The sequence below is a fragment of the Diospyros lotus genome, chromosome 8, assembly GCF_014633365.1.
Source record: "Diospyros lotus cultivar Yz01 chromosome 8, ASM1463336v1, whole genome shotgun sequence".
NCBI lineage: Eukaryota > Viridiplantae > Streptophyta > Magnoliopsida > Ericales > Ebenaceae > Diospyros > Diospyros lotus.
The window spans coordinates 29,709,910-29,773,053 of NC_068345.1; the positions used below are offsets into that span (position 1 = coordinate 29,709,910).

Below are 63,144 nucleotides of genomic sequence, written 5' to 3' on the forward strand. Positions count from 1 at the left end.
ATTTCCTACTAAGGATTTTAAACAATCCATTAAAACTTATACTTGATCCCAAGTAAGCCCTCTAATAACAAATTAGAAAAATACAAATCACATACTTATACATAAGTAAGTCCTCTAGGTCACAGGTTAGGAAATACAAAAATTAAACAAAAAAATGTTCTAAGAGTAAATATTCTTAGTTACAATATCTCTCAAAATCAAATACAAGACTTGAAATCAAATTAAACAAATTAAGAACAAAACCTTTGAGAGAGAATTAAAGCACAAACTCTTGTGAGAATATGAATATCTTCTTGTAAGCTCAACTCAACTCATTCTCATCCATTAGTCTACTCAAAAGTGTACATGAGTTGTATTTATAAGTATTCCAAAAGCGTTGAAACCAATTAGTCGTTTATAGCTGTTGGAGCCTACAAAACTAACTGTCAGAGATACATGCGAGAAAAACGATTAATGGACTCAAAGAAACAATCAACCGATTAAATCAAAAACAAAAGAGGCGGCAAACGTGAAGGCCAAAAATGGTTGACCATAAATGATGTAGAAGCCATCGACCGTATCTGGCCAAGAGCTTGCATAAAAATACCCGTTTTTAAAAAATGATTTACTCATTTTCAAAAATGATTGACATGCTAGCCTTTAAAATTAAAATATGAATTTGAAATTTAAATGCAATATGGCCAATTTTGATATATAAAAGATTCTTTTGACAATAAACTTGTTTTTCCAAACCAAATACTCTCAAGAGATTTGAAAATAAAATTTTTGACATTGATTGAAATTGATTTTCATAATGGTGAAGAACTTATAAAATAATTTAAATGCACCAAGTGTATAACCATTTACAAAATATTTTTATAATAAAAATAATATTATTTTTTATCATCGAAATCATATAAAAAATAAAACAACAATTTTGGTGCAGCCTTAAGCTGAGATTGCTACTCGTCCACAACATTGATATCCTATGGTCTACGATGAGGGCGAGCTCACCAATGACATGGCAAGATAGGTTGTGATAGTTGTTGTAGTGGCATTGAACTCCTTAACATTTCCTTTTTAGTGTCAAGGAGATGATAATATCATCAAGGATCGATGTGTCAACCTTCCCTTTAACACGATCACTCAAACTCATTGTAGTTGACTCTACGTATGTCTGAGGAGACATGTTGCAATGGGTCATCATCGTATGAAAGTATCATCATTCTCAAATGGCGAGCTAACAACATCATATCTAGATAGCCCAGCCAACCCTTGCTGGGAAATTGCTTGAGCACAATTTGCCTGCATGGACATTAAAATTTAAAGTTAACAATTGAGGATAAACAAGAGCAGGGCGGATCCAGGAATTTAGAACGCAGGGGTTGAAAATTAAAAAAATTAATGTAATAAATTTATATAATAATATTTAGCTGGGAAGCTGAGCTGCCTAGTTTATATATATATATATTTAGTAAAATTACTGTTCAGTTGGGGCTGGCACGGGCTGAAGCCCTTGCCAGCCCCCCTACATCTGCCCCTGAACAAGAGTACACAAAATATGAAATAAAAAGATTGTAAGTAATACCATATCCTCTCTACTTGCACTCCATAATCAATAGATACGTGAAAGAGTGGATGAGAAGAGATACTACGAGGGGTGTTCCAACGTGCCCGTCAATGAGGTATAAGCCAAACTCGTCATAAGAGTGAATTTGACAAAGACAAATGCAAATGAACAACCAATATTAAAATGGATATATAATGATTAAAACAAATATACCAAAATGGACATAATACAACATAGTAAATATGGCATCAAAGTAACAACCAAAAATAACATACAAAACATAACACAATGAATATGGCATTTGGATGAACAACTAATGAAGTGATGAGGGAATATTTACAGGGGGGCAATTTTACTGTACTGCCCCTGGGAGGTTACCATTAACTCGGAGCCATGTGTGTCAATAAAGACCAATATGTGATCGCCACGTGTCAAGACTTATGAGCTCTGCTTATCTTTATAATCTTTATTATGATTTTGAACTGGAAAGAGATAAATAAGAAGATTAAGTCAACCAATGATATCTTTAAATATCCCAAGAATTATCTCTATTAGGGAAGATTATCTTTTCTCCTCATGGAAAGGGGATCAACCTCTCTTTTTGAAATATATCTTATCTCCTAAGGGAAAGGCCACGGGACATCTATAAATAGAGGGCAACCTCTACAGGTATAGGGATCTGACTCCTAAGGGACTCATATATTATTTTTCCATTACTATTATACTTCTCAAAAACCCTATGAACTGATTTGAGCGTCGGAGGGATCACGGGGAGCAAGTCCCCACCCTTTTTGCAGGTACTTGGTTCGAGACAGAAGAAGGTGATCGGCTCTGCATCATCATGAAGTATAAAAAGACAACATGATTAATATGGCATTAGCGTAGACGATCGATAAAGTACAAAACACAATGTAGTAAATATGACAAATGCGTAAGGTCAATGACTATAGTCCATCAAATCATGCAAGTACATGGTAGGAACAAGAAATGCCCATCAAGAGTAAGAATGTCTCCTAGCCTTCAAGCATTTGGACATAAGTGGTATGGTTGTGGCCTTGTTTTCTACATAGCCATAATGCTTCCCTACACTACCCTTCCTCACGTCCATTTCATTGCACAATCTAAGTGAAAAAAGAATGCCCCATAGCAACTCTTCTTCTTGCTACTTCTGACACAAAGGATGGAGTTATTGCTTTCAAGCCAGTGATAGATCTTGTTATGGGCTCAAAATGTGACTCGCAAGTCTGCACGCAAGTGTCTAATGGGTAGTGAGGGCTAACAAATTGTTTTCCCTCTCAAGGCAGATGGTCTTGCAAATTGCTATGACATGGGAGCAAGGATGCTTCATCAGTCCACTTTTGCTAGCCATATGTCTATTAGACCTGATGATGTTACCCCCACCCCCCCTAAGAATGCCAAATTATGTGACGATGTGGCCATTTGAAATATTCTCATACCTTGTCAACTAAATCATGACTTGATATGCAAGCTCCAACCCTTCAACTCTGTTAGCGGTTTGAACTTGGCGCCTATATATGAAGTATGAGACTAACCAATAGAACGTAATTTGTACTAAGATAGTGATTAGTAGGCTTCTAGCACCCTTAAGAATTTTGTTAAACACCTCAAACAGATTTTGATCAACCTCATCCATGTTCTCTTCATCTTTATTGCAAACTTCATTTTATTCATTTGGTTTAAATGGGTCAACCACCATCCTCACAACCACTAATAGCCCTCCTTGATCAACCTCATTCTTTCCACTATATAGTATCAGTCATCAATCCTATTACATCTGTTATTAGACTCTCCTCAAATTATTTTGAGTGAGCTAATTCGAATGATAAAAGATTACATAATGAACAACTCTATAATCTCAAGTCCTATAAGAATAGACTATATATTACGTGGCTCAAGAGTCCTAATATTTACTATAAATAATGATTTGTCACTATTTTCTTAACATGCTAAGAACTTTATCCATTGATCATTGGTTATGTAAACCTTAATATTAGACATACATTTAGCCACCACACCTCTAGACTCTCTCACATTAGAAGTGTCTTGTTAAGGCACACATCATCAATTAACCAAAACCCACACCCAACTTTAGCCTAACCAAAACACAATCTAGCCTTCATCCGAATTTTATATTGGTCAACATTAATGTCCATTACATTGTATACTGTGGCAAGTAACTCATCATGCGTTATCCCCTGTGCCAATTCAAACATTGCGTTAGCTTTGTCCTAGGTCACATTCTCCCTAGAATTAACCCACTACACATATAAAGTAAGAAACTTCTTTTTAAATTAACATTATTATTTTTTAAAAATTTTGATTTAGCATCCAGATATAAATTTTTACCAAACTAATATCAAATACTATATAAAGCTAAACGAGCAAAACCCACTAGATGAACCAGCGAGTCTTAGCCAGTGCTAAGGAAACTTTTTGCCAAGTGCTAGGAAGTATATTCCCTAAGGCCGTTGGCTGAACAAACAAGTCATACCCAACACTTAGCATTTTGACATTAATAGTATTTTGAGAAATAATTTGAGTACTAGCCGTTTGAAAAAAAAAAAAAAAATAGTATTAGTTATGAAAAATATCTCAAAAATGCATCACATTGAAATTGTTGTGGCATAATAATTTACCTTTTCTTTAAAAGAACTCGATAAAATTGTTGGATATTTTGTACATCATAATAATTTTACAAAAAATATAATTATAGATAGAGATAAAAGATGAATCCAAAATTCAAATTCATAATGTAAGCCCACTAAAATTAAAGTTTATAAGCGTGCATTTAGCAGTAGAACAGGCAGTTTGGAGGGTTCGAAAACAATCTAACAATCTCTTTCGGCTGATAAGCCTCATTTAGTGGAACTAAAACCTAATACCTTATTATACTGCATTTGATAATCCATACATCAGCAACTGCTAGCTCCCAAGTGAGAAAAGAACAAGAGAGAGAAACAAAAATAAGATGGTTGGAATACTTCAGCTTAGTGTTCGAAAATGCGGCCTAGGCGCTAGGCGGCCCTTGGCCGCTGTGATTAAGGGCAACTCCGCACCCTTAGGTGCCAGGCTCGATAGATCAGCGGCGCCTAGGCGGCATAGCCGCCTAGGCCGCCCGCGATGTAGGCCACCTTCCCCTTTCCCATTCTCTCTCTCTCACTACCGTCGCTGCCGATCTCATCTTCCTCCAATACGTATGGGTTGCTCCTTGCTGCAGCAAGCAACAAGCGTTGTTGATGCTGTAACAGCTGCTTGCTGTGTTTGTTGTTGCTGCAGCAAGCAAGAACATTTTTCCTAGGCACCCAACTAGCGCCTATCGCGTTTTAGAACACTGCTTCAACTGCCATGTCAAATGCAACATAATGAAAAGAATCAGAGAGAGGACACTGAGATATGATTCTTTTTTTTCTTTGCAATCTAATCAGTTGAACTGTTCGTAATAGGGCTTCTTCAGGCAGGCACAAGTTTGTCACAGAAAAAATTTGAGATCTTACAATACTTTGGATTTAACATATTGGAACAAAACTAATACCGGATTTTGAATTTATACATACAATGCAACAAAAGAATGATTGCGGCTAACTCAACCCGCTGCAAATGACAGCATTTACAGCAGGAGATGTGAAATATTGGCGATTGGCGGCAGTGTTAGTCAACTTGAGATTCTTGCTTGAGAGGTTGAGGTATGTTGTATAGAATGAGACCCAACACAAGAATCACGCTGCCAAAGAGGAAGAAGGGGCTCAAACTTACACCTTCAGGAAGGTATGGCAATGGAAGTGAGAGAATGTAAATTGCAACCGGCACTGCAAAGAAAAGGAAAGTCCCCTGTCAGGAATAAGCTTTGTACACACATGCGATTGTCCATACGGCCGACACAAGTCTACGAAGTACCCAAAATTGGAAAACGGAGAGAGAGAGAGAGAGAACCTGAAGACATTACTACAACAGAAGAGACAATTGCAGAGGAAATCTTTAGCAGATTGAGCAAGGATATGTTGAATGCTATATTGGTAACTATGTAAAGTAGGGGTAATAATGGAGCACCGTCACAACCTGATAACAAAAAGACCACAATTTTAGCTAATGCCTGACGTTTGTTAACAATACTTCAGTCTACGCTAACATGCCAAGTGCTTCCTGAGTTTCCTACTTATGAGCATATGAACTGGATACGTCCTTGTTCTTTCCTCGTGGAAAAACATTAGTGTAGTAAGTAGCTGGTGAAGAAACCACATGAACACGTTAAATTCTTACATGTAAATATGCAGCCTGTCAGTGACAGGTTTAGTTACTGCTGCAAAATTGCAAATGGGTCAAACTGTACATGAAAATATCACATTCAACTACCAAGTTTAGGATGCTCAAGCTAAGTTAATCAAAAGCGGAGCTCTACCTATTCCCTGAAGAGTTGTTAGGCAACTGAGTAGATCCCGAATGAAATAATGTAAAAAAGTTATGGCAATTCAATATCATTAAAATAGCCATCTACAAGCAAAGTACTAAAATTAAGTTCCATCTATATATAGCTCAATCAAAAAGTGGATAGAAGACCTATAACCTGAACTTAGGCTTACAGGTGAAAGTAGTGTTTGCTGACATGCTTAATGCTCCAGTGGCCTCAAGTCTCATGAAATATTTGCTTCCTAATTTTCAGCACTACTTTCAATGATCTAAGAAGTGGCCAGCGTTGATTTAGGTTAATGAGTTAATGTGGACTCACAAACTGGGCCAGCTTGCAATCTAAATAAACATTTGCCAAGCTGAACTTGAACACAAAATTTCAGATCGATTGACCTTGAGCCAATCCTGAACATCCCTCCTACATGGCCTAGCTCAGCTCGGGCATCTATATCCCATTAACCTCAGTCAACTACAGCCTAGATTTTTTTTTTAGCAGCCTAGATTTTTGGTGATGTGAAACCCCACTGAGTTTTCAACAGAAAAAGAAAACTTAGGATTGACCCCTCTTAAGTCCTGTTGCATGGATACATATTAAACATCTTACAACCAGAATAGGGATCGAGCACCACATTCTAATGGATACGATATATTTCTTTAGGCAATAAGACTACAACCTCACAGTTACATACAAGGAATCTTAACATAAAGTAACCTTTAAAAAAAATTCATAACCACCTATAAACAGTACCAGTCTTTTTAGTCTACCATCATGATGTTAATCTGTTTAACCACAAAGCTCCAATATACATTTAAAATAGCTATTTTTCCTCTCTCCTCCTGTCTAACATCCTAGAACATAACCTGGCATAATAAACTAATTTTCAACCCTGTAATTTATCACACTTACCCCCTAAAAATTTCCACAGACACCATCATATTTATTGTACAAACTCCTTGAAGCATAAAAGGCAATCACTGACTCGCAGTGCATGTTGGGATTGGACATTTAATAAAATCACATGTTAAAAATGTGTATTTAATAAAACTCGTAACTTCTTGATGTAATAGTAGACATGGATCAAGATTTTAGTGACTAATTATGAGGGGGAATGGGAAAGGATAGCACCAAGCTGATACAAAATCATAATTTTCTTCAATTTTTTTACTGAAAAGTGGAACTGGGCCAAAAGCAAATTCATTTTCCCCAAGGACTAATTCCTATCTTCAATTTTATTTCTTGCATGTGGAATGTTAATGGGTATAAAACCCAATAATATTTCCCACATAATACATTTTGTCAAATAAAGATGCAGACAGCAGAATATAATTTGCCTATCCATGGAGGTCCATTGGCCATTGTTCTGTGTGTGGGTGTGTAAATATGCGAAGAAGTCAGAAAAGATGCAATTTGCTATCTTCGGTAAATCTAAATACATATGTACTTCTTTCGAGGTAAGACATTACCTAGAGTTTGGGATCCAATGTTGAAAAAGCAACCAGCTCCACTCTTCAGGTACTGAGGAAGTTGGGAAAAAGGTATGCCTTTCAAGTTCGACAAGAAGGGCAGAAAAAGAAGCACAAAGAGGGCCTAGAAAGAAAAAGAATGTCACAATTCAATGATGATAGAATACCCCAGTGTTGTGCAGATGGTTTTAGCTGTTGAACTTTATAACTCTGAGCAAAAGGTTATAGGTGATTAGCTTTGTGACCCTGAGCTTTGTTCCAGCCCAATAAACTGGTAAACAAAACATCTTCTAGGGCCTGCTTGTCAGAATGGAAACAAACCCCCATTAGAGAGAGAATTTGTAATTTCTAATGCTTCTCCAAATGTTTTTAAGGAGAATTATATAGCTTTATTGGACTGAATGACTGCCCTTTACCTAGCAATCTATTTTAGGTAGTGTTTCTTGTTTTACAAGGGTTGGACTTTGATTGACTAGGCACTGGGGGGAACCTCAAGACCTTATCTGACCTCAAGACCCCCCTTACATGACCACCACACGGCATGTTCTCTGGTTGAAGCAATGAAAGGGATGGTACTGAAATTCTACAAACCCACTTTTCATCAGACTCTCTTTTCCCACAACACTCTTTTTCCAACATGCCAAATCACATATAAATTCAAGGCTGAAGCTTGCCACATGAGGAAATATATATACCATATTTTGAATTCATCAAAATTGAATGCAAAGGATACAGATGAAGAATAAAGATTGGTCCAACTGATGTCATAATGGTTTCTGTCATGGCTTACACTATGACCAAATCCAGCCTCAATACAACTTACCATAATGCTAAGCAGATTGCATTGGCAACAAAAATTAGAAATATATATACACAACAAAATATTTGAGCAAGCCATATGAAATTACCTGAAATCCAGATCCAAAGGAATTGACAACAAATATATCAAGTGACTTTCCCTGCATAGACTGAAATTTTTTAGACTTTTCAACAACACAAACATAAAGCAAGATCAATAACTGAAGACTTTTTGCGACATACCTTGATGCGGTTCGCAGCATCAATGAAAACAAATTCCTATTCAATGTATGACATTTAACAGTTAATTACTTTCCTCATAAAGCATACTATTGACACCATGCAACAACCATTCAGAGTATAACCTTGAGAATGGATGCAGCAGCCTGAAAAGAACTTGAAGCAATCATTAAACTTGGCCAGACAAACCCAACACCTGATAACAGTTGGCCAGAATCCGGCCCACTGCAATCGTGAAGTACAGAAAGAACCATAAGGAATACCTCATCTAAACATAAATATGCAAATTATTTTACACTGAAAAATCAGTTTCAGAAGGCCAACCATGCACTGCACCATTGGATTTCAAAATTTTCAGGAACTAACAAAGGATTACCTTCTATCTCTCAAAAACAAAACTACCTTCCAGGAAGACAAAGCATAACTTCCAGCAAAAAACATAGTACAACATAGAATTAATCAGAAATCACTTCTCAGGCTTCTCTAAATTTGGAACCATAGGGGGCACAAATTTCTGCCATTCAGTAACATTGACAGTCTAGGAATCAAAACTCTGTTCTAAATGGACCTAGTCCATAGATCTGCTATACATGATAGATCATGATGCTTTTGTGTTTACAATGGATCGGATCCCAAAAAACACACAGAAATGTGCATCATCAAATTTGATGAAAGAATATAATTTATGAAGAACAGTATTATTATTACTACTAATATGAAATGGAATGTACAGGTATAATAAATACCATATGGTCCATAATCATGGCAGAAATTGTACTTTTCTACCACAATATACAACATCCTGTAGCTTCTAGATGCTAACCTTACACATAGGAACCAGATGGGAATGAACTGCCACATCAGATCCAATAGGGCTCTAGAATTGCTAAATATCAGTCTCTCCATTTATTAGATATAGAAGGGACACGTGGGAGACAAGGATAATGAGACAAGTTTGCCAATAAAATGGATATTGGATCTAAGGGCAAGTGTTTGCCCAATAAATTGGATCAATTCCTCCTGGGATAGCCAGTGTCAAAAAAAGAGGAAATACATGTGCCATCAAAGTGGTCTCAAGGGGGAAAATGAGTCTTGTTGCTTACATTTTGAGATAAGATAAGCATGACAAAGATGTTTGAAGTGCATCATGATAATACCTAGGTAAGTTGACTCGGTGAGGAGGGGAAGGAGAAGGGTCAACCTTTCAGCCATATAAGTACAGAAATGGCAAGTGCTAAGGTTGTCAGAGGTAATATAAGAAGGGAAGACAGGAAGAAAGAGAAGGCAATAGCTGAAAGAACAACAGCTAAAATTTGACACTCTACTGTATGTAAGTATACTTACCTAAAAGCTCCATACTTCATGGACCTCTAGTCCAACATGAGCACCACAAGCTCAAAACTAGGGTTGAAATCCATCAACCAGGGTGATTACTCCCAAATCAAACCTCATGACCATGGTTTAATGTTCACATAACAAAATGCACATTTAGCATCTCATTTCGCAAAATCATACCATCAAGCTTTTCAAAATCTCATGCTACTCATGAATCATGCACATAAAACAAAATAAGATGCACCTTACCTGGGTATATGTGGTGCCAAACTTTCACCTAATCAAGTTGTTAAAACAAATAGATTAAAAACTAGAAAAAACTTTTAAGATGTGTATGTATACACACAGTATAAAACCCAGATGTGATGCATTCTCACATTAATATCCTGTAACATGCTTCATGAAAAGAAAAAAGCACTTTAACCTGCAAAAGTGAACTTGGAGAAAGCAATTTCAATTAACAATCAAAATCTCAACCCAATACAATATAACTCAGTCATGGTAAGTGGAAATCATCTTCACCGCACCTGAATCAAAAGAAAACAAATGTGGAGATGGAGGAAACAAGGGAGCCAAAACAAAAAGGAAAAAAAGAATTTTAAGGGGAAGTAAAAAAAAAAAGCCTTTTCAAAGACCTGATTGGTGACAATGCTTTCCAGTGGCCAAAACCGGCTCCCCTGAGACACATCCAGTTACCAGTTTCCATTCCTTGGCATATACTATTAACTCTTAAACTACAAGAGTTAGCATGTTAATTTTTTAACAACTGTGGTCAAGTGACATTTCTAGCAAACCATGAGAAGATAAAGTGGTGGCCCAATTGAAGTGGCAAAGGTTCCATAAATGTTCTTAAAATGTTGGGGAGGAGAACAAAGAAATACCTTGCAACTGCCACAACTACCCCAGCAGCAACAAGCAAGCAGCCAGCAATCTTATTCCATGAGTACTTTCTCCCTAGGAGAAGGGTAGAAAAGCCCAACTGCCACACCAGGAATGTCTACAAGGAGAGTCCACAGAGAGAATCAAGATAAAGGAGATAAAACACCACTATACAGTTTTTAAGGCCTTTATTTGATTATACAAAGTATCGTCTCTACTACATGGATAATAAATGTCTCTAAATCAAACTCAAATAAAAGCTTCGAGATGTCCTTTCCCCAAGATATAGCCTACATCTAATTAGGAATATATTTATCATCAAGGCTTGATTGGTGAGTACATCAATAGATACGTAAGGACAGGAAACAATTGAGTTAAATGGATAGGCAACAATCAACATGTCTTGCATGGTAAGATAGCAGTTTTCAGAAAAGACAATTTTTTTTCTAAATTTGCACCAGGCAAGGAAGCACGCACACAAATTTGCTTATATTGCTAAATAGATATTGGGGTCTGCTTCTTGAATCTTATGCAGGCGTATTTTCAAAGGCCTTTTGCTCATCAGTCACTGAACTGATTACTAAAAATAATATATCTGAATCCAATGAACCAGTCCCTAAGTAAAAACAAAGAGCAAAAGCATTGGAAACCAGTAATACAAGAGTTTGTTCTGCTGCAGCAATAAAGGTTGTCTGTGAATGCAATTGACATAGTGAATACTGATCAACAAGGTTCAAAAACATAGCCGCAGGCAAAGCAGATAACTCTGCTGACTCTATGTGAGAGATTAATTGTTATTTTGCAGCTACTAAACATAATAAACGTTACCTGATTCAGAACGGGTATAGCTGGTCCAGGAAGCATGGCTGTAAAAGATGCACAGCATTTAGAGTGTACGTAATTTAAAAATTCAAAAGTGTATGACACATCTATCCAATTTCTCATTCTGGAAAACTAGCTTTTTCCTTTCCCTGCTTTACAAATTTAAGCCACTGAAGCTATCCTATAAAATAAACATAACTTTGTAAACAAATTCATTAAATGACAAATTTTGAGAGAAACAAAAACATGCCCGATACTTGGAAGTTCTAAATAATGAAAAATAAATTTATCTCTGTAGCCATTTTGTAATTTAAAACTCTGCCATTTGACTTCAGGGTCTCAAAATTAGTGGTTTCCATACCGCCAGAAGACATTCCAGATGCAACTCCGAGAGCCTCTAGAATTCCAATTATCAGAAAAGGTAATTTAGGAATAGTCATCATTTCATCAGTTACAATCCCCGCACGGTATCTCATGCACAGTATAAAAAAATAGATAGCCACATACCTGTATTTGGAAAAAAAAAAGTGTCATGCAAGACCATAGGACTTAAACATTCTTTAGATCAATTAATTCAAAAAAAGGCAATGGATAAGTAGTCAAAGCAGTGAACATTGAATGAAGTTATTTTAATCCTCAAAAACCATTAAAGAATTGTAACAGTGAATATTGAAGCATACCTTTTGTAGATAGTGAAATTCCCTCCCATGATTGAGCTTAACTCTACAGGCCTTTATTATTTTAATCCTCAAAAACCATTAAAGAAACCTATCTGAAGCCAGAATAGAATAATGATATATTCAAGAGTGACTTTACACTGCTAATGAAAGTTATCCTGAGATCATCTTGCAGATAGGTGATACCTCTGTATGTGGGTTGCCAAGAAGCTGATCAAATGTATACTATCTTAAGTATATAAGTGCAGGGAAAACCAATAAGATTGGAAATGAAACAGAAACCTAGGGCACGAAAAGATAAATGGCAAGAGAGAAGAAGAAAAGATCTCACTCAACTTTACCGAAATGCAATGTAATCGAAAGTTACAAGAGGGAGAAGGCATGGCTGAGTTTTATACTCAGCTTGTCTTAATAACAGATTGCTGTTGCAATCTATAACAAACTAAACCGCCTAAGCAACAGCCTAACTAACTTCCCTGGCTTGTGATGGTATGAAAAGTTCTGACTTCAAGAAGTACGACTTGCCCTCCCTCCCTCCTTATGGTTAATAGTCGGTGGAAACAAAAACCCTATTTTCTTACGCTCCCAACTGTGGCAGTTAACTCTCCAGTCAACTATCCTAGTCATCATCCATTTGTTCTTGGCCTTTGTTTTTCTCAATTGACTGTCGATCAATTATCATGCCCACAGTGGACTCTCAGTTAACAGGTCCCTCCTCACCTACCATGCATACATTTAATTTCAGTTTCTAATCAAGCTTATTCATAAGATATAAAGTAAATCAACTTTAACCATGATTCCAGACATAGCATTATCTACATTATATATCACATGCTTAACTGAGCACAACACATTTATCTACAAAAGTTACGCTTCAAACGTACATACATAAAGAAGTGCATATTTCCATTCATCCTCCAACCCCTGGTTGGTCAGTCTCCCCATCCTTTGCATGGTCTGGAATGTTAAAATTCAATTCATAAGAATAGAATCTCAGTAAAAACAAAGGCATGTCAATGCAATCACACTTCATGCTTGTCAATTACACATTTCATTTAGGCAGTCCCTAACCATGACATTCGCCCATTTGTCAAGTGCACCACCTCCTAGATTCAAGCCCCTTTTATCCTTTTACATCATTTCCATGGTCTAAGGGCTCCACCATTAGCAAGAAATTAACTGCCATTGCACTATCAACATATACTTCATGCAATATGCCCAGTTATGCACATATATCATGGATACAAATGTCTTTTTGTACATAGACTGCCATAGATTCATTTTATGCAATGCCAATATAAAATAACCATAACCATACACTTATCTCACTCCGGATAATTATTCCTCAAGCTTTTCCTCCAAGTTGAGCAGAATTTCTCTACTCTACCAGTTTTTCTCAACATTTTCTGCACTTTCTCAAACTATAATACTTTCCCCTTGAGAGCCTCTCACTCTAACTCGCTTGTGTTGGAAATGAGAGATTGAAGACCTATTTATAGGCTTTTCTAAGCTGCTGAATGTGTGGCAGCCCCAGTGGCTGACACTTAGCCCTAGCTTGGTGGCATTTTTCATGGGTTCCTCTCACTGTTTTCCAAACTTTTGACCCTTCTATTTTACCAATAAGAGAAAGAGTGAGAGAGGGAAAGAAACAAAAAATTGTATGATCAAGTCATACTTTCTCACATTTCCCTTCATGCCAATTTACAAGCACATCTTGGTTGCAAATCTGCAACAGTTACAAGCACATTTTTGCAATGTGTTGGGGCTATGAGGGTTCACCGTAGTGATTAAATTCATCTTTAAAAGGTTTGTAATTGTTATAATTCAATATGAACTAAACCCAGGTTTAATTATTAACTAAGCTTCCTTTTTTAGGTGTATACTGTTTTGGACTTTTGGGTGAGTATGCGAGGTATGGAAAAGAAAATTCGAAATAAATGAGTTCTCACCTCTCGGTATAATTTTCTTAAAGATAGAAAAATTAAAAAAGTTAACTAAATAAGCGCTTCTATATCGTCATACAAACATTGAAGTTGCAATATATATATATATATATATATATAACTAACTAATTTCTCAAACAACTTCACCACCACAAAAATTAAAATATGTAAACAAGATTTGAACTTATGACCTCTTTAAATGAAATTAAATTTGTGAACAATTTTACCACCAAACCAAGACTTACATCAAGAAAATAGATAGCCAAAAAAATCTTGTTAACACATACAGCCAAAACTCTTTATTTGGGGAAATTCATTTGATACTTAAACGTAAAGATCACGTATTACTATACCCAAGTGAAAAGAGCTTCTCAGATATAATACATATGCTAGTGGCCTAGTACAACATAGTACTGCAGAGGTTATAACGCACATACCCGAAGGTACTGAGCTGAGCCAGGAAGAAAGGGTAGTCCTTCATGGGAACGAGGGCGAGTTTGTAGAGCACGCGATTGGCGAGGGATAGTACAGCGGTAATTGCCACAAAGCTAACGACGAGGAGTCTGGTTTTGGCATTGGACGAGGTCGAGGTCGAGTTCTCGGCCTCCGCCGGAGTGGATTTGTCAGGGTCCGGTGGGGAAAGTGGGCGGCGGCATTGAACTTGAATTCGATTGCTTCTTCTCCGTTGATGGACGCCGTTCCCAAAGCCGACGAGTGGAGGTGGCTTGGGAGCAGGAGAGATCATGAACGCGAGAGAAGAACGGATTTGGCCATTGCCGTTGCGGAGGATTGGGAATTTGCAGCGAATGGGATTGGCGATGGTGCAGGGCAACGAATATCCCATGGAAAGGGAAACGTCTCCGATGGATGCTTGCTTGCTTGGATGCTTGCTGAGTTAAATCCGGATCCGGACGCGAGCCAGATGTTTCTAATTCAAGGGTGGGTCATTAAATAATCGCTGGTGATTTTTTAATTATTAAAATCTAATGTCATACATATAAAGTGTTAAAATTCCATCCTTATTATTAATTAATGTTCAACATATCATATAATCTATATATATATTATAACAAAACAGCCGTCAATTTTTTTCCCGCCCATTTTCAGTTACTATTTTGATATTTTATTATATTTTTTTAATTTTTTTGCTTATCCAAAATAAAATTTTTATAGGTCATTAATTAAGTCTACATTTATGAAAAACATGTAGTTCTTGAAATATGTAAATGGTTTTTTCATGATTAAATAGTGTTTTGAAGAATGTGTAAACATGTTGGTATATGAAAAGGTAAAATAAATATTATTAATTTATCCATATTATTAATTTTTAAATATTAACATAAAATTTTAATTGAAATAAATTACAAAAAAATAAGACTTTTTTAAATCGGGAGAAATCTTGATATATTAGGTTATACCGTCGAATACCGACTGTCAAGTAATTTTTTTTTATTTATATATAGTTTAATTATTTTAATTTTATTTTTTTATAATTTTAAATGTTATAATTTTATATATAACTTAAATATTATAATTTTATTTTTTAATTTTTTTTTTTTGTTATTTTTTAAAAATGTGACCTATCTTAAATGTGATAATTGATTGTTAGGAGGAATATGTAAAGTCATATATGGATAATTAATTTTAAAATTTTGATTATTATTATTTATATAATTAATTAATTATTTAAATTATCTTTATTTTATATATAGTTTAATTATTTTAAATTTATTTTTTATAATTTTAAATGTTATAATTTTATATAAAACTTAAATGTTATAATTTTAGTTTTTAACTTTATTTTTGTTTGTTGTTTTTTAAAAAATGTGACATGTTTTAAATGTGGTAATTGATTGTCAGGAGAAATATGTAAAGTCATGTGTATATAATTAATTTTGAAAATTTGATTATTATCATTTATATAATTAATTATTTATTTAAATTATCTTTATTTTATATAGTTTAATTAATTTAGATTTATTTTATTATAATTTTAAATGTTATAATTTTATATATAACTTAAATATTATAATTTTATTTTTTAACTTTATTTTTTTTGTTACTTTCTTAAAAATTTGATCCGTCTTAAATATGGTAATTGATTGTCAGGAGAAATATGTAAAGCCATGTATGAATAATCAATTTTGAAAATTTAATTATTATCATTTATATAATTAATTAATTATTTAAATTATTCTTATTTTATATATAGTTTAATTAATTTAAATTTATTTTTTATATTTTTAAATGTTATATATAATTTAAATATTATAATTTTATTTTTTAACTTTTTTTTTTGTTACTTTCTTAAAAATTTGACCTGTCTTAAATATGGTTATTGATTGCGAGAAGAAATATGTAAAGTCATGGATAATCAATTTTGAAAATTTGATTATTATCATTTATATAATTAATTGATTATTTAAATTATCTTTATTTTATATATAGTTTAATTAATTTAAATTAATTTTTTTATAATTTTAAATATTATAATTTTATATATAACTTAAATGTTATAATTTTCTTTTTTAATTTTTTTTTTTTGCTTCCTTCAAAATTTGACCAGTCTTAAATGTGGTAATTAATTGTTAGGAGAAATATGTAAAGTCATATATGGATAATTAATTTTAAAAATTTGATTATTATTATTTATATAATTAATTGATTATTTAAATTATCTTTATTTTAGTTACAATTTAATTAATTTAAATTTATTTTTTATAATTTTAAATGTCATAATTTTATTTTTCAACTTAATTGATTATTGTCATTTATTTAATTCTCATTTTTCCCCTTAGTCTACTCTGAAGATATGCTATATGTTGGAATTAGAGAAATTAAATGCAAATTAAATTTGTATTTTGAAAATTTTGTTAAGTAAATAAGATTCGAATTGTGTAGCAAAGCGTGGGAAAAAAGAGAAATTTAATGGTGGCATGTAATTTGATAAATTATGAGAAATAGGAGAATTTGAAGAAAGATAAATTAATAAAAGAAAGCAAATATCTCTCTCTTCTTCCTCTCCATTCCCATTCAACCCTTCCATTTCCTCTCTTCTCCTTTCTCGATTATTCTTCTCAAATTTTCTCTTCTTCTTTACTTTTATTTAGTAAAATTTAACCGTATTTTTTTACTTAATTTGGTCTTCTGGTGTAACATAGCACCATTATTCTGTCAAGTGAGTGATGTGAATGCAACTAAGAAAAATTAGGCCTTGAGGGTTTGTATGGTAAGCACATATGAGACAAATACACGTGGAAATAAAAAAAAAAAACATCTATCCTTGAATACATATTTCAGAATAAATAGGTTGGTTATCGTTTATTTCTTTTTTTTTTCATGTTATTGTATAATTTTTTTTATTTTTTACGCATTATTTATTGTATTACATGTTAATTTAAGTTTATTTTTTACATGATTTCGGGATAGAGTTATGTGCTTTTAATTATTCGTCTACCCTTGAATGCATATAAGAAAATCTTTCAAAATATGTGATCCTTTTGTTGTATTTTCATGATTATAACACGATTATTTTATTTATTTTTTACTTTTTTATTGTGATTTTCATTTATTATAACTACTAAATAAATTATATAACTTTCACTTTAATAATTATTTTTTTTTTTACAATATCCATGCATCGCATGGGTGAACCACTAGTAATAATAATAATTAAACATGTAAAATAGCATCTCGTTTGAATTTAATTTAACGAGTGATATCGACTTGACTTGTTAATTAAACGGATTAAACATAAGTTTAATTCATTAAAAAAATTAAACATATGTCTCGATTCAATTTGTTTAAGATCAATTAAAATAATTTATTAAATTTTTAAATTAAAACTTCTTTACCTCAAAATAAGTGGTCAACAATGTCATTGTCGACATCTATAATTTTTGTTTAATTTTTTATTTTTATAATAATATGGAAAGTATGTGCATTTTGAAAATTTTAAAAAAATCTAAAATCTTTTGCATTAATGATAAATGATTAAATTATTTATATTTATAAAATTAAAAAAAAAGTTTATGTCAATTTTAAAAACGTAATATTATGAGTCATGCCTGATGACGTATATGGCATTTTCGTTAAAAAATATATTTGACATATTAGATAATAATAGTATTTAGATTATTTATGACTTATAATATTATTTCTTTTAAAAATTAATAATAATAAATATATTTTAATCAAATTTAAGTATCACGTACAAAATTGATCTCAATTGGAATCAAATAACGTAAGAATAATGTTATTGGTACATTTTTATATATATCTTAGACTATACAAAAGTGTACCGATGACAAAAATATCTCTAATGAAGATGTATTAATGATAAAAATATCTCTTATAAGGCACATGAAGATGAAGGGTATTATGATCATAATATTTCTTTATGTAATCCAACATGTAATCCATTATGGTAAAAAATGATAGACATCTATGATCAGGATCGTAATCCGACAAGAGTTGTATCAAAGTCCCGGATTCTACCTTCTCTGATGGGGAAAAGATTCTGGCCGACAGTGAACCAATCCCCGGCAGCCGAAGCGACCGTGGCCGCAGCGGCGATCCGGCTAACATACTTTGATTGCGTCTCTCTCTGTGTTTTTGCAATTTTCTATTCGCTCCACTTCGTGTCCGCTTGACTTTCGAGTCAACTCTACCCCAAAAGTCCTTTTCTGTTCAGCTTTCCCACTCCGACTGGTTCCTTTCTTCTTCCTTCCCCCAGGCAACAACAGTACAGATCTCACATGCGGATAAAGGAAGAATACCCGGAAACGATTTGATATGATTTCAGGCTTCTGTCTCGAGATGACGCTCAATGCGTTAAATTTCCTCGCCTGGTAAGCGATGTTTAATTTTGGGGTACGGTAGTTGTTCTGGGCTTCTCACTTTTCTTCCCAAATTTCATGTCTAATTATGCCCTTCCTTCTCGGTGAAGTTCTGATCATGGTTAAAGAACATGCTATTGTGTATTTTTGCAGGCCTCCCTTTACCCTGGTGTATCCTCTGTAAGTGGCTGTCTAGTTCCACGCATGTTTCTCTTATTTCCATATTTGTAGTTTGATTTTGTGAGATTGCTCCGGAGCAGAGGTCAGCGAGGCTCTAATTTTTGCTTGACTTACACGCGTAGGTTTGCTTCAATCCGAGCAATGGAGAGCAATACCCAGTCCCGTTATCAATCATGTCTTGTGTATTGGGTTTTGTGTTCTATTGCCACGTTCTTGGAGCCCATGCTTGCCAAGCTTCTGTCATGGTAATTCTTTTCAATTTTGTTGTTAGCTTCTGCAGTATGAAATATTTAACCAAGAAACTATCAATGTTGCCTATGATCTAGAGAATGTCTAGGATCTAGAGAGTAAAGAAACAAGCTGAACATGGCTCATACAAATCGCCTGCCGTTTATGTTATCTAGAATTTTGCAATTTTTTTAATTTTATATATTAAGATTTTTGTTTCTGAGATGGGGGGTGAAATGGAAATGGGTATTAATTTTGTGTGTTGACAAAATTACTCTTATTAACTTTTTAGAAGTTCAAATTTGTCCTTTAACAAAACTCTATTGTTGCATTAAGAGGGTATTAATGGTCACTTGTTGCTTAATATTTTTCCATTCAATCCATTTCCATTACTCTCCCAAGCAAGGAGTGAGTATTTTTTATATTAAATTACTTTCCATCTTATGTTCTCCCAAACAAGGAAAAACTTTACATTCCATTTCATCACCGTCTATCTCTAAAACAAAAGCCTTGAATTGGGCACCAATGGCGGGATGTCGAAGGGGGCCAGTTTTTCAAGCAATTCAGGCAGTAACTGCTCATTTCTCTTTTTTGGTTGTTTCCATTCAGGTCCCCGTTTTGGCCTTATGCAAAGGGCATAACCATCTTCCTCCTGGTGGTACCTTACTTTCGCGGTGCTTCTTATGTCTATTTCCACTTTATCAGACCCTGCATGTCTAGAAATGAACATATATGTGACCTTCTACTCATCCCAAGGACAAAGGTTTGTTTATTGAATGAGCAGAATGAAATTCTTGGTGCAGCAGAGAGCTATGCCAGAGAAAAGGACGAGGACGAATCGGAAAAGTTCACTACTTTCGAGGTAAATTTGTCAACTGACTTTGCACTGCTATAATGTGAACACCTGACCGAATAACATCCAGAGTGGTAGATGGCAAGGCTTTTAGAGTTGTGTTTGCACTGGTATAATGCTAAGACCTGATCTGAGTAACATCCACATTGGTAGATGTTAAGGTTATGGATTATTTTCCAGATTGAAGTCATGTCGTAGCTTAACTGTTAATGCCTTACTCCTCGTTGAAATTGGTTAGTAGCTTATGAACTCCTGAATTGTTAAAAGAGCAGTTTTTCAGGGCTTAGCCACGAGGCATAATATTCAAAACAACATTCAGTCACGCATCTTACTTCAAGAAGCTGGATATTGATTGCCTTAAGCTTCGGTTGATAGAATCGTAAGCATTGTTGGACGTTGGCTACAATGAACAAAATTTCACAGGCTTTAATTCCACTAGGTGGGGTAGAAAACATCATTTGCTGTTTTGTAGAAATTTCTAATCTGTGTTTCTCGACAGGTTAAATCGAAATCTAATCACGATAACATCAAGAGGGATCTGCAGTGGCCAACAAGTCCGAAGAAAATTCAGAAGGAATGGAGCTGTGCTGTGTGTCTGATCAGCGCTTCCAGCAAAAAAAACTTGGAGAAGCATTTCCGGGGAAAGAAGCACAATGGCAAGGAAGAGGAACATAGAAGAAATGAAGTGGCACCAAACGAAACAATCAGCTTTTCTGTGACGAAGAAAACAGATTGTGGGACAAGTTTGACTTCAATTGGGAACTTGAACCAAATTAAATGGGTCAACCTTAAAAAATTGAGCAGCCTTTTAGGGCCAGTAACCGGATCAATTAGTTGGTGTAGATGGAAGAAGCCAAGGTGTGGCTGGATGAAACTGAATGCTGACGGGTCTGTTGATCGAGATCATGCAGGTTTTGGTGGTTTGCTCCGGGATCACAGAGGTAGCCCAATATGTGCGTATGCCTCGAAAGCTCCTAGAGGTGACATTTTCTTGGTTGAGTTATGGGCCATATGGAGAGGCCTTGTTCTTGCTGTAGGCCTGGGGATCAAAGCCATATGGGTTGAATCCGACTCGATGAGTGTGGTGAAAACAATTAACAAAGAGCAGCCTTATAGTCCAAGGGCTAGTAGCTGTTTGAACCAAGTATGGAAGCTTCTGAAGAAGTTTCAGAAGTACAAAGTTACTCACTCATGGCGGGAAACCAACAGAGCTGCCGATCATCTTTCAAAGATGAATCTTGTTGGAAGTGATGCCGTTATCTGGCCTGCAGATTTTCCCAATAGACTACGCACCATCATTGAAGAGGATGCCGAAGGAAGGTGGTATCGCAGGGGATAGTTTCCCCTTCACCCCACCTATCAGGCGAGGACAACAGTTACAAGGCCCTCGAGGATGCAGATTTGATTTTGATGGTAAAAACCCATCCCTTTGCGAAGGGAAGTAAAAACCCATCGATGAGGTTGGCCTGACACGGCCAGGCCGGCATCGGGAATCGCAGCTTTCTCCGCCGGCATGGCGGGCGTTGGTTAGAGCTGTGAAGGCTTCATCAAATTCTGCTGGCCTCTCCCTCCCTCCTGTTGCCTCTCGCGCAGTCATCTGGATCAGAAATGGTGCTGACCGCCGTACTCTGTATCATTGTTTGTTAATAGTTATGCTGTTGATAGTTATGCTTTATGAAACGAAATAGCCCTTGAGCCTTCGTTTCAATTTCAAGGTAACAACATTTGGGCGTTGTTTGGTTTCAGAGAATATTTCCTAATTTTCTATTCTGATGCTTTAATTAAAAATGTCTTAATATTTTATATTTTAAAAACTCATAGCATTCATTTTTTTTAAATATAAAATATAAAAATATTATTTTCTAATTCATAGTATAAAGTTGAGAAATTAAAGAATTAAGTACTCAATTTTCTAATGAGATATTCAATTATTCAATATGAATTTCAAGTTATAAAAACATAAAATGTTTTCTATAACCGAATATGTCTTTTTATTTTGTCTTTCGACTTATTAAAATTGTTATATTTTATTTTTTGTCTCACTAAAATCGTAAATTTTATGACATGAGACTATTCAAACATCAACAATGCTAAAAATTTGGCTTTGTAACGTGTTGAAACAATTAATTTAAGATGTGATGAATTAAGTTTTTTTTACCTTTTTTTTAATTTTAAAAAGTATAAGTAATGTAAAAATGCAACACAAACAAATTATAGTGGTTTAATTTTTAAAAGCCTAATCCAATATATCTGCTCCTCACCAATAATTTTGGCGAACCAATATTACCTTTATAGTGGTTTTTTAGAACTTGACTAAGCCACAATCAATGACTGTTTAACCTTTACAAGTTTCACAATATAATGCGAAAATAATTTCTCAATAGAAAAATAAATATATAATATAAAATTACATAACGCTGGCTATGACAATCTCAAATGGATTGATCTTTTAAAGCTCTTGAGTGCACAAGATAAATGAGATTAGTAAACTCTGAGGTGTATTGTAAATGTTGTAATTGTCTTCGACATATTTCATCTCCTATTTATAGTTTTTCGAATTTGAATGCAGATAATTTTGTATTAAACAAATAGAATATTTGTTTATGTCGTAATTGTTACTTTTTGTCTCTATGAATTTCAAACAAATTGCTAAAAATTCATAAAATATTCTTAAGTTGTTTGAAAATCATTTAATGCACGTAAATGTAAGACGAACTTCATTAAATGTAATGTAATTGTTATATTTTTCAAAATATGTGAACCATTAATCGAGTAAAAACTAATCATTAATCGACTATAAGTATTATGTAATCGATTATTTTTTATGCTTACTCCAGTACTATGATACCATTAGTCGATTATTTTTAAGTCATGAAAAAATGCATTATCTATTCGATTACAAAGCATTATGTATTCAATTAATTATGATCTTTACTCGAGTACAAAATGTATTATTTGATTAAATTTTAAATTCAAATACTTATCTTATTTTCAACTTATATTTACTCGATTATAAATTATATCTACTCAAGTACAAAAATAAATATTACTTTATTATAAAAATCAATAACTCGAGTAAAAAGATACTCATAAATTTTATCTGATGATTACTCGATTAGAAAGAATATTCACTTAAGTATAACTTGATTATTACTCGATTATAAAAATACTTTACTGGATTAATTTGAAAATGACAAATAATTACATTACATACTCGAGTACAAGAGTTAAGTTAATCGAGTATTACTTAATTATTCCTACATTTGTAATTAATTATTTTTTGAATATATCGAGCATTACTCAATTACACAAATGACTTGATTAATGAAAATATTACTTAACTCTACTTGATCACTCACATACTTGATTATTCTAAATTCATTACAAGATTATCTATAACAAATTACTTGATTAAAATTTTATAAAATTCAATAACTTTTCAATTTGTTTCAGTCATTATCGTTTAACCAAATTTACTAATATTATTTCTTAATAAATCAAAACATTAAATTTCTCAACGTGTTATTATTTTCAACTCATTCATATATATATATATATATAAGGTAAATTATAATAATTACTCCTAAGGGTTATTGTAATTACAAAAAGATTCTTAATATTTTACAAATAACAAAGGCTACCCTTGTCATTAAAAATTAATACAAATCGATCATTATATTTGTAGTTCTCTCAACTTCTCTCATTTTGCCTAGATATTATAACAAATTTTATTTGAATAAAATCATACTAAAATATGATTTTAAAGTAAATAGTAAATGAATTTATATATATTATAGTTATAGAAAATAAATTTATTTATATATTATTTGAAAATTTATTTTTAAATATATGTATATTTTATAGAAATATATATATTTAGCAAAAAAATATTATTATTTTATAATTCCAATAAAAATTTAAAAATAAAAAATATTTATATATTTATCTATATTGTTATATAGACAAATATTATGTTTTAGTGTTATGAAATTATGTCAATAAAGTGTTTTTCTGAAATGTTCTTTATATATATTTGAATTCATAACTTATAAATAATAATTAAAAATTTCAATAATTTTATCACTACACCAAAACTTATTTATTTTAAATAAAAATTATAACTATTAAATATCACTCAATAAATTTTTATTCAATATTTTTTTTTTCACATTTTTAGTATGACCCACCATATATATTTGAACCCAACACATTAGGAGATTAAATTTAAATCCATAGAACTATAGGATTTATAATTTATTAGGGTTTATTAGACCTAATAATAAATTGGGTTTAAAACAAAATACAGAATAATTAAAATAGTGGGCAAGAGAAATAAGTGAGGCGATGAGGGGGCGACAGTGATTGGTTGAAGATAGAAGGCATTGGTAGCCACGCAACAAAGAAAAGAGGGAGAGAGCGATCTAAAATCTATAAAGTCAGAATGAAAAAGAAAAAAAAAAATTGTATGATAAATGATATCGCACATATGAAAGAAAGAGAGAGATAGGACAATGAAAAAATATTAGGAACATTTTAGTTATTTAAAAAATTTTAAATGTTTTTAACTAACGACTAAAATTTTGTTACAATATAACTTATAAAATATCAAATGAAGTTATTGTCATTATTGTTGGAGGTGATTTTAATTTTTTAAAAACAGTTATATAAATTGAGGAGAAGGAATCTCACGTTTGAAAGGAGAATTGGCGCCCTGGCGGGGCCGTAGCCCTAATGAATTGACCTCTGGGGCATTCAGACGGTCCTGCGAAATTCAAAATTTGGCGTTCGCTTCAGTCTCACAGTAGAGAACAACAAAGCTTTGAAGCTCTCTCTCTCTCTCTCTCTCTGAGCTACTAAAACTGGCGGCCGCGCAATTCAGCTCTTACTCCTGCGACGCCGCAACCCTAAATTCGAACTCTTCGGTCGATTACGTGAAACACTTGACCAAGATGGAACCACAGACTCAAAGCGACGAAGACGTGCTTCTGGATCCCCTGAATAAACCTTCTTCCGACGATGACGACGAGGCGGATGTGGCGGATTCCATTTTGTGTATTCCGGGCTCGAAATTGGTCTGGAGAGGATTTAAGGGAAGCGATTTCACAGGTTATTTAGTTAATTTTTTGGTAAATTCATGTTTTTGATGTGATGTCGAAGTTGAACTTTAGGCATCCTCCCGTTTGGATGTTTAGGTAATACAGGCGGGAGGAAAAAGAAATTCGACGTTACGGGTCTCTTTCTTTTAATCTGGCATCAGAGAATGCAGATTGTGCATCTGATGGTTACTTTCCCCCCCTTTTCTTGGCAACCAAACATGAGGTCGGAGTTTATTAAGAGATACCCTTTTCTGTATAATTTAATTTTTGGTGTGCAACACATAAGATCAGGCCTACCGGCTATTATGGGATACGGTTTTCTTGATTTACTTATATGTTTTACTTCACTCTGAGAGGAAGGTGGGGGAGCCTACAGCACGGTTACTTGAGGAAGACACGTTCTGATTAGCCTTCTGAAATTAAGTTCTTCATTCTTTATGCTCTACGAAAAAGAAAAAGAAAAAAGTAACCCATAGACAACACCACTGTGGCTTTAGGAAGACAAGTACTCAATTAACATTCTAAAATTAAGTTCTTCATTCTACATGCTCTATGTTTGCAATGTGTTTTTCCTTGATCCTTATCTATGACTATATGTTTGTGTTCTTGACCATTCATTTTGGCTTTTATTTTTATTGGATCAGGGAACATCGTGAAGTTTGTGAATGCTGGGGGTGGGGCAATAAATGAACTAGGAGATTCAGCTATTTCCATCATGCCGGATACGTCCTTTGAAGGAGGGGATGTCTTAAGAACTGATGAAACTATAATTGATGGCTGCGATTTAGCACAGCTTTACCAGTCTGCTCGGTTTGGAAACTTCTGTTACCGGTTTGACAACTTCCCAACAGGAGACTATTTTGTTGACCTTCATTTTTCAGAAATAGTAAACACAAATGGGCCTAAAGGGATTCGGGTCTTTGATGTTTTTATGCAGGAAGAGAAGGCAAGAACATGTTGCAAAAGCATATCCTATATCTCTTTTTATAAGCTTATTACCTTTTGGTAATGTAATTTATTCCAGCGCATAAATTGGATCTGAGCTCTCTCTATGTGGAAAATTGTATCAGGTTGTATCAGACCTTGATATATATTCAATTGTGGGAGCCAATAAGCCATTACAGTTGGTAGATGTTAGAGTTACTGTAGGGGAAGATGGGGTGATTGCAGTAAGGTTTGAAGGAGTTAATGGAAATCCAGTTGTTAGTGGAATTTGTATCAAGGAAGCGCCAAAAATATTTGGTACATCTCATTTTCTCATGCATTATTTTCTTCATCTAAAACTAAAAGGACATAAAGTAATATTGAGGGAGAACCAATGCTTACTTATGGATTGAATGAAGCTTCTCAGGTGGGGCAAGTTGGTCTTGTCTGTAAAAATTGTGCTGCTGAGATAGAAGTAACGCCGGCTCAGGTTGGATTCCTTCAAGTGAAGAGAAATACACTTAAGCTTTTCAAACGGTTGCTTTCCCTTTGTTAAATTGATGTTATTTGCAGAATAAAGATATCAGAAAGAGATCAGTGGCAAAGTATGAAAAGAAGATACTGCAACTGAGCACCCAATGCCAGGTCAAGACAAATGAATGCTATGAGGCCTGGATGTCTCTGACCGCTGCAAATGAGGAGCTACAGAAGGTCAGAATGGAGTTTGACAATAAGTGCTTTGAATATCACTGTCTAGGTAAGACTAAGCTAGTAGAATATGGTAAGAATTTACTAATAAAAAAAAGCAGAAAGTATTATGTTGATCATGGTTGTGTCGCGTTATAAGAACTTTTTTGCTCTTGGGATCTAGTGAAAGCTCATATCATATTTTTGGTGTATTAGGGGAATAATTTCAGAATAAAATTTTCTTTGGATGCCAAAATATCTGGTCATTTATTGACTTCATTAATTTAGATCAAGCTAAGGCTGTGGAAACGACAAAGTTGAGGGATGTTTCCAGTAGATACCAACACGAAAGGATGTTTTGGGCAGCAACAATTAATGAATTAAGAAGAAATATTAAGGTACTTGATTCATATGGTGTAGTCTTTTAGAAAGGAACCAATTTCGTATTGGCTTTTGACAGAATTGGATAGTTTTCTAATTAATTTGTCTATAGAACTTGAAAGAGGGGCATTCTCAGCTTTCTCGTGAAGCCCGCCAACATGCAGATTCAATTCCTGAATTGAATAAGATGGCCACTGCAGTTCTAGCACTTGGTAAGTGTCATTATTGTGTAAATTGAGCTCATATTTACTACATCACTTGCACAAGGCATTATCTAGCTACGTGTCATGTATTGCCTACATTGCAGTTGCACAATGTAATGATCTTAAATTGAAGTACAATGAGGAGCAGGTGAAGAGGAAGCAGCTCTATAACCAAATTCAGGAAGCAAAAGGTATCTTTTGGGCCTTTTTCTTAATTTTGTTGGTTTTTGTTTGCTTTCTATTTTTAACTTCCTTTTTTTTTTTCAAAAAAATAGAGAAGGAGACGTGTTTGGTTCTCACAAAGGCTTCACAGACAAATACTTTGTTACTGTTGAGGCTGAGTAGCCTATTTCAGAATAAGTGTATATATATATATATATATTGTGTTTTGATAACTCCATAATGCTTAAAAACTATTGTTGAACGAATGGAAACAAAAAATTTAAATATTTTGTCTTCTAGTTTCAAAAATTTTGAGAAGAAAGAAAAAAAAAAAAAGCACAAAAATGTTATCAGATGGTGCCTCGGTCTTGTATCTTTAAGCAAATTGATGCTATCTTTCATATCCATCCAGAAAAATTCTGACAGAAGATTTTTTTTTTTCTCCCTCCATCTAAATATTAGGGAACATTAGGGTATTTTGTAGGTGTCGCCCATTGAATAAAGAGGAGGCATCGGCTGGTTATGCAACAGTTGTAGATTTCAGTGCATCCAGTGATGGAGAAATTGGGATACTTACCGGTCATTCCACAAAGAAGATATACAAATTTGATCGGGTTTACAGACAACATGATGATCAAGGTATCAGTATTATGATTTACATTTCCTGAATTCAGTGAAGTTCTGATGTATTTGAATTTTTGGATATAAATTACCTTTTGTATCCAACTTTTATGTGAATCATCATTATGCCAAAGAACTTCCAACTTTTATGCCACCAACTTTAGCTGCATCTTTTGTTCTTGATTTCTGGTCAAGTTACATGAGATATTCTTGCCACATTTTTCTTCTTGCTTGTGCTGACTTCTATGTGAATAGGATCCTTTGAGAGTTACCATACACATGCGATAATTTTTGAATCTATCTTTACTTCGAGTTCTCTTTTTCCTTAACAGTTGATGTATTTGTGGATGCTTCACCTGTGGTGACTTCAGTGTTAGACGGGTACAATGTGTGTATATTTGCATATGGCCAAACTGGGACTGGGAAGACTTTCACAATGGAGGGAACTGAGCAGAATCGAGGAGTTAATTACAGAACTCTGGAGCAACTGTTTAAACTAGCTGAGGAAAGGAAAGAGACCTTCACATACAAATTATCTGTCAGTGTTCTTGAAATATACAACGAGCAAATAAGAGACTTGCTTTCCACCTCGCCCACAATGAAAAAGTAAAACTTTAATCTCATGCACTTTATTCAATTATTTTTAGAAGATTGGAGTTTCATATTATTGCGAGTAAAAATAATAATAAAAAATATAAAGTTACCTCTCTCCCCATGAAAAGTGCGTCTGCAGTGCATGAGGTTCCCCACTACACGAGGTTCTCCACTTTACAAGGGTTGGGGAAGGATCATCTTTGTACATAGCCTTACCCTTTCTTGCAAAGAGCCTGTGTCCACAACTTGAACCCTTGACCTTTCAATCATAAAGGAGCAGCATTACCCCTCTCTTCATAAGCTTAGATTTTTACATAAGATGGTGGTTAATAATTAATGTGGTATTAAGTAGGCAAAGCTCATGAGTTCAAATCTCAGCATCAATTGATATTTAAATAGTTGGATCTATTTGGTCTAATTATGCGGTGAAGTTAGGCCACAAGTGAAGGGGCATGTTGAGAGTAAAAAGGATAATGAAATGATGAAGATCTCTTTCTTTCCAATCTTAGGCTTTTAGATGAGATGGTGGTCAGCAATTTAACACTTACTTTTAACACTGGCTAGAGTTTTGCTTGATAGCTCAGTATAGTCAAGAATAACCTGGCCTTGACCGAGCAGCAGGCAGTCCCTTTGATTAAGTTTCCTTGTTACATTAGTATTTGGTGCTTGAAAAAATCACCAATGGAGAAATTGGATTTCATATTCATGTTTCAGATTGGAGATAAGGCAAGCATCTGAAGGGTTTCATCGTGTCCCCGGGATTGTTGAAGCCAAGGTTAGGAACATTAAAGAAGTATGGGATGTTTTCCAAGCTGGAAAGAATGCAAGGGCTGTAGGATCAAATAATGTAAATGAGCACAGTAGCCGATCTCACTGGTCAGTTGATCCTACATCTCTTCCTCTCTTTTCTAGCATGAAGTAGATCCGAGTAGAGAATCTTGAAGTAAAAACCAAATCAAAGGCTGCCATTGAAGTCTCCTTAACTTTTGTTTTCCTTTCTCTGCGTTTATAGTGTGGTTTGTGTAACGGTTGGAGCAAATAATTTGATAAATGGTGAATACATCCAGAGCAAACTTTGGCTAGTGGATTTAGCAGGTAGTGAGAGGCTGGCGAAAACTGAGGCACAAGGTGACCGGCTGAAGGAAGCTCAGAACATCAACCGATCACTTTCAGCTCTTGGGGATGTCATATCTGCATTGGCATCCAAAAGCCACCACATACCATACAGGTCTACTCTGTGATATGTTCACACATTTTCTGCAAGCTTTTCCTTTGTTGACGTGGTCATCTGGATTTTGCAGAAACTCAAAGCTTACACACTTACTCCAAGATTCACTAGGTATGCAACATGGAATAGGTTTGCTTATGGATGAACTGTCAGTTGATCAGCAAAGTTTAGGATCCCATCCCATGGAAGTGAAGGCACTGTAATAATTTTAGTGATTCTTGCTAGGAATAATCATCAGTGGACATATGCTAATCAGCATAATGCAATCACACAGAATCATTTTTTCATTAGGGTGTTAAATTTGGAAGTTGGTTTCCATAAAATAACTGGTTCATTAGAAACATAAAGCTCTGAATTTAAATGTTACAGGGGGTGATTCCAAAACTTTGATGCTTGTGCAAATCAGCCCATCAGAGCAGGATTTTGGTGAGACTGTAAGTTCACTAAATTTTGCATCTCGGGTTCGAGGGGTTGAGTTGGGTCCTGCCAGAAAACAGATTGATATGGGTGAGATTCAAAAGATGAAATTGCTGGTAAGCTATTCATAGCCATAGCCGTTGCTCTTTCATTAGCCATTTCCTTTACTCCCAGCAAAATCTCAAGAAATTTTGCTTGGGTATTATGTACCTGATTACTTTTTTTTTCTCATTTTATTTTTTTCATTTTGTGAAGCTCGACAAAGCAAAACAAGAATCCCGATCAAAAGATGAAGTTTTAAGGAAGTTACAGGAGGACTTTCATAATGTAGAAGACAAATTTAAAGACAAGGACCAGATTTGCAGAAGCCAACAGCAAAATCTTAAGGAACTAGAAAGCCAGCTTGAGTCAAAAACTGGTTTATGCAAACAAATGGAGAAACAACTTCTGCAACTCTCACAAGGAGTGCAGGAGAAGGAAGACATTTTATGGAATCTTCAGCAAATGGTTCTGTCAGATGAAATGCTTGGTTCTCTTTATCCTTGTCACATCTACCAAAAATTGATCCCATTATTTTCTTTCTTTTTTTGGTATTTCTGCCAAAGGTTAATGAGCTGGAGGACAAGCTAAGAGAACGCAAGCATGAGGATTTCAAGGCTCTACGTCATAAGGTTTCTGATACCAAAACTACTTTATTTGCTTTGTGTTTTCCAGATTTGGTATTATTACTTCAGCAAGAAAAAGAAAGAAAAAAGACAAAATGAAGGGAAACGTTATTATATTCATCATATCTAAATAATACCTGTTAACTTACGGTTGTCACTTACAAGGCTGTATATAGCTGATTTCTGTTTTGCATGTGCTAAACTCCAACATTGAACTGATTGAAGTTCAAGCAGTTCTCATAACTTTTGCAACTGATTATGGTTGCTACATATGATTTTTGATTGTTCTTAATGGAGATGGAGTTTGTACCATATATTTTTAGTCGACAGACTATCCAGTAGAAAGATCCTTAAAACTCCTCTTATGGTGCTGGGAGCATAGGTGCAGTAATAATTTATATTCTTCTTGTACACCAGATCGTGGAGCTTGAGCACAAATTGGCAAAAAGAACACAGGAGTTTGAGCTTGAGACAGTTGTACTTCAAGAAAAGGTATCTTTGTTGAATCATTTAGTTGCCCTTTGAGAACCAAATGGCAACCGTAAATTTTAACTTCGTAAGAACTGCATTAAGATAGTACGTTTTTAGTCATTCAGAACTTGGAATTTGTCAGTGTTGCTGCAGTTGTATTCTGCAGCTGGGAAGGTCCAACTTAAATCACTCCCAAGAAAAAAGGCCTTTCCCGGCAGTAGAAAATGCCGCTAAAAGTTTTCTTGGTGGTTTTCATGTTTCGTCGAGAGAAAATAGTCAGGAAAAAGAAAGACTTTTTAGGGAAAGTCTGTCCGGTATGGTTATATAAAAACTTTTCTAGAAAGGACCTTTACTGGCGGTTTTCAAAAATAGCCAGTAAAAATTATGCCCTTTCCCGGCAGTTTCCGAAACTGCCGGGAAAGATCTGTCTTGAAATGCCCTTTCGTGAATATAGAATCCCCCCATGTTATTATCATAACAGGTGATAGAACAAAATGCTAATTCAAGTCCGTTTCCTGTTTATAGGTTGTGAAACTTGAAAACAAGTTGAGATTGCAGAGTGGCAACACAGAATCTCAGTTATTTCATGAAAAGGTATTTTCTACGCCAGCAACTTCGATGAACAAACATTATAGACGTTAGCATGTAACTAACTCTCAGTCACTTGGTGTCCAATGTTTTGGCAGGTCAATGAAGCATGGGAGATTGTGCCGCCATTACTTTCTTCCGAAAAGCTGAAAGCCAGCCCTAACGAGCACAAGAACAAGACCCCATCACTTCCCGATCAACGTTTAGAAAAGGACTCCCGCAGTTTGGGAAGCCTAAAATCCAATAACTCTTTGTTAAACCAAGGGTCCGTCCTGCTTAAGAGGACCGACTCCCTAAGAGAGTTGAGGCGAAAACACGATCTACAAAGCAGCCGGGGAATTGAAAACAGTAATTTCATGTCGTCTTCCAGTGCCAGCTCTATCCAGAAGAAGTTAATGGTACCTTCGGAATCAACGAGGCAGGCCAGGCATATTGATCCCTCTAAGGCATTGGCAAGAGCTGCAAGAACTACAAAACCATTTGCTAGTAGTGCACCAAGGTTGTTTCCCAGCAAACAAGGCCAAGGAACAGCCAAGGAGAAGAAGGATGACAAGAGTGCAAGAGCTTGGATGAGATAATATGATAATGCAACAATTCTCATTATTGCATTAGAGCGCAAGATTAGTCCAATAAGTAGATCTTCAGAAATGATAGTATAGAATGGCATATCATATGCGTGCTGCGTAGAGTGAGCAAAAGGAAGTTATTTTGGGTAAATTCTTGAAGGGGCAATTGAGATTTTCATTGCTTCACATTCTATATTGTATCCTTGATGATTTGTTAATGTTAATATTAGAAAACTAAGAAACTAAAGCCAAAGTTGGTATTCAAGAGATTGCGTAAAACTAGATGCACTTTCAGATTAGTTCACATACCAACACTTTGTCTAACGCCCAAGGCTTGTGTCATTATTGTACATGCTTAGTGAACTTACCTAATACACATTTAAAACGTGGTGACCATAGGTTTTCGCAAATAAATGAATCAACTGGATTCAGGCAACTAGTGATTACTATGCATTCACAAAAGGCAATGATAGATAATACATTAATATATACAGTTTTTGTATAGAATTATGTAGCTCATCAATGACCATATTAAAAAAAATCCACAACAGTAATTCACAATTGTAAAAATATGCCATGTCATATTATTTTTTCTCAAACATATAATTTTCCTTAGGTTAGAGCTCAACCTGTCTGAAAACATGCAATTAACTGCCTAAAATACAAGGTAGCAACAAGCTCAGAGTAAGTATACGGAAACAGAAAAACAAGGTCCTACTATAGATACTGATAGAGATTTCCAATGATCTATCCAATGAACATGTTCTCAAACCCTCTTCCAGCTAGCTAGGAAGAAGCTGGGGAACCTTCCAAACGAATATAATCATACATAATCCCCTGGAAAGGGCTGGAGTTCTTTGGTTGTGTTAGGTAAATGGTATTATCCCCTTGAATGAATTGAGTACCATTTATACCTATGTCGAACCACCAGTAGAGCCCATGAATGCCATGCCTCGCAATTGCATTATCGCTCCCAATTACTCCACTTGAAAATAAAGGGTCTGCTTCTGCATCATTAACCCGAACCTTCGGGGAAAATAAATGACAACTAGTTTCAGAATATCAAGTTGGCTTGTTATTTTTATTGATGCTTACCTTAGCATTAAACTGAGGTATGATCAAGCAGTTGGTACCTGCAGCTCAGAATAATGTGCTGATGCAAGTGCCAGTTTGAGTTTGTAGGTTCCAGTCCGATTGATGTTCTCCAGTTTAAACTTGATTTGCCATGTAGTTCCTTTGTATTTCTTCTCACCTATTTTTCTGCAATTCAAGAAAAGAAAAAGTGACTGAAAAAATAACCCTAATCAGCTAGGTCATAACAGAAAGAGCTTCCAGTCAATCGGTCACTACAACACTATCAGCCAATGATACTTGCTAGATAAACATAGGAAGAACTAGAAACAGAACACGTTCCACCATTTTCTGATGGCCAATGGAATATTCCACTAACCAAATATAAAATGGTTCTAATGCATACTTTCTTGTCAAACAAAGCACACTCTTATCCAGGCTCAAGAAAGAATTTTTGGTTTTTCATGCTTTTTGCTTCCCTTCATTTGGATCTTAGTTTGGCAAGGAACAAAAGAATATCTAACGAAGAACAAAAGTAAGTTATATTTGCATTTTAACATTTATTTTTTCTTCTTTTTGAAACAATAACATCTCATTCTCTACTTTTTTCTTATAAAAAAAATTACATGGCAAAGATAACTCTCTCTCTCTCTCTCTCTCTCACACACACACACACACACACACACACAGAGACACACAGATACACAATAATGATTGCAACCGTGGAAAGACCTATACCTGGTTACTTGAACAAAGAACCAATCTTTTCTGTAGTCGCTAACACCAATCCGGTATGTTAAATCTTCATCAGGATATAAATCCGCATACCTTTCCCACAATCCATATTGCCTAAACCTGTCCTTGAAGAAATATTACCATGAATGAGCTATTTCAGAATACATAATTGAAAAGGCTGCATTCCTGATTATACAAAAATAGGCAACGAGAAGACTTACCTGTCAGAATGATTTACACACAGTTTGTTTACATATATTGGATTAGGATCTGGGATGTAGAATTCTGCAGCTGAACGATCAGGAACCCCAATTTCCCAGAGTGTGGGACCATTTCTTGGAGGCTCGTACACAATATTACCCATATCAATTAAACAGCCTGCCAAGACAATATTACTAAAATCAACTAATGAATGTGTTAGTTCCAGTATTGAACAGTTAGTCTCAAGTTGAGACCTGCAGTTATAGTAATTGTATCATCATATCGGTAATCTCCAATGAAACCAGGAACTGATGCATAAAGATTATAGTTTCCTGCACGTATATTCTCAATAGTAAAATAACCACCTTCAGCTGCTGTGGTCCAGAATTGGTACCCCTGACAAGAGAAAACACATGAGAAAGAGTGCACTATTGACTTAGTTTCCCCAAGGAATAAATAGTGGCCTTGTTTGGCAACCCCAACATGCTAGTATATATAGTTCAGTAAACTTACTTTGGATTCTCTTTGCCATGATCCAGCATCTCCTGGTGGGGCTAATCCAACATACCCACCATTTGCTGGTATAAATTCCTTACTTACGTACCTAATTGATTTCAGTTAGATTAATTTCAACACCTATAAAAGGCAATAATATTGTAGGATAAAAAAAAAAAAGAAGCACAACTGAGTTAAATGTTACTGTGTTTACTAGGAAAATTGTTGAGAATGATAATGCAACAGCTAAAACAAAAATGCACAACAAAAGACATGTCATCTTGACACTATCCATCTTGTAGTGAGATCTGGCATTGAACTTAATCTTCCGCCTCTTGATCCTTGAAGTTTAATGCTTGATAAATTAACAATACCCATAGGTTTACTTAGCAAGACTTGCTGATACCATTCAATCTTTTATGCTACATGTATATTTGTGGTATGTCATTTTATTAAGCGAACTTTACTCCTCATTCAGCCTTTCTAATAATTTTGGAAAGATTATACGTGCAAGATATGACTGCAAGATTTTACATAACACATAGGGGCATTTATTGAGACAGTATGCCATAAATCATACTTTTCTCAATTGTAAATAACTAGAAGCATTTTCTAAATCCAAGCCATTTTGGATGTAATCCAACTCCGGCATTGTTCTCAATAATAATGTAAAATAAAGGTTTTCTTCAAAGGTCATGGCTCTTGCCAAAACTGATGTCAGATATCCCATAGTAGCTGTTCTGTTGCTGAGTTGTATAGCAGAAGTGGATTCAATCAATAGCTGTTTCTAAAAAGACCTCATTAGCTTGGGTTTAGATCCTGTTCAAGATCAAAAGAAGAAACAGAAAAAAAAAGAGAAGGAAATTCTAGTTACTTAGTTTTACATGGAAAAAGTTGATACTTACAAGTTAAATGAGGAAAATAACAAAGCTGGTATACCTGTCCTGGACCAGTAATCTACCAGTAATTTTCCCCCTCTGACTATAACGTGGAAAATCTTCAGATTCAGGGAAATTATAGGGCCAGGTTTTGGTTTCAATTTTCATCTGAAGAAAAGTTTGCAAACTTTCTTATTCAATCGAAAAAAGCCGAACACTCCTACATGCTATTAGCTATAAACTGCAACCATCAAATTATAAGCAGAGCAATATTTATTTCGAACCTGTTCAATTGCATCATCCCAAAGCAAAAGTGGATTATTTCCATCCGATACAGAATTAAGATAGATAAAAACTGGCCCAAAAACTTTTTTCCAAATCTCAGCAGCTTGAAATTTTACTACAAGATCTGTTCCCGCATAATGAGAAGTGACAAATATCTGATACACATGCAATATTTTATCAAAATTATTAATTGGATTAAATTGATCAAAAGAACTAATATTAATTACTGGTAACCTTCATTAGGTGCATGTGATCCATTCACTGGGTAGCATGCATCAATATTGTAATCCATTAGTAAGACAATGGACAGGATCACTTACAGCAAGGGTAGTTGGGTTGACATGGGAGGTTAGGTCTTGTTTGAAGGGTCCACCAGTGCGGAACTCATTGCTGGGAGTGATTTGCCAGAACCCCACAGGCGGTTCAAAGGATATCCACCCGTGTACCCGGTTATCCTTGTTCTCGCATGAGTATTGGTACTTGTCATCCACCTGCATGTGTACATTAGGAATCAATCAACACTTAAACTATGAATGTTTGTTTCTGCTGAGGCAAAAAAAAAAAACATAGAGGGGTGACTGGTCCATCATCCTTTTTGGAGTAATTTAGCAACCCTTTACCTGTTGGGAATGAAATGTATATAGGAATTAAGCAACAGATATTTAACTTTATCATATGCTGAAGTATAGTTAATATTAGAAGCAGTAATGTACTGGCAATTTCTTTTCATTTTTTTACTTAGTTTACTTCCTTTTCTTTTTCTTCCTTTTAATTTAAATAGGTTTGATCTATTCTTAATGAAAAGATCAAATGGTATGCCTGGGATAGTTTCTTGTGAAAACAGTGTCACAAAACAGCAAGAAATAGCTGAGTACTATCTACAAAAGAAAAGAATGTCAAAAGAAGTACTTCATTTTCAAATTCTGGCTCCAAGGGATTGATAAGTCGGACTGCTTCAGGGTAGGCCAATTCTTGGCATCTTCCTGGTAACCGGTCATCTGGATGGGGCATGTGCCTCTGCCTGTTATTTGCTATGGCCATGTAATGAAACCTGCAACAGCACATGCACATCATAGCTGCTTACTACAGCCAATTTTCATTCCCTCTTGAAATATGTAATTAAAAACTCTAAAGATGGTCAGTTTCATGCATCCATGCAAATAAAAAAGAGACTAATTACCAAAAGAGAGGATGGTGATTACTTGACTCCTACGTAACAACAACAACAATGACGACCACAAGCCTTAATCCCTCTTAAGTGGGGTACCTACATGAATTCTATATCTCTAATCATCTCTATCCATGGCCATATCCTTTATAAGGTCATTATATTCTATGTCAGGCCTAAGGATTTCCCACCAATTTTTTTTTTTTTTTTAAAGTTCTCCTCTCCCTCTTTTGCTATGAATTTCCTCTATTTCATCCACTTGCCTCACAGATTCTTTCATCGCCCTTTTCTCACATGTACATCTCATCTTAGTTTTGACTCCTCCATCTTATCTTTCATTGGCACCATTCAACCTTGTGACATGTCATTTTATTTCTTATTTTTCCTTTTCTTGTATGGCTGCACATCCACTGACACATTTGCATCTCAGCTACACTCTTACAGTAAGAGTTCTACTATTTGCTGTGAAATATGGACGAAAAATCCTAGGAATGAAAACATTAAATAATTAAGGGGAATCACTAAATTATTTACAAAAATGAGTTAGCATTGGCACCTTCTGTCTTTCCTTTCTTTTTGTAGTTTTCTGTCCAACTTACCAACAGAAGTATTCTAGTGCAGCATGAGCTTATCATTTAATCCCCTTAGGTCATATAAACACATAAGTCAAACCATTTCACTTGATCTTTGCTGTTAATAAAAGGTTCTGCTATGAGCTACTTGCAACCCAGATTAAAAACTTGATGGTGCTACAGAAGATGCGGGGAGGAAATTTACACACTTGTCTTTGTTGAGCATGAAAGCAAGTCTGGTAATACTAAGATTGAAAGCAGGCATGTCCTCCAAGTGTTCAAAAATGGCATATGAGTAAAATCCTGAGCAACCACGTAGCACTATAAACCTACAAAATCATAACAACTTTAATAATTATCATCAAGAAATTCAATTAGTCAAATATGCACATAAATAGATAATTTTAGTGAAAACCTTTTGTCTATATTTAATGGGGCTTGCTTTCCCTGCATCGAGGGATCCCATATCCTTGTGAATGAAAGCTCCAACTGTTCCTCAGTTTGCAATATGACCTTCATGCTTGTTCCTTCAAGCCTTCATTGTCAATTTTCAGTATTATGAAATAGCTTGCACTGAAATTAGCACAAAGACAATTCTAACTAAGAGTTTCCATTTCTGAAGACCTTTTGCAAATAAGAGAAGATTACTTGGTACAAGCAACATATATTCAAAAGATGAATAAATAGAAAAAAAAAAGTAGACAAAAGGCAAGGGAGGCCTCCAAACTGGGGCATTCAGAGAGAGAGAGAGAGAGGGTACATACGAGTCAAACTCTCCTCTTTTTCCTTGATTTCCTGTTTCGATCCAATCAAGATCCCAGAACCTGCACCCCTCCAGGAGATAAGAGTTACTGCCCAGTCATACAAGGCCCAACCGTATCCAACTAACAGCTCCAGATGTTCATTTTAGAAACAGTGAAGAAAATTATGGTATTAAATTCTGAATGCCTTAGATTTTGACAAAAATAAGCAACAGCATTTTCAAATGCACTGTCATACAGGTGTAAATATCACATAAAGCAAAGAAATCAAGCCTGTGAAATTGAGAGGTGTGATGTCACTGTCCCAAGCTATTGTTCCATCTCACAAGAGAGTTATTCAGGAGCCAATAACTCCAGATTGTAACTCAGATACTACAGAAAACCCCCAAATGGTTGCTTTCATAGGAGGTAGGATAAACTGCTTTAGGCAGTCTCAAATACCCAAGTAAAATATGAATATACAATGTGGAGAAGAGAAGAGGAGTTTCTGCATAAAGATGATAAACAAATGCTCGTTTTATGCTACATTGACCTATATAGGTTTACGGGACCAGAAGTATCACTTTGTCCAAAGTGTAGGTATTTGTGAAAAGACGAGACTTCCTCTCACATTATAACTACCCATAAAAAGTTTTAAAAACTGAATAATTTTTTAGGCTTCCTTTATTTTAAAATTATCCAGCATCCCAAACATGTGTACCAATAACAGGAAGGCCTACTTATGGGAAAACTACATGAAACTTGACAGTATATCACTTAAAACCCTTTCACTGAAAATCGAAGGGCGGAGACCTGTTTAGTTGCAAAATTGTATAGATTTACTCTCATCCATGATTATCATGTAAGTTGTACATGAGCAGAAGAAGAGGGCCTTCACAGTTCACACAAAAATGTCTTTGAAAAAAATGTATAGATATACTGTTTTAGAAAAGAATTCCAATTTTTTTATAGGTGAAAATTTTTTAAATGTTCTATCGATTACTCTTCATCTCAACTTTTTGAATAATCATATTGTAATTAGTCAAATTTGATCAAAATTACCAAGTACTTTGATTAGTTAAATATGTAATTTACATTTTCTATCATGGATGTTCACTCAAATTTAAAGGGATAATTATATAAGCACTTCTAAAACAATGACATACGAACACTTAACCCTTAAACCCATTACCCCAGTTCTGTAGTCTTTTGTCAAAAAATTGCAAATGTTAAGCAGTTGTGTGCTGCAGATGATGAAGATTGACTTTTTTTGACAAAGACAGACCCCTTTAAAGAAAAATAATTCAAAAGGCAAACTTTTAAATAGACTTTCCAAAAAAAGTCCTCTAATTTTCCTTTTAGGCAAAGAAAAGGGGAAACAAGGATGGAGCCTTGAATTTTTGTTTTTCCCTTGGTCTGTTTCTAAGAATGGAGAAATAAGATATCAAGCAGAGACATAAGAGGATGTTCTGCTGCAATGAAGGTGATGCTTCTGTTCCACTGTGCCTCCTCTTGGCTCTTTCTACCTCGCTTGCTCTCTGCTTGGGCTTGGCTCACTAGGGGGTGCCATAAGGATAAATCTATGACCTTGCTTGAATGTTGAGGTAAACCTTACTTGCTCAGAGGAGCTGGTTTTACTCCCTCGTGCTTATTATCTATGTGGCTACTGACCCTCACGCTGCTAATCCAACCCGATGTGTTGGTGTGGCTACCATACGTCATCACAAAGATTGTTTACTAACATTAAGTCATCGTATGGATTGGTTGGGGGGAGGAAAATGGAACGCTTCACAAACAATATATTATCAAACATTTTGTTTCAATGCCCTACTTAGAAAGTCAAGTTAATACGCTGCCATTACCTGAGCAGAACTTAAAAGAGGCGTCTCCTTGCCTTGTGGGCCATACAAATCGATTTTTCCAGGAAATTTATTGAACAAGTATGCCTACTTGCTTACCCTCCATTCCATACTTCATTACGCAGTTCAAGCAGGTTGTCAATTCCGCCATATTTGATTCCCAAGACAACTCCCCCAGGATTTGATAGTGTGAGTTGCAGTATGCCATTCTGCATCTCCACCTAAACAAGAAATATCATCAGTAACCATGCACACGACTTGGAGAAAGTAACGCAGAAAAAAGAAGTAGCAAAATCATGATGTAAACGAACGAACTACGGATTCGATTGTATGAGCGTGAAAACAACTAAATCGACTTACACGATTATCCTCAACATGCAGCTGCACGGCTGGAGCAGAAACTCCCAGATTTAGTACCCTACCTACGATCCCCGGCACTAAGACACTAGAAAGTATAAGTAGAAAGAGAAGACGAGACGAGAAAACTTCAATCAATGGATTCCGCAGCATTTGAATCTGACGTTAAAAAAATTTCAAAAATTATCTTCAATATGCAGCCGATGATGTTTACGGGCTTCAAATCTATTAAGGTGTTGTAGATATGGTTCCGGCGGCCATTTCACTTTCTTCGGTTATCCGTACAGTCGTCCCTCTGAGAATCGAACCGGTTAGTTTTTGCCGATTCGACGGCTGTCGTGCTCATTAACAATTCGAGGGTAAATTTAACTCAATAAAAAAATCAATCAACACCATTTAATGAAAAAATTATATATTTTTTTAAGTTTATTAAGTACAATAAAATCCACAAAGACGTATTCAAAAATTATTGATTTTTGACATAAAATACGATTTTTATAATCAGTTTTTAACTCTTGATTTTTGGCATAAAAAATGATTTTTATAATCAATTTTTAGTTCTTGATCTCATTATTGAATATATTTTTATGGATTTCATTGTTCTTAATAGAAGTAAAAAAATCTACAATTTTTTTATTTGTTGATTGGTTAAATGATGTTGATTGATTAGTTTTAATTTTTGTTGCTCATTTGTTTCAAGTATTATTGTATCTGAGTAGCCTGCTTTTATTGTTATATTGATTGAGTTTTTACATTTGCATTGCTTCTAGAATTAAGATGTTTGAGTAGCAATTTTTATTATGATAATTTTTTTGTTAAATTTATGTTTCTAGTTTGCTTTTAGAATTGAACTATTGAGCATGCATTTTTATTTGTTTCTTGATTTTGATTTTTTCATTTAATAAATAAATAATTACATTTTTAAAATTCAGTGAATGCATGTTAAATTTATTCAAAAACTCAATGAATAAATAGTAATAATTTTAAAATTTAATGAGTGTACGTTAAATTTTTTAACCGCGTAAATATTTTGCGTTGGCCACTTCGAATTCTGTTAGTCATGTAAATATTTTTCGTTTGCAAGATCAAATAGTGATGTAACAAATGATGGATTGTTAACGTTAAATAAAATTCAGTAACTAAATAGTAATAATTCAAAGTTGAGTGGGTAAATAATTATATTTGTAAAGTTTAATAAATCTATTAAATTAACCTACAATTCGATTGGATGTAACAAACTTCTTCGGATCATTCTTACATAATATTTATTAGAAACATTTTATAAGGGCCACGGGGCCCACCACCAACACAAAAAGATAAATAAATAAAAAGCTGGCATTATCATTTCATTGAAGCCCCAAAATGTAAAACGTTATGCTTATTTATGAACACGAGGCGAGGCAGTGGCAGTGGCAGTGGCAGTGAAAGAAACATAGAAAGAAGATTATTGAAGGTGGTTGCTGTGGTAGAGAAGATTCAACTAGCTCAGTTGCAGATGCGAGAAGGAGCTTCCAAACGAATGTAATCGTACATGAGATTCTGCCAAGGGCTCTGGCACCTTGGCTGTGTCAAATATATGGTATTCTCTCCCTGTTCCAACCGAGCACCGGGAATGTCCACACTGAACAGCCAGTAAAGCCCACGAATCCCATGCCTTGCAACTGCATTGTCCCTCCCGATTAGTCTGCTCGAAAACACGGGTCGGTTTGTGTTGTTCTCATCATTCACCCGAACCTGCGAGGGAGGATGATAATATTCATTACTTACTTCTCTCTACTCAACACCCATATCCCCACCACCCCCCCAATTGATGTTTGACAATGACTTAAAGACACTCATAATAATAAACTCCTGCCTGCACCTGTAACTCCGCAAGAGTTGCCGATGCCAACGCCACTCGTAATTTGTAGTGTCTGCTCCGATCCACATTTTCAAGTTTGAACTTGATTTGCCAGGTGGTTCCTTGATATGTGTTGTCATTTCTTCTCCTGTGATGAAAAATGTAATCGTTGACCTGAGCATTTACTACTACACTAACTACTACTACTACTACTAGCACAAGTGAATAGTCTAGCAGCAATTCTTACCTGTTGACCTGAGCAAAGAACCAGTCTTTTTTATAGTCACTAACACCTACTCTGTAGATTAAATCCCCGTCAGGGTATAACTCTGCATATCTGTCCCATAATCCATACTGCCTAAACCTGCAATCAGCTCAAGAAGATGAACTCTCAAGGTCATAAGTATATGACTAAAAATATCGTGTGTACAAGTTCCAGGAATTAAGAATAATAACATAATGAATGAATGCCAGATACAAGAATTAATCTTAGTCCAAGTTTGATATTTCCTAAGCCCTAATCTACTCTTGACACTGACTGACCTGTCCGGGTGATTGACAAAAAGTTTGTTGACATATTTTGGATCAGGATCTGGGATGTAAAATTCTGCAGCAGAACGATCAGGAATGCCAATTTCCCACAAGGTCGGCCCATCTCTAGGAGGCTCATATACAAGATCGCCCACGTAAATGTCACAACCTGTTGCTTATGAGCATCAAAATGCTACAGAAAATGTAATATTGAAAGGCATGGAAAAGAAAGAAAGAAAACAAAACCTTGCGTTATGGTAACACCAGCATCACTTCGATAATCTCCAATAAATCCAGGTACCCATGCATAAAGGTTATAGTAACCAATACGTATATTCCTAATCCAAAAATACCCATTCTCATCTGCTTTTGTCCAGAATTGGTAGTCCTGGTGCAAACAATGAGGTTATTTCCATGCAATATTAATTCACATGTGATTTTATGAAAGAATACTGCAGTTTGTACACCTCTTATGTCTCCGAAGGAACTTGTTACTTCAGCTACATTGAACAATTCTATGTTCAAGTTAATTCCTTAATAATATATGGGGCTATGTGAAGCGAGAGCTTCACAGTCGGAAAGAAGAAACAATCAGAGATGAAAAATACCTCAGAAATATTATTGAAAATGAATGAAGAAAAAAATCACAAATCAATGTGCTGAGAGAACTAACTGATCCTTATATATACATAAGTTACGAACTGCCTAACTAAACATTACAACAATGATAACAAATATAATCAGCTGCAACTAAGAGCACAATTGCAGCCTGCTACCGACAACTTATGTCTTCCACACTATGCATTTAGCTCCAGTATGAGTCATTCAATATGACAAATCAAGTCATCCATTGCTGTCATGGACAGCTCCATGTACCAGCCTCAAACGGAATACATAAACTCATAGGCCCTCTCTAGGGGCAGAGGAGAGAGGACGGAAAAATGGTAGATGGAGAAGAAGAGACAATCCAACAAAGAAGATCGGAATTCATTTTCAATAATTAGTTATATACAAGACCTCAATAAAAGTTTTAGATCTATAAAGTTGCTATTAGAACTGAATGCAAACCTTTATAATTGCTATGCAGTATTCTTAACCTCCTTGAGCATAATGACACATTCTGATGCTTTGCCTATAAGGCTCTTCACTAATGAGCAATAACTTTGCCATCGATCCCCCTGTGTGGCTCCTGCTTGCAACTTCAAACTACATATGCCTCTCCATGTGGTTCCTACTTAACAGCAACCACATTATAATATATATACCCCACATAGCTCCAAATCCCATGTGAACCCTCTTTCAAATGACTCCACCTCATGCGGTTGCAAACTATCTCCAGCTATGGCTCTTCCTTGCATGCAACAACATTGCAATCCATGTCCCCTATTTAACTCTTGCTCATGCTCAGCAACATTGTGATCCTTCTCCCCCATATGGCACCTGTTGGCACAAGCTTACAATTACAGTCCATCTCCCAGTGGGGTGCTTGGCTGCAACTACATTGTGGTCCATCCATCTCCCCCATGTTCCCCCTACATAGGCACAACAATGTTGCAATCCATCCACCCATGTGGCTCCTGCAAACAATTATGTTGCAATTTGTCTACCCGATGTGGCTCACGCTCATATTCAACACAATATTGTGATTTTCCCAATGTGGCTCCTACTCACATGCCACTACATGGCAATCTGTCGAGTAGTGTGGTTCATGCTTGGGTTGAACTACATTGCAATCCATCTCCAATGTGATTCCTGCTCCCACAGAATTATCTCATGATCCGACTCCCAGATTGGCTCTTGCTTGGGTGGTGATCCATGTCCCCAAGTGGCTGCTACTCAAATGCCACTAGATAGCAATTCTTCTACTCAAGTGGCTCATGCTCACATGAAATTATAATTTCATTTGTTTCCTATGTGACTCCAACTCGCATGAAATTATAATGCATTCCTAGTAAGACTTTTGCTTGTATACAGCTACATTGTGTTCCATCTCCCCAGTGTCAATGTGTATGTGGTTTGTTGTTTTTGATGAAGGTTCCGTGTGTGATACAAAGCTATGCGCCAATCATGTTCCTTTTTGAATCTTTTGTAATGTAATTAATGAATGTACTTGAAGTTTGAATGAATTGTGGTGGAGACGAATTTCAGCCTTAGACAAGGGAACAACTCTCCTTAAATTATGGAGATTTGGTATTGACCCATACTTTTGTATCAAATATATAAGTTTTTGAAGTAATGGAAAATTTGGATCCTTCTCTTTATCACTCTGCCACCTTCTTCTTCAATATATACAATACAGAACTTCCAGCAGTTTTGCTAGGAAAAATGTGCGAAGCTGACTCAGGCCACCATGTCACACAACCCGAAGGGACTGAGAGATATCATGTTTTGCCTCCTAGCACACCTAGCCAGACTCATACCTTGATAGGATCTTGTCGGTAGAATCATTCACCCTCCCACAAAAACTGTGGACCACATGGTGTGGGACCACCCAAGCATTAGTGGGGCTTGGGATTGAACTCATAACCTTGGGCTTGCAAGATGATGCTTCAGAACCCTTCCCATCACTAAGCTACTGCCCTGGATGATCCCCATGTGGTTTTTCTTCATGCACCAGCAAGTTGCTAGCAGCCCCCAAAGTGGCCCCCGCTCAATCAGAACTACAATTCATTTATGAATGTGGCTCCTACTTGTTGCATATAAAACATGATACAGTTTTGCACTCTACTATTCTACATTCCATATTCACATTCTTTAAGTCATCATAGCTAGCCCTGCATGAAATTCTTGCATGAAATCTCAAACTTGTGTTACTATAGCTGGTTGCACACATCACTCATAACATTCTTGTGTGGCTTATCATCAAGCATCTATTGCATGCCTAACTTCTCCTCTGACATTGCACCTACCTTACAACTAAAATCTTGTGTCTCAAATTGCTAGCCTTTTTTTATGTGCTGGCCAAATCCAGCAATACTTCCTTGCACAGCTAGATATTGCACAGAAGCAAGCAGATACTGGGATCTTCACTTGCAGGTAGGTGTCTTCCCCTACCATCACAAGTGACCAAGATTTTTGAAGCAAGAACTTTCATACATACAAAAAGATCCCTGTAAGTCTCTTTGCTTGACACCATATTATAAATTAACCCAATCGCATGCAACTATCTCAGTGCACTAGTATCCATCATCAATAGGAAGCTAGTCAAAGGTGAGACAATTATTAGCCGACTCCTCCACACTCCTTGACGCAATGAGGCTTGTGGCACTTCCTAGGCTTGATTTGTAGAATTGATCTACCAAAGAGCTCTATGCTCACCACTAAGAACACTCCAGTACCTATACAGCTTGGCCAGTGAAACTTTTTTGCACGAGTGCTGCAATTGTCAGACATGCATGCAGCACCACCTTGGCTTGGCTGATGGAGCTCTCTGACTGCTTTACTAACCCATAGCTTCTCACCACAAACTCAATTTCTTTGCAATAGCCATCCGAATCCAAGGTTTGAAAATATTTGCTGGCCATTTAAGCTAAAAATTCTAGATCACCAAGCATGATATCCATGACATGTTGATACCCAATTATGGGGTACTCCAACATAGGACGAGGTAGGAGATATTCCTTCATGTGAAATTTTGAGAAACCTATGAAATTGGACAAGTAGAATTCAGGATTTTGTGAAGGCCTCTCCTTCCTTCCCGATGGGACTTTCACTTAATTGGTGTCCAACCATTGGTAGAATGTATGCATCTCATGCCTATGTCCCCAACATTTGAAGATTTGGTGCCACTACAATCCCCTACCTCTATGACTAGAGACAACCCAGTAATAGAAGATTAAGCACAAGTAATATGCCAACATTATACCCATCTCACTTAAACAATGACTTCTTAGACATGACACTTCCATCATAAATAGGGGTCTTAGACCTTGTTAGTGCAACAAAACAATTCTGAATTCACCCTGTCCTCTTGCAAATTCAGGGACTCCTTCCATTGCCAATTTAACTCTCCAACAACAGTCTGGATCACTCTGTTGCCATCTTAAACACTCCTATGGGTGACACTGTAGAATATCCACATTTTCACTCCCATTCTAAACACTACAAGAAACACAGAACAATTATCAACAATTATGACTCCATGTAGTTTTGTAGTATGTAGTATAATTAAGCATTTATCACCTTGCATTCTTTTTGCCATGATCCAACCTCTCCTGGAGGGGCCAATCCTACATAGGCACCATTTGCAGATATATCATTGTTGTTTACGTACCTGATCGGGCACAGTGACAAAAATATTGATCAATTTTTCCATATTAGCGAGAAAATACAAAGAGAAAAGTATCGTCTATAAGTCCATATAGAGTTCAAACTAGTTCCTTACTTGTCACGGACTAGTAATCTACCACTAATGCTACCTCGTTGATCTCGTGATGGAAAATCCTCAGATGCTGGAAAACTATAGGGCCAACTTTGGACTTCAACCATCATCTGTAATTGATATTTCAATATTTATCATATTATGTTTCAGCATGTTATGTTATCAAGCAGTAAACATTTTAAACCTGTTTTTTTGCATCCTCCCACAGGGCAAGTGGGTCATCTCCAGAGTTAAGGTAGATGAAAATGGGGCCAAAAACTTTCTTCCAAGCCTCACCCTGTCCAAATTTGGGAACAAGGTCATCCCCAGCATAGTGACCACTGAGAAACACCTGTTAAAGGCATAAAATTGAATTTTGGTAAAGTTTGTATGGACAGCATTAATAATGCTAGAGATTTGCACAACTATAACTCATACTATTGCTTCCAATTAACTTGTGACAGGTTTCTTCCTCTAATAGTCAAAGTTCAGAATTGACAGGTACAAAGTTACTTACAGAAAGACAAGTAGGACCCACATGGGAGGAAAGGTTTTGTTTAAAGGGGCCCCCTGATCTGAACTCATCACTAGGTGTAATCTGCCAGAATCCAACAGAAGGGTGCATACAAATCCACCCATGGACCTGAAGATCTTTGTTCTCACAAGAGTACTGGTACTTGTCATCCACCTGTGTGGCATAGAATAAATCAAACCAAGATTCATCATTATCCAACTCAGAGTGCAGAATATAGTAAGGTTTTAATCACATAAAATCATCAAACTGCTGTGTTGATATAAAGGCCACTAGGATAACTGATGTAAGGGCCACAAAGAACTTCATCCATGTGCAAGAAGAGCTAATATCTATAATGCTGGGCATATTTACGCATGCACGAGAAAGAGATAGCACCTTAGTTACGGGACCTATTTTGTTGAAACCAGAATAAATTCCATAAACTAGGCCTAGATACTACCTATGCAATCAAAAACAGAGAAAATGACAAAGTTACCTCTCCTCTAAAGCTAGGTTCTATAGGATTGACAAGTAGGACTGCTTCAGGGTATGCCAAGGGTTGCCCTCTTCCTGGTAACCTATCATCTGGCAAGGGCATAAATCTTTGCCTGTTATCTGCCACAGCCATGTAGTGAAACCTAGCCAGTTCAAAACCATAGAATTATTCTTGTACAACATCAATCAAACAACTTTTCTAGGTTGTTTAAAAATGAAGAGTGGGTTACTTGTGTGTGCCACTTACATCATTTAGTTTAATGTTTAACCACTTAATGGTGACTGAAAAGAAGTAAAATTGAAAATCTCTTAGAATCTGGAATATCTCTAAATGGGTTAATAACAATTGACATTTTTGTTTCATGAATTTTAGTTCATCTGAGAATTCTCATATCTTTAATGTGTTCTAATTTCTTCACTTTAGACTGATCTTAAACTATTTTGCTAGGCTTTTATTATTAATGACGAAAATATTTTCAAATTAGCACTAGTTCAAAAAATAATAGACGGGAGAAACTTGCTTACTTATCTTTTCTGAGCTTGAATGCAATCCTGGTCTCACCAAGGCTAAAAGCTGGCCATTGTGGCAAACCTACATGTTCATAAATGGCATATGTGTAGAAGCCTGAGGAACCACGAAGCAATATGAACCTAGAAAATCAGGTCTTAGTCACACCATTATCAATAAGGCTAACAACAACCAACTAAATCTCATTCAAATGATGCAGAAAAATGTAAGAGAGAACCTTTTGTCTATATTCAGGGGAACAAGCTTGCCCTGGAATGAGGGATCCCAAGGCCTTGAGAATGACACCTCTACTTGTTCCTCTGTTTCCACTATTACTTTGAAAGATGATCCTTTAATTCTGCACAATGATCAGTTCTTGGAATGAGTAATAAATGGTCACCAAGGAAGTTGCATAATATCGACTGCTAAATGTGTGAGAGGAGAGGGTTACACTTCAAAAACTCCTTTATTTCCTCCTGTACCATCTAGAGAGTTCCAAACAACGTCCCAATAACTGCAAATTCAAGAATAAATAACAACAAAACAAGAAGTGAGCCCGTGCTATGCATGTGCAAATAAAAAAATAAAATATTTTAAATAAAGGTTTATTAGGTGGCAATTTGAAGTTGTGGTCTAGTTTTTCTATTTTTTAAAGACAAAGTTTAGCATGAAGGTTAAAGTTAGCAAAGTGGTAAAATTAAATACTTGCTATTTGCAAGGTCATGAGATCAAATCTTAGTGATTAAGTTTTGATAGAATTTGAGCAGGAAAAACCGTAAAATATTATTTCAAGAATAAGACTCAATATATACAGCCTTTGGAGAGTCAACAAACCACTTCCTCAAAAATAAGACACTCACTTAACTACCTAATCTGAAACAAAGATAAGAGGATAGAGATAAGAGACTAAGTCGACTTATGGATCAGCTTTGACCATAGCCTCCTATTCAAAGATAAGACAAGATAAAATTTTAACAACCGGATAAAACAAAATAAAACTGCTTATCTCTCGACAAGTTTTCTTTTTATTTTTTAACCAAAAAATATAAAAGGTATTTTGGGAATTCACTTTATTGACATGGCTTCATAACACCAAAATGCTCTCTTTGCTTATATAATAGTATAGACAATGTAATAGTATAACCTAATTGAAAATTAAGTGGAAGTTTTTTTTTTTTATCTAAGCACATAAACCATAAAGAGACAAATGTATCCACAAAAATAAAATTATCCACAACAAAACTCCCTATTTGTAGTCATAGAAAACTAATGTGTTATGTTAAAGAGTCAATTACCAATCTCTTGAACAATAGACAAATTTTGGATCAAAAGGTAGAAAAGCAGATTTACCCTCTGTTACTTTCATTGTTGCATATCTCAAGCAAATTATCAATGCCATTATATTGTATTCCAGTAATGATTCCCTCAGGATTTGATAATGTGACTTGGAGGATGCCGTTATCAATCACCACCTGAAAACAATTATATCTTGTTCATAATATATTTTATACATAAATGCGTCCATAATCATACAACACGATATTATTTAGTGAGGTATTGTATGATCCAGTCTTGACCCTGTGCAACTTAATGGTTCACAGTTTCAAAATGTCTCTTAGTTGAATAATTTATAATTTTACACTATCAAGAAGAAAAACCCTAACAGTATATGACATTGGAAGATCTAATTTTCAAGGTGATGATAACTAAATGACCCATTCCGAGTTAAAGAAACATGGTGAATCATATGTTTAATCTAAAAGTGTCGTATCCTAAAACTCAAGAAGGAGCTATTTTCACTTAAACTGAAGTACACCCTCAAATGCATTCAAGGATATATGTTATCTACCAAACTCAGCACTAAGTATTTATTCATGACTTAGCATTGACATAGATGATTTAAAAGCCATAAAAGCAAAGACAGGATAGTTAGAAGAGCTGTGTTTTATTTACATGGCGATGTTGAATTCGTAGTTGCACTGGCTGCTGTGTTGACATGGATCCAATACCCTCCTGCGTTCCTGTGTCACAGAATTATCTGAGCAATAGAAAAGCAATAAGATCTAAAACATGGGTAACAGATAGTTATTATTAGCTACATTGAAACAGAGACACTTGGTTATTGTGAAGAAAATTCTAAGTCATTGCATTCTTCTATGGGTCTTGGAGATGTGAATGCATAAAAGGCAAGAGTGCTAATGTCAACTACAGGTAAAGAAATATCTTTTTGGCTTATATCATGCAATCTCTTTACCTACTAGTCATCAATGTTTAGTGGAATTGAACAGGTTCCAAGAGTCACCAACAAAAGCAAAAGGATCATTATCTTCGAAGAGTTCAGAAACTATTACTTATGAAATCATCAGTTTTTACTTAAAAAAAAAAAAGAAAAGAAAAGAAAAGAAAAGGAAAGAAAAGAAAGAAACCATCAGTTTTTTTTCCTGAAATACATGTACCTGTTTACATGTTTTTTCTTTTGGTATTTTAGTTTGCTGAGCTGGTTTATAAGTACCAATGGGAAGCTTCTACTACCTAAGAAGCACAGAAACTTCCTAGGGCCGATCAAACTGGTGTCACTGGCATGTCGGACCCTCTAACACATCGACACGCCACCAATACATATCAAACACATCCATGTGGCATGCACAACAGTTTTTTAATTTTTTTTAAGAGGACACACATAGCAATGTGTCCCCTTTGTGGACACTCTGAACACCTTAAAATAAGCCTTTTTTTCAATGACAATTCAATTTTCTGACTTGGCAATTGCATGCTTGTTAAGTTTTTCCACATTTTCATCACATGATCTTCAGTTTTCACTCTTACACGCCTGCATCCTCTTCGTCTTTGAACATCGACTGGATTTTGATACACTAGTATCTATCTTCTTCAGTGTGTGTTTATTTATTTCCTAGCTCTAGTCTTTATTTTCTTTGAGTCTTAAATACTGTGTTCTGGACCTTTTAGTGTCTAAATTTGAAATGAGTAATGACTTGTGAGTCAGTTCCTAATTAAATTAAAGTAATTTATTTGGAATTTTGAATTATGAATTTTAAATGCATATTTATGAGTTTGGAATATAGCTTTACTTTATTATGTCATTACAAATACAAAAATTTATTTTATCAATTAATGTATACTGACTATGGTGTGTCCTCCTTTCTTGAAAAATGTCATGTCCCCATGTCACATATCTTGTATTCCTGAACGTGTCACGTGTCCCTATGTTTGTGTCTGTGCTTCATAGTCTATTACACTACACTTTTTCCCTTTCTTCATGATGCTCAAAGTAAAAATGATAATATAAAAATTAAAGTTAACAATTTATCTAACAACTTAAACTTTTAGATGAGATGGTGGTTAATAATTCAACATGATATCACAGAAAACAAAAGTCCGAAGTTGAAACCTTATTGTTGACTCAATATTTAAATTGTTGCACATGTTTGGACCAATTATGCAATGAAACCTGACCACATGTTTTATGTACTTGGATATTTTGTGAGAAACAAAGTTAAATTTGAAGAAAGGGTTTTTCTTATTTTTGGTTGTCATATAAAACTGAGTACAGGAAAACATACAGAAAAGCATTGGAGAAGTCATAACCATATAGGAATTCTGAGTTCCCCAAAATGTTCCTTCTTCTCTACAACTTTGAAGCCAATGGTCAATGTTATAAACCTCCAATTTACGGCTGTGTACAACTTTCAAGAGACAACTACATTCTGTTGAGCAGTTGTACTTCGCCAATAGATCTTGTGACCAATTGATTTCTGGAATTCTTTTCTATTTTAATAGTTGGCTTCCAAGAAACAACCAAGGATTTGGGACAGAGTGCATTCTCAGGCCTTTCCAGTCTCCTGTTTTGGTTTCAATGATACTGAATTTACAGAATATGATTGTTCTATGTAATACTATTACTAAGAAGCAATGCGCTGGCTAACAATGTGATTTGACGGGTGTTTCTCAAAATTACCAAGATGTATACTGGGATTGAATGAAAATAGATTTACAAATTTGACTGAATAAAGTCAAACCAGGTCTAAAGCTTGCAGGGGTGAGTATTCACCTGTCAGATAAATGTTTGATTAGTCTTGTGAGGATGTTTTAGGGGCTAGATATTTCTAAATTAAGAGATTCATACAAGCACACAAGTCAGGCATTTGACCAGGATTATGTATTTGCAAACTCAAGGAATATGTGCCTTTACTGTGCATTTGTGTGCTCTATTTGTTCAGTGTCTTAGAACAACTCATTAGTCCACCGCTTACTTGAGATCTTTGTTATGCAATATACTATATCATAGTGGTCTCTTCTCTTCATATAATGATCTAACATTTATATTAATGCATAGAAGGGAGGGAGGGAGCAAGGTAGTTAAAATCGAGATTTTAGGTGGGATCTAAGGAGGGTCCATAAAATCGAATTGTAAACTTAGATCGTAAAATCATAAGATTTTAGAGATAATTAAAAATACCCTTTAATCTATATAAATATAAGTTTATAATGACATAATTTTATAAAAAACGAATTAATATTGCTTAATAACATGATTATTTCAACCTTATTCCTTATTATGAATGAAATACATATTACCTATTTCAAAATAACTTTATCTATCAATTTCAAAACTACTAAATAATATGAAATTTCTAAATATTAAGTCTATTTATAATCATTCATCCATCCATAATGAAAATTTTGAGTATTAGTTCATATAATGTAAATTCTCATAAGTCATATGAGTCATAACCTAATATAAATACAAACAACACACATTGGTAAACTTCTACATTACAAGCAATAATTCTAATAAAAGCTCCAACAAACATTCAATTCTTTAAGGAAATCATAGTAATTCACTTTCAAATTAAGAAAACCAACAATAATCAAATTAATGAAGGCAGACGAAGAAGAAACAAATGAAGCTATGGCTAACAGGAATCACCGAATTGGACCAAGAAATTGCAAAAGAAGAAACAAATGAAGAAATAGCACAAGAAGAAACATACGGAGTTGTATATCCTTTTAAGTTGAATTGACAGTGGCATCGAGCAATCCGAGCTATGAATCGATTCATGTTGCACGGAAACAGCAAAACCAAGCATGCGAGCATGGAAACATCAATTCGTATTTGTGAATCGACGGTAACTTAGCTAGTAGTTTGTGTTTGTGAATCGACAACGGCACCAAGCAATCAAAGTTGTGAATTGGCGGCGACATTGAGCACCGAGCAACCATGCGAGAAGAGGGAACAATGGAAGGCTATGATGAAGGTGTTTGAGAGAGATAAGGGTTCTCAGAGGCAGAGGACATCCCTTGAATCAGAATTAATACTATGTTGGCTAGACTGAATTTTTTCCGTCTCTAATATTTCTGTGCATGAAAGCTGAAATCGGTAAAATCGTTGTCCAACTCAGGATTCTACCAATTTTAATGAGTTGAATTAGGATTCACTATGATTTTACTACAATTTAGATTTTATATGGGCGTTGAGTCGTTAAGAAGTTCCTGACACGTAAAATTGTACGAGTTGAATCGGGGATTTTGACAACCATGGGAGGGAGGCTAGTAACCTCCTTGCATTGTCTTCTGTAGATTATGGTCTCTTGACAATTATAAATTCTCACTGGACAGGATATGCCATAAGATTCTTTTTGGACCTCCCTTGACTAATACATTGTGGTGTTCTTAAAGTTTCTGAATTGAAGCTGTACCTCAAGGAATCATTTGGCTAATGAACTATAGGGTGCTACTCCCACATGTCAAAATCGATTGTGATGCTACATTCCTAATGTCTTTGACAAAATCATATAAAACAAGTCTGGACACCCATTTGTTTCTCACCTGGAGAATTTGGTATGATGGTGACTGTACACGGTCTTTCTTCTCCAGAATAATACAAGTGGCACAGGTAGTGATCTTTTAGTTTTTAGATGTAGTAACTTGAGTTCGTTAGGGTTTTAATTGTTGAATTATTTAATTCTAGGATTTCATATAAGGGTTCATTTAGAGGTTCAGTCGTCTCATTCTCTTCAGTTTTGCAACATTACTACCGAAAAAATGTTTCTTCAAAAATTTCAGAGAACAAGTGACAGGTAAAAATTAAAGGCCAAAGTATTTCTCATCAGTAATTGGATGCACTGAATAATATTATAGAAGATAAGAATATCTTTTTTCTGGTACGCCATGAAATTTTAACTGTCAGCTCATATATTTCCAGTTATTAAAAACTATTCCTCTGAATTGAGAGCCCCTTTTCTTATTCCTTCTTGTTTTAGTACAGATGGATAACTATGGCTCACTCAACTAGTTTTACTTTTTCCTTTCATCCTCCAGCTGCCTCATTTATGACTAGGCACCCAAATATACATTGGCTTTAAGGAAACTCAGGCAACCTGGGAATGCCTCTGTATTTCCTTTGCTTTTTTATCTTTGTTTTATTCATCCTCAACTTTGTTTCTCATATTCTTCAATTTATTTATATTTTAACAGAATAACAATTTTATGTCTTATTCTGTAGGAGATTTTCTCTAGTTGGACATCTGGCATTTCCCAAACATTCGTAGGTCAAATGTGTCATTTTGATTAAATACCTGCCTTTGACAATGGCATAGGAACTTTCGGACAACTTATGATATTTCTATTTATGTTAAAAAAGCATTTCAGGAAGTTGCCAGGAAGATAGTTGTCTTTCAGTTTCAATAAAAAAAATTGAAATCTGCTGCTGAAACCAATATACAAGATCTTTTTTTGGTGTATATTATAGAACTTACCATTTTGAAATTATCCTTCATATTGGATATCCAAGCAGATTACAGACTACCATGAGGAGTAAACGTTTTATCTCTTACGTATGAAGTTGGAATTTGCAAATTTGATGACTTAATGGGGAGTAATCAATAATAATCTTTGAAATCTAAGATGATTTTGTTAAAACAGAAAATAGTTATTTGATACAAGGACAGGGGAGTTGGGGTTTTTCTTTCTCTTTTCTGCAATTATCTTTCCGCAAGGTAAGATAAGTCTAGGAATCTGGTTTTACGTATAAGAAATGCAAAACAAAAGGGCTACCCATTGTGTTACAATTAGACTATCATTCATTACTCAAAGAAGTCAGCTACATGAACATGCTTTATGGTTTTTCTTTATAACAAAAAGAATTATAGATTTCACAATTGTATTTAAACTGTGAATGATATTTCATTTATCTTACGGTCAATGTCATCATTTTCAATAACATACAAGATAATAACAACATATCAAGTCTTAATTCTATTAAGTGAGGTTAGTTACATGAATTTTAGCACACCAATCATCTGTCTTCGACAATATCTATTATTTCAATACCTAGCACAAACAAATGATTAATAGTGAGCTAACTTTTTATCCATCACCAAATGCTCTGTTAGTGATTATTTTTAATTCAGCTTTTCTTTTTTCTACAACCTTTTTGAGTGGCAGCTTTTCTTCTTTATACTACTTTTTGAGCAGCTTGTCTTTATATCCGTACGGAAATAACAAAGAGCGAACTGTTTTTCATCCATTAGCAATACCAAATATTCTATCACGACTCTTTTAAAGCTCGTTTTGTTGCTATTACTTGTACCCTAAAAAGGGGTGCAAAACCAAGCCCAAACCTTTCCATTTGCCAACTAGGGTTCCAGAGGAAGACGTGCAAGGGCAAATAGCACAACGAACTCACTGAATTAGGGAAAGAACCGACGAATGCCATTACAATACCAGCACAAAAATCACTCGATCTTCGTATTTGATCTTGATAAATTAATGGGGAAAATAAGAAGTTCTACATAACCTGTTTGGGAATCTCCACAAGCACAGACGCCTTTGACCAGCCTTGTGAAGCTACGCCGGACGCCCATTCTGATCGCAACTACCTTGTGCAGAAGGAGCGAGCAAAACCAGGTGGTGCCAGGGACCGGTCCGATAGATCTTTGATGGGAATAATAAATAAACAAAGGAAGAAGGAGAAGGAAATGGCGACTGGGCCGGCCGTCCTTTCCGGACGGCGTTCGTTACGCCGCTTCTGCTTCAACAATGAACTGCAAGTATCAAAAGTCAAAAACTGCACGCGCGCTTCTCCCTCGTACTCTCATGTCAGATTTCGGGTCAAAATGTATTCCAGATGATGAATTATTGAAATTTTCTTCGATTAAAAAATCTTAAATGGATACAAGTTTTATCATGATTCATGATCATGAACATGTATTTGGAGGTTGAAGCTAAAAGATTATAACTGCCATATGAATCATACACAAGTGGATCTAATGTTGTATTAATATTTTGGCCCAATCGATAAATATATTCTGAATTTTAGATTAATTTTTAATTTTATTCTGGTTTGATCTTTATTTTAATTTAGTTATGAAATTTTTAATTTTATTTTAATTTTATTCTCGAGCTAATAAGTATTTGCTCAAGTTTGTGTGATTGTTGATCTGTTAAATAATTAACAACTCAACTACAACGGCATCATTTGTGTCATTTTTGTCATTGAGTGCTCAATGACAAAAATAACACAAACATCGAGAGAGTGTTTTATGCACAACCAAAACTATGTCGTTTTGGTTGTGCATAAAACACCCTCTTGGCCCCAACCCTTTTCGCGATTGCTGACTAGGGTTTCGAAGAGGACCATAAGACCAAGTCGACGATGACAGAAACTCATTGTAATTGAAGGAGATGCACGGGTTCGACAGTGACGGAGAAGGTGCGAAGGGTTCGACAGTGATTGAATCGACGGCGACATCGGAGTTGAGGGATTTGGAATTGACAACCACGACAACCAATGGCACTGGTTAGGCATCGACTTATCTCTGTCTCTCTCGGATATGAAGCTTCTCACTCTAGGTTATGGTCTGTCTATCGATCGACTCATCTTCTCTCTCTTGTTGGAATCGCATATTGTTTTATTTGCTTTATACAATTCACTGATGGAATTTAATAATAGTGTTTGGTGTTAGGTGAAGTTCGTGGAAAATTGTGAATCGGTGGTCTTGAATTTGTGGTCCCAAAGGCTGTGTTTTGTTTTGACCATGGGCAAAAGGCAACAAGGGTAAGAATTTGTGGTCTCCTACATATATTTTGCCAAGCCTCTTTCATATTATACAATAATGATATTATTAAATTATTATTTTGTCCATTATTGTTCATTGTATTATTTAATAACAATATGCAACATGTTGTGTCCATTACTGTCCATTACATTATTTGATAACAATATGTAACATGTTTTGTCTCCTAGCATATATGCAACATGTTTTCATATATTGAATTATTATTTTTATTATTTTTTATAGATGTCAGGATAAACAAATGTTAGATTTGTTAGTAGGCCTTATGCAACAACAGCTACTACTAAGGCAATCTCTAAACGAGTAGCTAATTAGGCAATGAAGAAGTCATCTAGGATTGCAAGTCAAGTAAAGAGTGGTTATAGCAAGAGCATTGAGTATATTGTTATTATTCAAAGAGGGGACGAGTTTACAAAATGTTATGATGTTGATTGAGACTCACAAAGAAGTGGTGTTGACAAATTTGCTATGCATGCTTATGTTTGGATTTTCTCAAACTGTTTGCATTGTGGTAAATATGATCTTTTATGTATTGTTAATGATGAATAACATGTATTGATAATAATAATTTATAGTATCTTTTATGTATTGCTAATGATGAATATCATGTTGTATTTTGGGTTTAAGGAAGCTAAATTGTTGATCCATATACATCTGTTTATGATTTTATGATGCATGTTGGTGTATTCAGGATATGATTGATGATGACGATGATTTTTCCTTATTGATGGGGGCTTGTACACAGTTTAGTTCTTCATTTCCTCTCTCTTGCTAACTGAAATGTGCAATGATATCTGTGTGGCCTTTGTCTTTGAAATGTGAAATGTGCATACATGCTGATAGGGGCTTGTATATTATGATTGCTAGGGTGAGGGTGTGATTTAGTTTGCATATATGATGAGATTACATAACAATCATCTTAACTAGAACAAGCCAACAAAAGTTTTTATATTACTCGATGACTATTACATTAACTTACAATTGTTTATACATAGATTACATTAAAGCCAAATATTTGAAACTACTTCTTTCATTTTTCATCACCATAAAATCCACACAAAACAAACCAACCTTAACACGATTAGATCCTTAACAAACTTATTTTCTTTCATCCTATATTCTTGAAGTTTCATTTTCAATTGAAAATTTTCTTCCAAAATACACCAATTATCTTTCTCAAGCTTTAATAACTTTTCCTTTTTCCTTAAGGTTTTTTCTTCAAAACCCCTCGATTGTTCTTGTAGCGTTATCTTATTCTCAACCATATATCTCATGTTACGTTGGATTCCATTCAATTTATCCAACAAAACACCACATAATGTTTTTTCATGAGCCGTGCGTTCATCATCAATCCATTAAAACCATCTACAATTATCATCATATCCACAAAATCATCCAATAATCAATACCATTCACATTAACATCTTTTTTCATAGATATGGATAACAAATTATTTTCCAGAATCGACATTGCAAGAATTTCTTTCTAGGATTAGACTTACTCCATGATAAATAGCACTAAACAGGTATGACATGCTCACACACAGTTCTTTGATGCTAGGTAGAGGAGTTGATTAAAGCTTCACCCATTTCCAAATTGTATGTCATCTTAAATGAGACAAGATAGTAAAATTTGATTGAGTTCAATGATTAGTCTTAAATTTCAACATTATCAATATCCTCTAATTTATGCATTACAAAATATGTATACAACATTATTAAATATTACCAATTTATACGTAAAAAAAATATTATTAAATATTACCAAGTCATAACAAAAGAAAATAAGGTCATAACAAAAAGATATATTACATTTAGTGGAAGCCTACCTAAACTACTACTTCTTTACCCTAAATATCAAGTACAAACACAAAAGTGGAAGCCAAAAACAATGGAAAATAGGGCTACTCATTTGATTTGAAAAATAGCTACAAGAAATGGACAAAATTTTGTGTTGATTGTATAAAGCAAGAGGAACCAATATACGATTCCAACAACAAATAGAAGACGGTTTGGTCGAGAGATAGAACACAATCGATAGAGAGAAGCTTCATACCTGAGAGAGAGAAGTCGATGCCTAGCCAGTGTCGATGGTTTCCGTGTCTGTCGTCGTTGATTTGGTCACCTTCGAACTCGTGCCACCATTGATTCATTCACCTTTGAACTCGTGCCACCGTCGATTCCAAATCCGTCAACTCAATCGCCGCCATTGATTCAATCACCTTTGAACCCTTCGCACCTTCTCTGTTATCGTCGAACCCATGCATCGCCTTCGATTACAGTGAGTTTTTTTCATTATTGGCTTGGTCTCGTGGTTCTCTTCGAAGCCCTAGTTAGCAATCACAAAAAGGGGTAGGAGCAAGGGAGGTGTTTTATGCAAGGCTAAAACGTCGTCGTTTTGGCCGTGCTCAATGACAAAAATGACATAAACAGTGCCGTTTTAGCTAAGTTGTTAGTTATTTGACACATCATCTGCCACATCAGTAACCATGTAAGCTTAGTACACACTTGCTAGATCGAGGATAAAATTGAAACAAAATTGAAAATTTGATAACTAAATTGAAGCAAATGTCAAATCAAGATAAGATTAAAAATTGACCTAAAATTCAAGATTTATTTGTCTATTCGGCATAATATCTTTCATAAAAAGAAATGTCAGTCAGATGCTTGCTGCTGAGTCAATTATCATATGGTGTTGTGTTAGGTATTACACGGAATATTGTTGTTTCCTGCATCGTAGATCTTAAATTTTAGTTATTGAATTTTGTTTTTCGTAATAAAGTTGTCATAATATTTTAATTCTTGTCATAGCGACCATTAAACTTTAACTTTTGTTGCAATTCAGTCATTTTTTGTGATTTTTTTATCATGCTTTATTAACAAAAAAGTAACATAATATACATTTAGATATTGATGGAAATTAGGTAATTTCGAATCGATGGGTAAAACCATCAAGAAGCTTTTCCCAACAAATTTCCTAGCAATTTCGGTCCATTTTGAAAATAAATACTTTTTTCGAGCAATTTACATTATCATTGTTAAAGTTACCGAGAATGCATAGTTTTTACCAATTGTTACAAATGTTTGGGAAAACCTCATTCCTTGTAGAAAACTCAATAAACTCCGTAACTGCTTATTTATATCGGTTATCTAATCTATTTCATATATGAATCAAACTCTTATCTAAATCCACAATAATTTATTGATAAATTTGAACAAGTTTAAAAAAAAAAAGGTTCAAAAACTTAAATTTATATTAATTAATTTAGTTAATATATAATTTGATTCTTATGAACATTTGTTAATATATCTCATTTTTGGATATGATCAACCTCATTGGTACAATCTTACACAATCAATCAATTTGAATTTTTTTTTTTTTGCAATATCTCATATCTCATAGTTGTCCAAGTACACAACACTACACTTTAAATATTAAAGTGTGTATATATATATAAATATATGTACTTGGAGAATATAAAGACAAAATGCATGCTGTTACAATTCTTTGAATATAACTCATCCCAAAAACTAAGGGTGTGTTTAATTGCAAGCATGAAATTTGGGTGGAAAGAAAATATCTTATAGGTAATTAAATTTTAGAGAAAATGTCAATTGAAGGTGTTTGATTGGCTTAATTTTCTACCAAGAAATTGTTTAAAAATAAATCAAATATATTACACAAAATATTCAAAAAATCAAATATATATACACAAATATACATACACAGGTTGAAGGAGCTGTCGTTGCCATCGCCGTTCACTCCTCGGTCGCTCACCATCGTTTTCGTTCATTGCCTCTCGCTCAGTCTGTCACTGCCATCACTAGCTATGGTTGCCATCGCCGACAGTGCTTCCTTTCCTCCTCGCAATCACCAATCACGCTTCCCTTTTTCTTCTTTTCCAATTCCCCGGAATTTCTTTTCCAAGCCCCCCCCTAAGAATTGGTTTTCTAGTAAAAGTGAGAATTGGAATTATCTAAAAAATATGGCTAATCAAACACCATTAAAACTACAATTTACATGAAATAGTTATTTTTTATGAAAAATATGACCAATCTAGTAGGCGGGGTGTGTTGGATAGCATGAAAAATATATAAAAAAATGTCATCTAATTAATTGAATTCTATGTTTGTTGTTTGACACATTACATTTTTCATAAAATTGAATTTCATGGTACAACCATTAAAGTATCATTTGACATTTTTTTCATGAAAAATTTCATGTAGGGGGAGGTGGTTTTTATTTTTCATGTAAATTAAAAATATTTTTTTTTTCAACCAAATGTCAAAGAAAAAATGTCTAAGAAGTTATAAATGGGGGTGTGCAAGAGTCTAAGGCTGTGTTCTATTTATTTTTAATTTTCAGTTTTGAATTTATTTTTAGTTTTCTATTTTGATAGTCTGTTTTTAGAAAATTGAAAAAACGTTTTCTTTGTCATTTTGAAAAACTATTTCTCAAAATAGAAAATTAGAAAATGCGTTCTTTTTGAAATTTTAAAAATAATTTTTAATGATATTTTATTTAATAAATTTGATTATTCAGTAAATTAGAAATATTTAATGTTAATATATTATTAAAAATATATATATAATTTAAAGTTAATGAA

The 63,144-nt window shown here is 34.8% G+C and overlaps 5 protein-coding genes across 16 annotated transcripts; 2 read left to right on the forward strand and 3 right to left on the reverse strand.

The window, feature by feature from the left end:
* Positions 1 to 4,957: 4,957 nt before the first annotated feature.
* LOC127807773 (protein CLT2, chloroplastic) lies at positions 4,958 to 15,043 on the reverse strand. 7 transcript variants are annotated; one of them, XM_052345852.1, is made up of 12 exons: positions 14,570 to 14,622; positions 13,078 to 13,146; positions 12,193 to 12,909; positions 11,874 to 12,019; positions 11,519 to 11,556; positions 10,693 to 10,808; positions 8,602 to 8,701; positions 8,480 to 8,515; positions 8,347 to 8,406; positions 7,439 to 7,562; positions 5,501 to 5,626; positions 4,958 to 5,376 (listed from the first exon to the last, which is right to left on the reverse strand). In XM_052345852.1, exons 3-12 carry the CDS (start codon positions 12,219 to 12,221, stop codon positions 5,219 to 5,221), a joined length of 933 nt encoding a protein of 310 aa, XP_052201812.1. In that variant the 5' UTR covers positions 12,222 to 12,909; positions 13,078 to 13,146; positions 14,570 to 14,622; the 3' UTR covers positions 4,958 to 5,218. The 7 variants fall into 7 exon arrangements, 6 of the variants coding, with proteins under 6 accessions (XP_052201812.1, XP_052201813.1, XP_052201814.1 ...); XM_052345853.1 differs by lacking the exon at positions 12,193 to 12,909 and having other exon boundaries at positions 14,570 to 14,711; XM_052345854.1 differs by lacking the exon at positions 12,193 to 12,909 and having other exon boundaries at positions 13,074 to 13,146; positions 14,570 to 14,711.
* A 3,543-nt stretch (positions 15,044 to 18,586) lies between these two features.
* On the forward strand, positions 18,587 to 22,015 carry LOC127808938 (uncharacterized). 2 transcript variants are annotated; one of them, XM_052347677.1, is made up of 5 exons: positions 18,587 to 18,982; positions 19,081 to 19,150; positions 19,273 to 19,395; positions 19,988 to 20,240; positions 20,731 to 22,015. In XM_052347677.1, the coding sequence occupies exons 2-5, from the start codon at positions 19,089 to 19,091 to the stop codon at positions 21,568 to 21,570; spliced, it is 1,278 nt and encodes a 425-aa protein (XP_052203637.1). In that variant the 5' UTR covers positions 18,587 to 18,982; positions 19,081 to 19,088; the 3' UTR covers positions 21,571 to 22,015. The 2 variants fall into 2 exon arrangements, with proteins under 2 accessions (XP_052203637.1, XP_052203636.1); XM_052347676.1 differs by having other exon boundaries at positions 18,588 to 18,982; positions 19,124 to 19,150; positions 20,731 to 22,014.
* Positions 22,016 to 24,815: 2,800 nt separating this feature from the next.
* Positions 24,816 to 33,020, forward strand: LOC127808108 (kinesin-like protein KIN-14R). Of its 2 annotated transcripts, XM_052346481.1 has the most exons (19): positions 24,816 to 25,337; positions 25,972 to 26,273; positions 26,398 to 26,569; positions 26,671 to 26,741; positions 26,825 to 27,008; positions 27,227 to 27,336; positions 27,432 to 27,531; positions 27,627 to 27,713; positions 28,147 to 28,323; positions 28,638 to 28,911; positions 29,614 to 29,775; positions 29,912 to 30,127; positions 30,201 to 30,238; positions 30,497 to 30,660; positions 30,800 to 31,051; positions 31,150 to 31,215; positions 31,627 to 31,701; positions 32,206 to 32,274; positions 32,367 to 33,020. In XM_052346481.1, exons 1-19 carry the CDS (start codon positions 25,181 to 25,183, stop codon positions 32,844 to 32,846), a joined length of 3,156 nt encoding a protein of 1,051 aa, XP_052202441.1. In that variant the 5' UTR covers positions 24,816 to 25,180; the 3' UTR covers positions 32,847 to 33,020. The 2 variants fall into 2 exon arrangements, with proteins under 2 accessions (XP_052202441.1, XP_052202442.1); XM_052346482.1 differs by lacking the exon at positions 24,816 to 25,337 and having other exon boundaries at positions 26,129 to 26,273; positions 26,679 to 26,741.
* Positions 33,021 to 33,380: 360 nt separating this feature from the next.
* On the reverse strand, positions 33,381 to 41,547 carry LOC127808109 (probable rhamnogalacturonate lyase B). Of its 4 annotated transcripts, XM_052346486.1 has the most exons (16): positions 41,410 to 41,547; positions 41,199 to 41,283; positions 40,938 to 41,059; positions 39,004 to 39,063; positions 38,655 to 38,766; positions 38,449 to 38,568; positions 37,409 to 37,550; positions 36,820 to 36,990; positions 36,499 to 36,654; positions 36,276 to 36,382; positions 35,355 to 35,445; positions 35,096 to 35,237; positions 34,862 to 35,018; positions 34,644 to 34,760; positions 33,968 to 34,094; positions 33,381 to 33,860 (listed from the first exon to the last, which is right to left on the reverse strand). In XM_052346486.1, the coding sequence occupies exons 2-16, from the start codon at positions 41,213 to 41,215 to the stop codon at positions 33,621 to 33,623; spliced, it is 1,881 nt and encodes a 626-aa protein (XP_052202446.1). In that variant the 5' UTR covers positions 41,216 to 41,283; positions 41,410 to 41,547; the 3' UTR covers positions 33,381 to 33,620. The 4 variants fall into 4 exon arrangements, with proteins under 4 accessions (XP_052202446.1, XP_052202444.1, XP_052202443.1 ...); XM_052346484.1 differs by having other exon boundaries at positions 35,207 to 35,237; positions 38,655 to 38,774; positions 41,199 to 41,526; XM_052346483.1 differs by having other exon boundaries at positions 38,655 to 38,774; positions 41,199 to 41,525.
* A 968-nt stretch (positions 41,548 to 42,515) lies between these two features.
* LOC127807948 (uncharacterized) lies at positions 42,516 to 57,592 on the reverse strand. The gene is made up of 16 exons (XM_052346194.1): positions 57,260 to 57,592; positions 51,397 to 51,464; positions 50,794 to 50,915; positions 49,895 to 49,957; positions 49,682 to 49,801; positions 49,461 to 49,586; positions 48,937 to 49,078; positions 48,444 to 48,614; positions 48,132 to 48,278; positions 47,951 to 48,057; positions 47,749 to 47,839; positions 43,813 to 43,954; positions 43,579 to 43,735; positions 43,283 to 43,399; positions 43,057 to 43,183; positions 42,516 to 42,929 (listed from the first exon to the last, which is right to left on the reverse strand). Exons 1-16 carry the CDS (start codon positions 57,324 to 57,326, stop codon positions 42,681 to 42,683), a joined length of 2,016 nt encoding a protein of 671 aa, XP_052202154.1. The 5' UTR covers positions 57,327 to 57,592; the 3' UTR covers positions 42,516 to 42,680.
* Between the last annotated feature and the right edge of the window lie 5,552 nt (positions 57,593 to 63,144).

Bases quoted from the DNA above. Each gene is read 5' to 3' on its own strand.
- LOC127807773 (XM_052345849.1), bottom strand. From the start codon at position 14,976: ATGGGATATTCGTTGCCCTGCACCATCGCCAATCCCATTCGCTGCAAA. The intron at 11,557-11,873 runs GTATGGAAACCA...CATCTTTTACAG, and splicing joins ATCTGGAATGTCTTCTGGCG to CCATGCTTCCTGGACCAGCT. The intron at 8,407-8,479 runs GTATGTCGCAAA...AAAAAATTTCAG, and splicing joins ATGCTGCGAACCGCATCAAG to TCTATGCAGGGAAAGTCACT.
- LOC127808938 (XM_052347676.1), top strand. From the start codon at position 18,927: ATGATTTCAGGCTTCTGTCTCGAGATGACGCTCAATGCGTTAAATTTC. The intron at 19,151-19,272 runs GTAAGTGGCTGT...TTACACGCGTAG, and splicing joins TTTACCCTGGTGTATCCTCT to GTTTGCTTCAATCCGAGCAA. The intron at 20,241-20,730 runs GTAAATTTGTCA...GTTTCTCGACAG, and splicing joins AAAAGTTCACTACTTTCGAG to GTTAAATCGAAATCTAATCA.
- LOC127808109 (XM_052346483.1), bottom strand. From the start codon at position 41,348: ATGCTGCGGAATCCATTGATTGAAGTTTTCTCGTCTCGTCTTCTCTTT. The intron at 35,238-35,354 runs GTAAGTTTACTG...TTCTCTTGTCAG, and splicing joins CATGGCAAAGAGAATCCAAA to GGGTACCAATTCTGGACCAC. The intron at 33,861-33,967 runs GTACCAACTGCT...TTTTCCCCGAAG, and splicing joins CACATTATTCTGAGCTGCAG to GTTCGGGTTAATGATGCAGA.
- LOC127807948 (XM_052346194.1), bottom strand. From the start codon at position 57,326: ATGGGCGTCCGGCGTAGCTTCACAAGGCTGGTCAAAGGCGTCTGTGCT. The intron at 47,840-47,950 runs GTAAGGAACTAG...GTGCCCGATCAG, and splicing joins AGATTACTAGTCCGTGACAA to GTACGTAAACAACAATGATA. The intron at 42,930-43,056 runs GTGCAGGCAGGA...CCTCCCTCGCAG, and splicing joins CAACTCTTGCGGAGTTACAG to GTTCGGGTGAATGATGAGAA.
- LOC127808108 (XM_052346481.1), top strand. From the start codon at position 25,181: ATGGAACCACAGACTCAAAGCGACGAAGACGTGCTTCTGGATCCCCTG. The intron at 26,742-26,824 runs GTTGGATTCCTT...TGTTATTTGCAG, and splicing joins TAGAAGTAACGCCGGCTCAG to AATAAAGATATCAGAAAGAG. The intron at 30,239-30,496 runs GTATGCAACATG...TAAATGTTACAG, and splicing joins CTTACTCCAAGATTCACTAG to GGGGTGATTCCAAAACTTTG.